The 72,089-nt window shown below is 35.7% G+C and overlaps 1 protein-coding gene and 1 long non-coding RNA gene across 3 annotated transcripts; one reads left to right on the top strand and one right to left on the bottom strand.

Moving 5' to 3' along the window:
• Nucleotides 1-27,528: 27,528 nt before the first annotated feature.
• LOC116168149 lies at nucleotides 27,529-47,185 on the top strand. Its single transcript, XR_004144716.1, has 2 exons — nucleotides 27,529-27,661; nucleotides 46,060-47,185. It is a non-coding gene; the product is annotated as an uncharacterized LOC116168149 (long non-coding RNA).
• A 6,419-nt stretch (nucleotides 47,186-53,604) lies between these two features.
• LOC116168102 (yemanuclein) lies at nucleotides 53,605-70,322 on the bottom strand. 2 transcript variants are annotated; one of them, XM_031483767.1, is made up of 15 exons: nucleotides 70,059-70,322; nucleotides 64,026-64,136; nucleotides 63,715-63,969; nucleotides 63,572-63,661; nucleotides 63,319-63,523; nucleotides 63,050-63,211; nucleotides 62,810-63,002; nucleotides 62,606-62,764; nucleotides 62,478-62,558; nucleotides 62,241-62,318; nucleotides 59,332-60,666; nucleotides 59,221-59,284; nucleotides 57,948-58,014; nucleotides 57,828-57,893; nucleotides 53,605-53,874 (listed from the first exon to the last, which is right to left on the bottom strand). In XM_031483767.1, the coding sequence occupies exons 1-15, from the start codon at nucleotides 70,224-70,226 to the stop codon at nucleotides 53,843-53,845; spliced, it is 3,066 nt and encodes a 1,021-aa protein (XP_031339627.1). In that variant the 5' UTR covers nucleotides 70,227-70,322; the 3' UTR covers nucleotides 53,605-53,842. The 2 variants fall into 2 exon arrangements, with proteins under 2 accessions (XP_031339627.1, XP_031339628.1); XM_031483768.1 differs by lacking the exon at nucleotides 57,828-57,893.
• Between the last annotated feature and the right edge of the window lie 1,767 nt (nucleotides 70,323-72,089).

The raw sequence follows: 72,089 nt of genomic DNA on the forward strand, positions 1-72,089 counted from the left end.
ATTTTCCATGCATTAATCAATACTTCCCAAAAGGCCATAGCTATGTGCGCTATGTTTTTCTTTACTAGAAGCATCTATGATTGAAATTTCAAAGAAATGTGTCCACAAATAAGAAAGTTGGCATTGCGCAATCTGAGCATTCGCACATCTGATTTTTACAATATGCGATATGTCTGCCACTACTAGAAGCACCTATGGTTAAAATTTCAAAAAAATATATATATCCATAAATATAGTAAGGAGCTTGCAGTTTGTGCATGGCATATTTGATTTTTACTACATGCGCTGTGTTTCTTTACTAGAAGCATTTATAACTAAAATGTCAAATAAATGTCTATAAAGCTGGCATTGCATAGTCTCCGCATGCTCACATCTGATTTTTATAATATGCTACACGTTTGACTTTACTGGAAAACATATGTGGTCAAAATTTCAAAGGAAAAAAGTTATGACAAACATTCTTCACGCGCCCACCTGATATCTCTACAAAATAGGAAGATGACATTGCGTAGTAATAATAATAATAATAATAATAATAATAATCTTTCCTGATAGCGTTGACTATTGGGGCCATTAATAGCTATGTTGGTAAGTATGAATTACATACTATCTCTAGATTTCCAATGTGAGTGTGTGAATATTTATTTTATTTTTATTTTTCTTTAGAACCCTACATAACTTCACCAGACACAGACATAATCGTTACTTGATTTTAATCCGTGCGATTAGTTAACCAGGCTAGACCTGAGTTCTCACAAGAAACACCGACAATAATAATAATTGACTTTATTCCCATACAAAATGATATACATGAGCATTCACTACATGAGAGTAAAACAAAAAAAACAAAAATTTTCTTTTTAAGATATCTACAGGAAAAAACAAGAGGAGAAAAGAGAAGAAAGAAAGTGAATTTTTTAACATCAAAAAGAAATTTAATAGGGAAAGGGATTCTCTATGCACTAAGCATACAGCCCTGAGTTAAAGTGTAGCTTTAGTTTTTTTTAAAATCATTTTTGTTCTATTTTCAGCAAACGTGACTTAGTTATGCAAGAATAATTAATATACTGTCCAGAAGTGTCGTTTGAGTCATCATCCATTTTTGAATATTTTTGAATAGATTTTTTGTTAATCTTACATTTTTAAAATTACTCGGTAAAACATTATACAATTTTGGTCCAAGATATAACGGCGATCGTTGAAATAGGGTTTTATGTATTTTTGGCAATTTTTTATATTGCTTGGTCATGCTTCTGGTTGTTACGAGCTGATTTATTCTTTGTGATCCATGACAGTTGCTAATATTAAAAAATTGCCGAAGAACCTTAAACAGATACAAGTACTTTAATGGCATAATTTTCTGGTGTATAAAAAGTGGAAGAGATGGTGTCCTTCTACTTTTTTGACATATTGATCGTATCGCCATTTTTTGTAGTTTTTCTATAGGAGAACGGATACTATGGGCAGCCGCTCCCCAACAACATACACCGTAACTAATATGGGAATGCATATAAGCATAGTAAATTGTTTTTAACGCATGACAAGTGATGCTTTTAATATATAAATTTTCCTTGCTATTGAATATAGTCTAGATTTTAGGTATTAATATGACTCTTCCATGTTAATTTATTATCTAATATTATACCTAAATATTTCTGTGTTTCTGTATATGATAGTTCAGGACAAGTACATGGTGAAAGTCGGTTACAGGAGCTGCTGATACGTAATATTTATTTTGGAAGACAAATTAAAATGCATAACCTTAGTTTTATTTACATTTAGTGTGAGTTTGTTATTCATAAACCAATGTTGTAAATGCCCGATGTCCTCGTCAATTTTATGTTGTATATCTACCCAAGTGTCACCAACATACGTGAGTACAGTATCGTCTGCAAAAGCAGTGATACTTCCTGCCAAATTTGCGTTGCAAAGGTCATTGCAATATATTAAGAACAACGTTGTTGACAGCACACAACCCTGTGGAACTCCACAGCTTACTGGCAATACGCTACTTATTGAACATCCAATTCGTACACATTGGGTTCTATTATTTAAATAACTTTGAAACCATTTGTTAGGATTTCCTCTGATACCTACTTTTTCTAGTTTAAGTAAAAGTATTTTTTGATTCACGGTATCAAATGCTTTTTTAATATCGATAAACAGGGCTGCTGTTTTTTTATTATTATTAATTCCGTTATATACATCTGTCATAAATTTTGCCAGAGCGGATTCGGTACTCTTACCCTGTAAACATCCAAATTGTATTAGTCGGCTATTTGTGACTTTCTCGAATATTTTAGATATCACCGAAACTAGGGAAATGGGTCTATAATTGTTGACGTCTTGTTTATTTCCCGCTTTGTATATAGGAATGACGACAGACTCCTTTAAAACATCAGGGAAGGTATTAGTTGTGTAACTTATATTTATAAGATATGCTATTTTGTCTGCTACTAAGTTGGCTATTGATTTAAGTATTGCACTTGATATATTATCTAGACCTGTTGACCTTTTATTTGCCATATTTTGAATTATTGAGATTATTTCGTTCGGAACTACAGGAGCGAAAAATATTGATTTGCTGTTAACGATCAATGGATATCGTTCAGTATCTGTATCGTGTATAACTGTGGGAAAACTGTTTGAAATGTCTTTTGGAACTTGCACGAAATTAGCATTGAAAATATTTGCAATGTCAACATCTGAATTATATTCGATCTCATTATATTTAATTGTGTTTATAGATCTATCTATATTTTTACTCTTACCCAATACCTGATTAAGAAGTTTCCATTGACCCTTAGTATCTCCTATTGTCGTTTGCAGGTTATTATGTAGTTTGCTCATGCGCAAATCTGATTTTACAATATGCAATATGCTTGTCTTACTAGAGGTTAAAATTTAAATAAAAATCTCTATAATCATAATCAATAATGGCGCAAAGATTTTTGTTTACGGCTCATTTTAGCGCATGATGAAAGGTACCATGTAGTAGAAAAAACATGTTAAAAAACGTAACTTTTGAAAACGCTAAGTTAGACCCTCCACTTTTTAAAAAATTTGTATGGCTTAACCGTAATGGCGCTAGCTTTAATTCAAGTGGCGCAATTGAGCGCATAACCAGATGTATCGAGTGGCACAAATACCGGTAGCAAAATGCGTTATGGGGGGTTCCGTTCACTTGGCCCCTCCCAAATATATTTAAGGATAACCAAAAAACAAGAATGGCGCAAAGATATCTTTTTACGGCGCATTTCAGCGCATACCTGAGAGTACAATTTCGTATGAAAAGATGTTAAAAAAAAAGTAACTTTTAAAAACGTTCAGTTGCCCCCCCTCCCGCTTTTTGAAAATTTGTCACGGCTTAACCGTAATGGCGCTAGCTTTAATTCAAGTGGCGTAATTGACCGCATAACCAAATGTATCAGGTGACCTAGTTACAAGCGACAAAATACGTACTGGGGGGGGCTACGTTCACTTGGGCCCCCCCAAATGTTTTTTCGGATTTCTAAAAAACGATAATGACGCAAGAGTTATTATCGGTGGCGCATATGAGCGCATAACGAGCGCATTCATTTTAAAATAATACGACTATCAAATCTCTCAGTGGGGGGGGGGGGGCAAGTTAACGGACCCAAATTTCAACAAAATACATTAATAAATCAGAAAGTTGGTATTGTGCAACTTACTAATCCTCAAGATTTACCCTATCAAATTTTGTCCATTGACAGTTCTTTGTGTTTGCTGAACGACCTTAACGTAATTTACTTAACTCCTACACCTACTTTGTGTAAAGAGTGCATATACCTCCTATTTCGATGCGAGGCGCCTTTTGTGTACAGTATCACTACCGCCTGAAAGATGTCTGGTAACTGGATTTCTGCGGTTCTGTGTTGAACTATACCCGCACCAAGGCCCTAAAAATGCGTGAAAGGTAGGCTCAAGTAAAAAAAATTGTTCAATTCCTTTTTCTTATCCAAGACACAACGAAATAGTTGCTGATACATCGTAAACCGCTATTATCCCTTCGGCGAAAAATTGCTACAACTGTTATTTTTCTCCGGAGAGTTTCAGAATAAACGCGAACGGTTTTCCAATTTATCATAAACTGAATTTGAATACTACGCAATGCCGAAGAGAAGTGCGAAGAGGAAACATAATGTGTATACATCTGTGAGTTATTCTGCATTCCGCTTTCTGTACACAATCGCGGTATGTGTAAATTAAATTTGATATCAATATAATGTTAAACGGTAAAACATTGCGCTCGATATGCCCAATAAAGCAGAAGAAATAGACGGTGGCACGCGAGTATAAAGTTTATCTAACTGAAAATCTCGATTGCTATCTAGGGTTGATCGTAAATGTCAGCTGGGATATTATATTTTTATGATAATGTCGACCGGTCAAAAAAATCTGTTGATCCCGTATTGAAATTGTAATTTAATGTTATTGGTTGTTCTGCAAGAGTTTTATAGAGGTGGCATTTATATAGAACCGTAAGATTTTATATTAACCATATCCGAGGTATAATTGAATAAAACTAAAGTCAACCCCTTTTCCAGCATAAAAAGGTTGGGCGTGGGATTTGGGCAAAAGCTACCTGTGATAAAAGTCAGTTCCAGAATTAATGCGGACATCTGATATCGGATATCTGTTGCCGCGAGCTGTTGAACCGATGATGGATACCAGACTGCAATGCGCTCCCACAGGAAAACACCTTAAGGCTTCCTTAATCCATGAATTCGGATCAACTGTCGTATATCATAGTGCCGCGCACACGATTACACCCCTTCAATTGTAGCTAAGACGACGGCAACGAACATTGGAAAGGGGGTAAAAACGACTTTGATAAACCACTCTATTACCCACTTTTATATACTGTTAAATCTACGTACATTCATTGTTAAAAAATACTTACTCCTCTTTCACGAGTCGCGATAGCGGCGAGATCTTGGTCTTCCACTTCATTTGCATGTGAACCTAAAACAAGGACAACTTAAATTGTATTTTGTAAGACAAAAATACATCTATATTTATTCTAAAGTGGACAGTTTTTTTAGTTTTTTTTTAAGAAAAATTTTGCAAGTACAATTTTTTATCCGGTTTTGATGTATAGTAAAGATATGGTTTCCATTTGTAAATTTCGAGTTTTAGCTGTTCATTCGTAAAAAAAACATTTAAGCTAAGCTGTCAGACAACAGTGATATGGTTAATTTACAGAACCTCTAAAACTGTAAAAATATGTCAAATAACTTCGAAACCATGTCCAGTGGCGGATTTATACTTTTGCCGCCCGGGGGCTTTGGGAAACTTGCCGCCCCTAGGACATTCTTACCACAAAAATAGCCCACAACTTCATAAATCCTATGGATAAAAAATAAAATCGCAATCTAAGGGAGTTTATTGGTTCGTGGACTATTCGACTACAGAACAAAATGCTTATAAGTAATAAGTATTTTTATTTGATTATTCAACAATTTATTGGATTAATCAAAACAATTTTCCCCCCCCCCCCCCCAAATTTGCCGCCCTGGGCCCGTGCCCTTAGTGCCCCCCTCTAAATCCGCCTCTGACCATGTCAGTTAGATATAGCATCATATTCACAAAATCATACTGATTTTTTATGAGGAATTTAAAAGTGCCATCTGAAAAATCTGATACAACCGGAAAAGCGGCCATCTTGAAAATATTTTTAAATGATTCCTTTTGATCGATTATTCAAAAAAGGTAATGGGTCCCGAATAAAAATTGCAAACCTTTCCTAAGATACTTCTAATGGTTCTCTTAGAAACATCACCCTGTATATGTGGCCGTGCCTTCTGGTTCCTTGCTTCTTTGCTTTGTATTAGAGGAATTGCAAGAGGGCTTCCTAAGAGAGTTCTCGTCCTTTGCGGATAATTTCGTCATTAAAGGTAAGAAGTTTATGATATTTTTTTGAGAATTATTGATGCGATTTTTACTCATCATCACGTTTACATTTTGGGGATTGTGGTAAATTAGTAGGGTAACGTTCTCGAACACAAATTACATATAGGATGTCCAGTTTAATTTTTGGAAACAAGTTTGTTTGGTAATAATTGTCGAATTCTTGAGAATTTTATTAACCGTAAATAAAACACTTGATTATTTGGTTGCGAGAAAATGCAATCTATGTATTGTATCCCTTTCCTTCAAACTTCCCAGTTTCCTACAAGGAAGCTACGATCATTTGAGGAACCTACGAAGAATTTTATGCTCTACGAATTAACAGCAGGGGAGTATCTCATACCCGGTTATACATTATCATCCTTGAGCTAGCGATTGCACTAGATAAAGTTTGACTTCTCGTCATCAAGATAAAAAGTTTTCCCAAATAAAAATTAGTAGGAACAAAAATTACGATGTTGACACCTTTTGATCCAAACGCAAGTGCTGTGAAATTAGTGCGTATGTAAATTACGATTTTGACACCTCTTCGCCGAAATGCAAATGGTCAAATTTATGAAATCACTTCTTGAACATCGACGTAAATATTTTTCACGTGTTCCGAACCAAATCCAGGAATAAATAGCAATTCGGACAACTCTTGGTTAAAATATACGTAGGTATCAAAAATATGACAACATATTTGTCTGATCATAAAAAAAACATCAAATTGGCATCGAAAGCATGCGTTTGGGGGGTTTTCCTAACGAAAAGTGAAAAAAACATCGAAGAACAACCGACGACGAACGTTATCTAATATTAGAGAAAATTTAGAATTCCCGTAGTTTTTAGCGCATTTCCACAAAAATAAGAAAAATGCGCTATTGTGGCCACTTTGTCCGTCCGGCCGGCTGTCCGTCCGTCCGTCCGCTCGTTTTGCGACGCTACTAGTTCTTTATCTGAAGAGCTATTGTTCTACTTTTTTCGCTATTTGGTTCGTTATGGTGTCGAGTCTTGTACCAAGGAAGGAATTTTTCTGTACCGCTTACAAAAAAAGTTATTGTAAAAAAAACAAAAAACCGTTTTTTACATGTTCCATAATTTTACACTTTTGCCGTTTATCCTAGAGATCGTTTATAATTTTGCATTGCTATCTGTCGTCTGCCTGTTGGTCTGTCCGTCTGTTCCTTTGTCTGTCTGTCCATCTATCTGTCCGTGTGCACGATAACTTTGTTTAGAAATGTTCGATCGCTTTTACATCTCCGTTAGTTATGAACTGAATTGCATGAAATTCAATATGGGCATAGCTTTAGCCATATAATACGCAATGCGAAAAGTTGAATCGAATCGATTCAAAATTCACAGTGCCCTTTTCGCATCTCGGCCATTTATAAACCGAATTGCAAACTTTTTTACTTATAAAAGTATTTGAATGAAATTTGATACTTAGGCACTTGAAATAAAGGAAAATCAACTGCCAATTTCAAAATTTGGTTTTGCGCATGCGCAGTGCCAACTTTTTTATTTATGGAAGAATTTAAATGAAATGTAATACATAGGCACTTGGAATAAAGGCAAATCTAGCGCCAGTTTCAAAATTTTATTTTGCGCATGCGCAGTGCCATCTTTTTTTATCTATGGAAGCATTTAATTGAAATTTGATACTTAGGCGCTTGGAACAAAGGAAAATCTAACATTATTTTTAAAATTTAGGTTTGCGCATGCGCAGTTCCAACTTTCTTATTTAGAAAAGCGAAATGAAATTCTTCTCATAAACTGAAATTGAAGTAGCAGGTCAAAAATGGATTGCCCATGTGCAACGCTATCTTTCATATTTGTGGCCGGATTTTTACGATTTTAATAGAAGTTGCATCTTACAATAATGGGAAATGAATGCAAGTGGAAATGCGCTTTATGTAAATCGTTTACGATTACTTTTTAACTTGTTAGATGTGCAATCAGAATTGAGAAAATTAATTAATTTCAACTTATTTTACAATTGAATAAAATAATAATACAATAATACTTAATTCTAACTAGCGCTTTGTGATGACAGTTTTTTCTCAGTTATGATTCCACCAAATTTTAAAAAAAAACGTATTACGTACGTATTACTAACGAAAGCATTACACGACCCAAGTTCAATTAAATCGCCAATCGAAGAACTGTATGATACCATCGTTTCAGTATAAAAGTTTATTCTTTTGGGGTTGAAACCCTTCCCCCTCCAACACTCCAAATTAAAGCGTTCATCACTTACCGTCCATTTGAATTTAAAAATATGTTTAAAACCCAAAAGGTGAACATAAATACACAACAGTAGTAGGTACAAAAAATTGATTCAATGTTGACCGGGGAGAGGGAGGGGTGATAACATTGCGTTTCTTCGCTTTTTCGTTTCGCACAAATTTTTCAAAATTTCCACTATACTGTGGCGAATTGACAATAGTTGATATGCAATATTGTTGCGTTCAATCATAGAGTAAAAAAAAATGTTTATTCTATGGTTCAATTTATACAATGGGCAAAATACGCAACTAATAATCAAATGTACGATTATTTATCTTTTGTGAACGTGTGCAACTTCCAATTCCAATTGCTTAGCATAAGAAATAGACTATACATTAGATAGAAATACAAGTAAACTAAAAGGTAGGTTACGTATAGCAAAACTAGAATCTCGGTGTTTATGTGTCGAAAACCCCTGTGGGAAATGATTTATAAAACAGTAAAGTAATTGTATGGGGATTTGCAGAAGTACACATGCGAGACGCAAATGCCATTCCCTGTACTAAAATAAAGCAAAACTGTGTCAATTAATATAGCGTAATAATACATTATTTTATACAGGAGTGGATAGCTCAGTGGTAAAATATGGGAAGAAACATATTTTAAAATATTATTTATGGCTCAATAAAAGAAAACAATTTTCAAGTTTTATTATTTACGGCTCGAAGTAATGGTACGAACAAGCCTACAAAAGTAAAATGCAAATTCTATTAAGTACAGTCGAGTTCTGGCGGGGAAACAATTAATTTCATTTGCAAAACAAACGGTAATTTGATAGGGTTCCTTTTGCCTGGCAAGGATCATACATCTTTTTATTTGACAGGAGTCATTCATAAAATAACGTGAGAAACTCCACTAATTTTGGGGTTACATTCAAATTTTATGATTTGTGTATAACCACTCCACACTTAATTTAACAGGCCATGTTAAAAAGAAAATTTTGATTTATTGTAATCGTGTGCATGTTTTACCCGAGAGATTAGCGCAACATATTAAAATTCAATATGCATGAAGTCGGACATGATGAATTGGATTAAGTTGCATTTGCACAAGTATGGATATGCAAAATACAATATAGCACCATGTTCATTCCAGTTTCCAAATCCCAACGGCATTTTCATTAATGCCAATGATATGAGAATAATGTGATTCTGTATCGCATAAAAAATAAAAATGTGGTGGAATGTTGAGCCCCAATTTATATTAAGATTACCGCGCATGATTTCGGTTTATATCGGATTTGCACGACAGCTCTGTGAAATGGCGTCATGCTTGAAGGTATTTGATCACACCAAACTAATCTCATGATTTCATATTTGCATGAAACGCTGTGACAAAAATGTGGGATACCGTGCATGCAACTTTTGAAAAATATGGGTTACAGGGAAAAAATGCCGTGATAGAGTGTTTCGTTAATGTACTTCGTGTCAGTCTCTTAGTGGATACGACACTTTAATATCGGTAGGTATCGCAATTTCTTTGTTGCAATAACTACTCTCTAGTAGCTTAAATTTAATTTTTGTTTGTACCCTATATCGCCGTTTTGCGTTTCTTTTAATTGAAAGGTATAACGTATAATTTTAGTTTGCGTAATTATTTTACGCGACGAATAGTTCGTCTTTGATTTAACTAAATTGAATGCATTATTGCGAAATTATTGCTATTATTTAATTTAATAAGACATTGTAAAATGATAAAGTTGCAGGTGTGTTCACAAGAAATTGGTTTGGATAATTAGTGACAATCATTGACTTTGTTTAAGCATATACAGGGTGACAATTTGAAAACTTACCACCCCCCATATCTTAGTAAATAAACGAGATATTTAAAAAAATCAAAATTCGTTTCGGTAATTCGGAGGGGGAATCACAATGACATAGTTGGCGACGCACCCCCTCACACCCCCTGCGCCCTAGCCAACCATGTCATTGTGATTCCCCCTCCGAATTACCGAAACGGATTTTGATTTTTTTAAATATCTCGTCTATTTACTAAGATATGGGGGGTGGTAAGTTTTCAAATTGTCACCCTGTATATATTTGGACACATGTGTTTAAAGTAAATGGTATGGTTGAAACAAGAAAATAATTCATAACCTCTTATCCCAAAAACAAAAGAAGCTTAAGAAATTTAAGAAAAATCTATGAGACAAGGTTGGGGGAAGGTTAAACTTCAGCGAAGGTGAATCCCTCGTATTGTTCATACGCAAATACCGATCTGTAAAAACGATTCAATGGAGTCACCATAGACATCAAAACAAAGAAAGAGAAACCACTCCAAAGATAACGATGGTAAAGCCAACACAATAAATTCCTTACGGTAGACACGAAGTCAGAAAAGTAATGACATACGAAAAGTACTCATTTGCATGTGAGCGATGCGAAAGCAGAAACTTTACTGAAGGGAAAGGAAATAAAACTGCGCAAGAAATACCAAATTAAAGAAGTAATAGAATTAAGTGCAGAAAGGTATAAAGCGCGAACTCTAGCAACAAGACACAGAGTAAAAGAAAGGCAAAACAAAGAACATCGTAAAACAAACCTATACTAAGAATTAAGATAATAACAAATTTACTACAGGAATTAATCATTGAGTAATCCTTCACTCAACGCTTACATCTAAAATTAGTGCATTACAAAGTAAAAGAATACTGAATTTAAATATCGAACTTAAATCAAACGTATCAATTTATTGTGGATAGATTTAATTTAGGTAGCATTGGGGAAACTGAAGGTTTAGATTTAAGGGATTTAAAAAAAATGCCTCTTGTGCTTGCGAACCCATTAAATTTCGAGTCTCGTGTAATTTTCGGCAACCCGAATATGTAATTTAAAAATTGTTTATGGAAATGCAATTAAATTTTGTTTGTAAATCTAGTTTTTGTGGCCTATCGAAGTTATTTTCAGTGACGAATGGTGGGGCGACATTTATTCTTAGTGTAGGAGTTGTCCACCTCGACCCTTTATCGTGATGGGATACAATCCCTTATATCTAGAAACTGTTGGGTGCCCAAAGTCGACTACCCTTTGAAGACGCGCCCCTTGCAAAAGGTGGTTAATTTCGCCCCTAGGAAAAAAAATTCCGTAACGTAAGAATTTACAAGATCTTTCCGACGACACCAACTGTAGAAGAAGGAAAAAATTGAAACATCTCCAGTTAGCATAGCACGCTCGGGAATGGCGCTCAGATGTCGCCGACCCCACATTATGTAGCCCCGGTATAGGTACATGTACACTCCTCGTCTTTCTGCAAGCAATCTCCGCATCTGCTGCCAGCCAGCCAGCCAGCGGACCGGTCAAAGTTTAATTAAAAGCTACCTTTAAATAAATAAATTTGCAAAAATGCGCTAAAAAGACCTCCCTTTTATTTTTTAGGGAACAATCCATGGTTAAAACCATAACAGAATGTTTTTAAGTGGTTACAGTTATCATCTGATGAAAGCCTGAACTCGAGCTGGAACTGCTTAGACATGGGGAAATATTACTGTTGACCATCAAGACAGAAGAACGGAAAAGTGAAAAATAGCCGTTTCACTTCGCCTATTTCGTAAAAAAAACCAAGCTGCTTGTCGACTGTCTTTGTTCTCATTTCTAGAGTGCTCGAACAAAATGTAGTTTAAGTTCCCCCTTGCACTTCAGTGGTGCGTGGAAATGATTTTAACTGCCGTTCTTCGCCTATAGCGGGTCCTTTGAAAACAAAAGTAACTTCTCTACAGCCAACTAGAATAATTGGATATGTAATACTGTTATTTTGGGATGTTGGTTTGTGTGAATTTGACATTTACGAAAGGTTATTTAAAATTACAGAGTTGAAAACCACAAAGGCAGAGCATGTTACGTGAATTACGTTTATGACTGACTTATGTATTAAAATGAGTTATTCCAGAAAGGTACTCGGATAAATTATGTGGAAAAACACAAGAAGGCACTTTGCTTTTAGCCAAAGAGTTCCCAGCGCCAAACATTTTTTTCAAGAATTGCGGCAAATTAAGTAGGACGAGACAAATCAATGTGCAGAAGCCTTCGGTAAAAAATCTAGTTAGAGCGACAACAAGCGGTACTTGTATTCAATGTTTGTGGCTAATGAATCTGCTTAATTCAATTTAATATGCGTGTTGTGCGTGCCGTGATTGCAATTAGTTCTTGCGAGCTCTCACGCATCTAACCGCAGTGCGGCTCTCTATCCTGTCTCCTTCCTAATCATCCCTCATCACGTACAGGACCAGATATTCAACAATACCTCCGATCTTTGGACAAAATTACGACAAACAAAATCTCTTAAGCAAAGTAAAGGGAAATTCCGAGGGGGATGAAGGTTCTCTCACAAATCTCCATCACCATGCCCGTGTTCTCATTACACCACCTCTGGCATCTTGACAAATAGTGCAATAAACGAGGCCTGCACCGGGATTAAACTAAACTTTATAGGAGAATTTTAATTCTTTTACTTTGACGTTTATTAAACCACAGTTTTGGAGGAATGCGTTTTTAATTAAAAAAGATTCCGATCCAGAATCACCTCGTACATTTTAAATTATAAGCTTCGCGAAAACCAATACCAACTCTTCGTAATTTATTCTTCCTCTTTTCCCATTTTACCCTTCTTGGCGAATGATATTGATAGCTTATGGGCGCTAATCACTATCGCATTCAACTAACAAACCTCGTAACAAACATATACAGGGTGTCTCAGTGGTCATGAAACAACGCTCTACAGAGGTAATTAAAAGAGAATTTTGCAAACAAAAATTTTTCGGAAATATGATTGCAGCACGTATACAGGGTGTTTTTGGGAGTTTTAGTTAAACGTTTCTGGGAAAGTGAAAATTTGTGCTTAGGAGTTACTGTGAAGGCCGAATCGATGTGTAGTATTATCAAAATGGTGGCACTTCCGGAAATACCGGAAGTTGTTGGCAACTTTGTTATTTTAAATGACAACCCCTATTTTTATGCATTTTTGGATTCTACATGAAATTTCAGTTCTTTTCATAGTCGCATGTCGATATCTACAATTTGTGGTTTGCGAGTTATTTTGACTAAAAAAAAGGCGGATGCAGCCCGTACCTTCAAAATTGATTGAAGGTCGACAATTATAAAAATAGTAATAAACATGTTGCTTTCTCATTTGGTATCGGGTTGGTAGATTTGGTAGATATCGGGTTTTAGTTTTGGGAATGTGTTTCTGTTCGTGCTCTGTTTGCCTTTGAAATAAGGTACAATGTTGTATGACCCTTTCTTGAATATTTTCTTCACTTGTTTCAAACTCCGTCACGGGACTTTTGGGAAATACTGTATAGTAATTGAGGCACATTGTAGCCGCATAGTCTAAATTACCCCCACTCTACGACTTTTTTTAGTATTGCTGGTAACAACTAATGACGTTGAGAATAGGTTAACTTCAAATTTAAACGATGTCTCAAGTGTTTTGTTTAAGTGATTTGAAAAATAGCGCGGGTCTGGTGACTGGAGTGTCGCAGCGGTTTTTAAAAATAGAGACTTGTGGTTTTCGTGACTCTATGCCATTTTTTCTGTGAAACTTTTAATATCACAAACAGAATTACTCTAGCTACGATTGTTTCTGAGATACAGGGTGAAAACAATAAGTTTGACGTTATTGTTATCATATCTTACTACTCATGGAAAGTAGGAAAACGGTAAAAACTGCCTATTTTAGATAATTGTGCGTGGAGTATTCAAAAAACATTTTTGGACTTCTCTGGATTCTACGTAAAAATATCTAAAATAGTCATTTTTTATCTACGTTCTATGTTACATGGATAGTGAGATATTGTAACGTTATTTTCTTAGCAACGTAAAATTCTAAATTTATATTTAGTATTCTTACGCCATCTATGCATTTCCTTTGCAAGCCGTTTAGATAAGATGTGAGAAATTTCTATGGTAGATTTGTTATTACTTTAGTTCTTTATTTTGCCGCTAAAGGCCGTCCGAGTGTTATAGGTTCCATTGACTTTACTTCATGCTGTTGTCGCTACAGTTCACACTATATAGCTTTCTGCACTTGGTTCTATCCCCATCTTTAATTTTGTCTTGCGCATTCCCTGTATTTGTCCCCTTCAGAGAAGATAGTGCCTTTATGTTGGTTACGTGCAAATTGTGTTGTGGCTGCTCCATTGCAGACGCTTAGCGGATTTATATTTGCAAGTAATTAGTGTGAGGTATGTAAAGATTATGATTCAGCGTTATTCTTAATAATGTAAAAAAATCGCCATGAAATATACTGCCATATGCAATTTATTTGGTTTCTGTCTGTTCGTTTAAAAGTTATTAAGTATTGTATAAACAACGTCATTTAGTCGTTATTTCGGGAAATAATTACGGGACACCCTGTGTGTGAATTTTTTCCATTTTCGTTTTAATTTTATTGCTTTTGAAAATTATTCAACTTGGATAAGATGGTTTAACTAAGACATATCTGGTCAAGTTTTCGTAGGTACTTTATAAAAAGTTTTTATTTATTCGTTTCCGATAAGGAGTGTTTATTAGAAAAAAGTTAATTAAGATCAAGGAAATGCACGCCTGGTGCCGATAACGAGGATGCAGGTGTTTCAAAGTATTGCGCGTTTCATATTGGAAAAGTGGGGACGTTTCGCGCGTTTTGTGGTGATTGGCGATTTATTTGAAAATTCAAAAGATTATTCTATGGTGGAAGTGGCGTTTCAGTAAATACTGGAGACAACAAGAAAACACGGCTGCTAGTTTCGCGACGGTTGAAGAGCGTATACATTTTGTTCACGCTAAATTCTCGGGCAGTCGGCCCTATCATTCTGTGTCGTTGAAGGCGCAATTCGTCATGTCAAGTCAGCTAAAGTGGTGCAAGAAGTTTACCGCGTGTTGTTCGATTACGGAAAAGGGTTGGTCTAGTTGAAAAAGCAGGCAGTTGTAGTGCAACGACGCCTGTTGTTAAGGTTCTCTTCTTATAGTAGAGGAGCCCACGATGTTAATGGGGATTTACTCAAGGGATCTATTGAACTTGTAGATTAGATGGTAGAAAGGAAAAAAGTTACATGATGCACATCCTTCCACCGGTAAGGGGGCGCCTACACTTTTTTAATGATGTACAAAAAAAGTCACATGAAAATACTCGATCGCGTCAGATATTGATACGTGTCTCTGGTATTGGAGGTATGTTAATTTGCCGGTTTACATGCTGTACGAAAGAGTAGAAAATGGGCTTTATTCGAGCGCGTCAGATATTTAGAGGGAATGTTAAGTAAACCCCAAAGAAATTGTCATTAAAAACACTGACGATTTGAATATGACGCAAACTCGAGGGGGCTTTTTGAAAATGTAAAAAAGAGCCATTTTCAAATACTCAAACGCGTCCAGATTATTATACAGCCGATTTAGCTTGATGTCCTAATCATGCTGATCCATAATCTGACGATAATTTGGACAGATTCTCTTAATATGACGGCCTGAAAAAAGGAATTATTTTTTGTTTCAGCCGTGAATGTACAAATTTTGAACAGGAATTTGATTATATCAGTCAAATGACATGCTGGAACTGATGAACGCACTGAACTTTATGGTCGATTTGTTCTGCTTTGGGGTATGGAAATCGTCACATTATATTTCTACTGTTACTCTCGAATAATTTCCTTCTAAAAAGAAATTCCAACTTCCCCGTTCTCTTACGTCACGCTCAAATCGTCAGATTATTGAAATGCATTCTGTGTTATAAAGACAAGTGAAGTTCAGAAGTTGTCAGCATTTGTGCGTGAGTTAAGTGGGCCTTTTCCGACCAAATTAGTTGGATTATTAAGAAAAAAACTGTAAGTAATTATAAGTTTTCTTATTTTAATTGTCGACTGCGTGTGTGCGGGGTAATATATCTAAACAAGCTTTGTAAGCTTTTTACCTTTTAGGGATTTTCTTTTATTTCTTTCATGTGTTTCATTTGTCTAGTACATTATGTGGAATTTTTGAGAATTGATCGAGGCTACTGAGTCTTATTAATTTAAAATTTTTTATTGTGACGGGAGTCGGACGTGTACCTGAAAAATAATTACAATTCTAATTTTAAAGGTTGTTTTGTTTTGAACTAGCTGGACATCATATGTGTTTTGTGGGATGGCTTAGTTACCGTATACCATTGCACAACGCAGTATTTACATACGGAAATGACATTTGGACCATCCCTGTATTTACAGTTTGTACATTAAAGCTAATGAAAATCGGTCGAAATCGGTCGGACAATGTTACTTCACGTACGGAAAGTAAATTGGAAGACGGAGTTCATTCTTCATAACTTTTACTATGGTTCCTCTTACAATGGCTCCTATTTCTCTACTGATGCCCGCTTCAGGTCTCCCAAAGAAAAATGTTACAGGCTGACCGATCGAGCTGGCCATTGAATTTCAGATGACTATAAATAAATGATAAATGCTGAGTCTAGATGAAGGTGAGTGGTAAATGAGCTAGTATATTACCAGAAGATTAACCATGGTACTTACATAGGGATGCGGTGTATCTGTCAGTAAGGTCATATCGTCACATGCATATGTCTCCAAAACTGTGATGGATTTTATTATTAGTTATAGGTACCATTAAACTGGTATTAAAGAATACAACACGAACATTAATATAAAACAATTATTAGATATCGTCAACATTGTTGCTGTGCTAACAAATCTAGGTGAAAACAATGCCACTGTTCCAGCGATAGCTGTAACATCAATATTTATTTGTAACATCAATATTTGTTATTCAAGAGGGCAATTTCTTAGTGCACTTATATCTATAATTAGAAACATGAAAAATTACGCCTAATTAGCCGTGTTTAAAATGTACTTGTTGAAATTCCATTACTTACTGCCCTGAATTTATTTTGTAATTAAAAATCCAACTGTATTTTGACCAACAATCAAACAGGACATTAATCCAATTGAATCAATGAAGATTTGTATACGCGCATGTGAATATAGTCATTTGTAAATATAGGTATTATTTCAACCCCTGAAAACCATTAAAGTTATACAAACTTATCGCTGCCAATCAAACTAAAATAGTAGTGCACTAGCGAATGTATCGTATAGTTAACACCCCTCATCAAAATGTTGAATGCGAGGTTGAATGATACCTACCCCTGAAAATATAATCAGATCACGCAACTCAAAACGATGACCCGGGTAACATAGATTTTCTAGAAATTAACCGGCCAATGGCCTAAGTGCTAGTCTATACCGAACCAAGAACACGTACGAAGTTGCTGAAATTGAAAAAGAACAACAGCTGTGCTAAATGATCAAAATGTGAAGAACACGCAAAAAAAAAACAAGAAAATTTAGAAAACTTAAAAAAAATATCTATGCCTTGCGCCAATGTAATAAAGGCGATGTAACGTAAAATAGAAGGGGGTGCAATGAGATAAATTGTAAAACACATTAAGGGTAATGCTTTCAAGAAGGTAAACGAATTATTTCATAAAATAGTCTAAAAATGGAGGGTGAGATAATAAGTATTGCGAGTTATTGTACATTATCTATGAAATATGAACCGGTAAATGGCCGAGTTCCAAAATGGTTTAACACAAGGGCGCAACGACTTTATTTTCGAAGGCCATTAAGCCTTAGGGGACATATTTTATTCAACACGTTCAATTGATTACAGAATTTTTAAGTTTGAACCACATTCTACAGTTATTTTGATCTATAAAGTTTGTCAAAGTGAGAAAGTTTACACGCCGAAATTGCTTTACTTTATTGATTGCGGAAAGTTTAATTATTTTCTTTTCATGAACCACAAATATATTAAAAGCGATGGGCGCTCCGTCCTTAATTGGGTTTTGCACCTTTTCATTTATGCATCAAGAAATTTCGGGAAACATTTTTTTACGTCTTCGTAAACGACATTAACTTCCGAAAATGATAACCTCCAGATGCTCGGGGTAAAAGTTTGAAAGAGATGAGAATTGTTAAAGTTTGATATGAAACAAGTGTTCCATTCGGCAACTGCTAATATAGAACGGCGACGTGAAGACTAGAAAACTCAATTAGAGCGATCCTTGATGATGGTAGAATTTTTACGTTTAAGGGTCGGGTCGCTTTATCAAGGCAAAACGTTGCTTTAATGAGCAGTTAAACAAAGAACGAATAATGAATTGTAAAACAAAAACTTACACCTGCTATGGCAGACTATACACGAATATGCCAGGTCAGCGACGGACGACGGGCATTGCAGTAGGTAAAGGCAAGAAAAGTACATAAAGCTAAACATATCAATGAACATGTGGATGTGTTCTCAATTTGCCATATGCGAAAGGGCGATGACGTAACAACTTACCTTGCAATGTGCCAAAAATTATTTTGAAAAATGGATTACAAATTTACAGTCATAAGCACTTTTGAATGAATCAAACAATTATTGTGTCCAATAAAAAAATCACACACGCGTCGCGATGCCTTTGCAAGCGTAAGTCTGCCTGCCAGTCCTACGGGAGGAGCAACGGGAAGTGACGCTGACGGTGCCAGCTCGACGCCGTTTGCCCCGCACACCCCGGCCTACTATTGATTTTTCGATTTCCTACAGCCTCGTAGCCCCTACAGAAAGGAGCCGCATCAAAAACGTAGGGCGATTATCAAATAAATGACGATAAGATCCTTACTTTTTTTTAATATCCTTACCCCGCCCCTGCAATTACTAATCACAAGAAGTTACAGAATGGCGTAACAAAAGATCACCCTCGAGGAGATTTTAGACCTAGTGAATTATTGGAAAATCTGACTACCTCAATCGCAAAGACCGTGGTCAGGATGCCCTGGGGCGTTCCAAATTTTTCTCCGGAGTTTTAGCTGTAACTGCAAAAAGCTTCTTAGAGCAATCATGCAGGTTTCATTTCATCTTCTCATTTCTTTCCTTCCAAGATACAAAATGAAATTTTAAAGTTGAATGAAGTTCCGTGCGTTATCACCCCCTCGCTGATATCCGGATCCGGTCGGACTACACAGCTTTGATAAACTCAAACTAGTAAAACATGAGTTGCCCCTAGGATCGGCTCTTATTTCGTTCATATTTCCCGATGGCACCTGGAGCAGGGTCGTTCAATTTGGGCCGCAGACACAACTCTAAATAAAGGACGTTTTCTCTGTCACAATGAAAGAAATAACATTTCGCCACAAAGCGCGCTAGGGTTCATTGAAAGTTACAATATTGGAACCGTTATTTCCTCGAACATTAGATAGAAAAGGAAAGGTTGCCGTAAATAGCGAGAATAAGTAGGAATATTCTTTCTATATTACAAATTAAAAGTAAGCCATTTGAATCGGCGTCATGCCGTCGAATCGATATAGTTAGTCGCCACTACAGCAATTCTTGATTGCCTATTGTTTTTTAGACCGTCTACACATTATGTGGGTTATTAGGGGGAAATGATACAAATTACAATTGAACGATGTTGGATTATAACTACCCCAGTTGCAAACAAACACATTATTTTACATTTTTAAAAACAAATATCGCGATTGATTACGATGTCCTACATTTAGGGAAGGAGTTGAGATCTCAGCAATGAGTTTGAAATGGTGGCTTATTTTGATACGTGTAATTAAAAAAAAAAGCATAATTTTCCGTCGGCGCAGAGCATTTTTGGTTTCGTAATTTACCCCTGTCCAAAAACAATTGGGAAACAAAGTTAAACCATTACAATATTAATTAATTAACTTTATAAGGGACCCTCGTTACATAAATATCGTAAACTTTCATTAGGTATACTCCGTAGATATAAATCTGATAAACGCAATCATTATGCGGGTCACTCTGTAATTGGGCGCATGCCTGTTGAGGGCCCAAAGAGGGATAATAATAATAATAATAATAATAGCCATAAATTTGTAACAAATATAGCAAACGAACTGGGTCACTAAATATAATAAAATATAATAAATATAATACGGAAAACAGAATTGGAAAATTCGAAACCGTTCGCGGATTATCATGCACACAGATGGACGGACGGGCAGAAATCATGAACTCGTTTAGCAGTTCGTTAAAAATCTACTATTAAAAAAAATTTGGTACTTACTCAACGTGGCGCAGCCACTCGCTGTCTCCCGATTGAACCTAACCAAACCAATACCTGAAACAACGTTATACGTTAAACAATGGCCGTTACAATCAATTTCATAAGTATTTTTAGTTTTTTTTAACAAAAGATCAAGTGTCAAGTACATGTTACCATCGCATATTGCTGCTGTACAGTGTAACAATGAAGAATGCCAAAAATTGGGTGGTAGAGGGGATGTGTAGCTCCCAAAAGTCCCAAAATGTGCAGATCTTCTGTGTTGTTTAAAAGTAATGTGTACCCTCAAGCATTTTTGGTAATATTTTCTTTGTTGACGTTATTAATTTTCATTGGTTCGCCGGGCTTTCAGGGCTGTATACTGAACTTCGAAGTTCTGTAAAGCCAGCTTATTTTTATCAAGCTGCACGTTATTTTCAACGTTGCAGAAGTAACTGAATACGACCTATTTCCAGCGTGTAATTCAAAATCAAAACTAGACACAATTTAGAACAAATAATTCATTGACGAACGTATGAGATGATGGCGAAAACTCGTATTACAATCGACAAAATAAAAACTTGAACCTGCTATGAGTAATATTTCTTTGGTCAAATGTTCCTGAAACCTTGGCCCATATGAATAAAAGGAAGCATATACTTGCAAAATTCAAAGTAAAGTAAGTGCCCCTTCACACTGGGCTGCTCAACAGCGCTGCACTGCGTCCCGTCTCGCTGCTCAACAGCGCTGCTAAGTTGCCCAGTGTGAAGGAGCACTTACGAGCATTTACTTTCTATTTTGCAAGTATAAGCATATGCTCCCTTTTATTCATATGGACCCTTGACTCTTTTTAAACTTAGAAATTTTTCTTCCGCATAATTCCAACGAAAAAAAACCGCCAAAAAATTACTAAAATAAATAGTTGCAATGTGTTTTTTTTCAGAGAGCGTCTCGAAAAGGTTGCTGTATGTGTGTGTACAAATTATTAACGAGCTCCTAGCGAGTTTATAATTTTGCGGTGTCTGTCCGTCCGTCCGTTAGCACAATAACTCATAAACGAATGGATCGATTACGATGAAATTTTGCAGGTGGATTCTTTATCAAATTTGTAGATCTGAGTTCGTGAATTGGCAATGTAGACCAAAAAATAAAGTAGGCCCTTTTGACATCTCCGTTAATTATGAACCGAATTGCATGAAATTCAATATGCGCATAGCTTTAGCCATATCAAACGCAATTCCAAAAGTTGAGCTTAATCGATCAGCATTCACAGTACCTTTTGCGCATCTCGACCATCTACACTTTCTTATTTATGGAGGCATTCAAATGAAATTTGATACATAGCCACTTGGAATAAAAGCAAATATGTAGCGCCATTTTCCAAATTTGATTTTGTGTAGGATGTGCAGTGCCAACTTTCTTATTTATGGAAGCAGTTAAATGAAATTTCATACATATACACTTTAAATAAAAGCAAAACTAACATCAGGCTTTCTTTCAATCGTCCAATCGCTCGCTCATTCGTCTGTCCGTCCGCTCGTTCAATGGCTTCATGGTCATCGATTTACAAGAGAACGGTGGATCGATTGCGATCAAATTTGTAGATCGGTATTCGTGAATTGGCAATGTAGGCCAAAATATATGGAAGGCCCTTTTGACATCTCCGTTAGTTATGAACCCGATTGCATGAAATTCAAACTGGGCATAGCTTTAGCGATATAATACGCAATGCTAAAATGTGCATTTTTGCAAATGTATTTGTGAAAACTTCAAACGCGAAATGCGGGTGAACGGGACGTCGGAAGTGGGTATCGACAAAGGGAATATTGTAGTCCCCGACAAAATCTTAATGGTGGAGTAAAAACTGGTTAATAGAATACTGATCTGCCACACAAAAATATGCCAAAGTCCCTTCGATCTCACACGAGGACATTTATGAACCGAATTGCATGAAATTCAAACTGGGCATAGCCAGTACAGTCCTAATTAAAATGAACTTTCTACTGCGGATATACGACGAATACTACAAGAAAATTCCTACACGGGGGCTACGTTTCTATTCTAACTTACCACAGTTTAAACTAACAATGATAAATATATTGGGTTCGAACGCAAGAGCGTGTGTTTTTTTTCTATAATACATCGCGGCAAAAAGAAGGAAGCGAACGACGTAAAAAGAACAATAACAAAAATTTTCCGAAGCGAATGATTTTTCTGGAAAATCTATTTTGTAGTCTCACTCGAATTATATATAAAGATCCGAAGATCACACTTATGGAGTTCTCAGAAACACAAAACACGAAATAAATCTTTCATCTGAGTTTTTGATTCGTCCTCGTACAAGACTTTTATTCGCATTGCCACAACGTGTTGCTGGTGGAACTCAAAAACTGTGGACATGTTTGAACACAAAGCCATTTTAATTAAATTACAGCGCTCCTCATCCGTGTTGACACTTCCATGGTTCGTGAAAATGCGTCTTAATTTATAAATAATGCATTCAATCATTAAATTTGGCAGGCCTGTCATTCCTCGCTAATTAAATCTAAACCGAACCACTTTGCGCATAACGCGATTGTGTAACGAGAAAACAATTGGGACTGACGTTTTTGGAGACGAGCTTTTCAAATCCTTCCTTAGAGAATCAAGCGAGAAAAATGTGTACGTACAGCGTCCCGGCGAGATTATAAAAATAGTGCGGAAATTTCTGCCTTTTGTATGTCGATCGGAAACCAATCGAAAAGTTAATGTAGTAAAAGGAATGGTCTTTTGAACCATATTCGTGTTCGACATTTTTATTCTTTATTCTCGTTTTTTTATTCGTTCGGAACAAATGATGTAATCGATGCATAGGAAGAAAGCGAAGGATGATGTATTTATAGAATCTAATCAAATAAATAGTTCCGTTTCATTATATTATCTACTTATTGGTGATTTTTAAGACCAATATTTGAATGATCGAAATCGAATACAGTCGAGTTACAAAAATGAAAAGCTCGCCGTATTCATGCGAGAATATCTACCGGACAAATTTTTCATTTTCCAGGAAATTTGTCCTATAGGTACGCACGAAGATGACGTTGTGTGCAATTGCACCATCCTATTGAAACCAATAGTTCTAACTTTTGCTTTTTTGTGCCGTACATTGTTGTCCTCGTAATAAAAAATCTACTCAATACAGTATGTACTTTTTTATGGGTCATACAAAATAATAAAATTGATCATGATTTCAAACGTTGTATTGAAAATCTCTCAATAGTGTCTTGTAGAGCTCAAATAGTGGCAATAACGAGGAAGTGTCTTTTATTTTTTTTAATATGTCCAAATCACATCAGACAAAAATAAAGACAACATCGGTCAATTTCGGTTTCTCTGGAATATCTTCGAAAATAATCGGAATTATATTATTTTCTTTAAAGTATCATAATTGCTCTTTAATTGCGCAACTTTTCCGTAATCTTCTATGGTTTCCTACACCCCCGTGATTAGACATTCTTATCTTGGACGCAGTGGATAAACTTAACGTTCTCTTGATCAAATAATTAAAATGGACACCCTTTACTAAACATTTATAATCTGGACGACTCGTTATTTAATACTGAATTCAAAAGGAAAACCTTATTTTCCTCTAGATAAGTCCACATATGATAAATTGTGTGTTACATACATGTAAAAAAATGGGATGGTAAAGGGGATCAAAACAAGCACTTTTTCCAAATAAACCGTTGGTGCAACGTGTTTAGTTTGGGAGCCACAATAAAAAAGGGGTGAAATTTGCATTTCTTCATTAATTCTTGTCTCGGAAACCACAAGAGTTAGAAAGACGTCTTTTAATAGGTTTTGGGGTATGTCCTTTCCGATTTTGCAAATTTTCTTCAAAATTCCTACCACAAGAGGGGCACGAAAAAATTCTGATTTCGACGAAATTTGGTATCTGGGGTTTCGAGGTTTTCTTTAAACTTGAAAGTTCGATCGCAAAACGGGGATATTAAACGTTCGTTATTTATTATCTGCGTCACGATAATTATAGTTCAGTGGCGTCCGACGACATTTTCAGTACTACTGCAATTTCTGTCTGTCCGTCCGTCCGTTCGTCAGTTAGCACGATAACTCATAAACGAATGGACCGATTACGATGAAATTTTGCAGATGGATTATTTATCAAATTTGTAGATCGGAGTTCGGGAATTGGCAATGTAGACCAAAAAATAAAGTAGGCCCTTTTGACATCTCCGTTAGTTATGAACGGAATTGCATGAAATTCAATATGCGCATAGCTTTAGCCATATAAAACACAATTCCAAAAGTTGAGCCTAATCGATCAGCATTCACAGTACCTTTTGCGCATCTCGACCATTTACAGACCGAATTGCAAACTTTCATATTTATGAATATATTTAAATGAAATTTGATACATAGCCACTTGGAATAAAAGCAAATTTAACGCCAGTTTCAAAATTTCGTTTTGCGCACGCGCTGTGCAAACTTTCTTATTTATCCAGGCATCATGGGACTACTATGCGAACAAAAATGAGTTGCTGTCGAGGTACCTTTTTGTTTACATGGGAAATCGTACTTAACTTGAACTTCCAAAGGCGACTCGACAGCAACTCATTTTTGAGCGCCCGTTATTATCTTTGGGGAGCGGTGAAAGATAAATGTTACGCCAACAATCCAGAAACAATTCAAGACCTCAAAACCGAGATTCAAGCTGCTATTGGCTGTGGCTGAGGTAAGGCCCGAAACAATCGAAAATGTACTCAAACATTGGTTGGATCGAATGGGCTATTGCCAATTCAGCCGTGGTGGTCGGCTCGAGTCGGCTCGTGTGGCGCAGTTCAGTTAACGCTGGACTGTGGTGCTGAGGGTCCCTGGTTCGAATCCGGGTTCGGGCATGGATATTTGTAAATGTAGGTTGGGTTGGTAGAGCAGCATTTGCTGAAACCCCGCCCACTAAAAAATAAAGGCAAAAAAATTTGACTGAAATTATTTTCCATAAATAAATGTCATAAATCAACCTTTTAAATAATTGTTCAACCGTTGAAAAAATTGAGCCGCTATTTTTTTCATAGTAAAATGAAATTCCAATTTGTAAATGGGCACCCGTTTATTTGAATTAATAATTGTATATTTGCGTCTACCTGTTATCAATAATCCTTTGTTTAACGACACATGTTGAACTCGTCCTTGACCTATAACGGCCTAGTCTCTTTGTTTAAACACTCAAGTTCGGCTTAAAATTCCCTTGCTTTTTTTACTGGTGCAAATCATTTCTTTAGGGGTTAAAATACTACGTTTAATTACTTCAGATCGCGCAACCTAAATTCGCTCGAAAATTTCCTTTCCTTGACGGTATTTTGCACCTTTTAACCCTAAATTTGTTTTCTTTGGAAAAGTCGCGTGATATTAATCAAAGCTCGAAATTCTTTTAAGTTTTATATTACTACGGCCAACAAACAGTAAACTCTTGCGCTTTAACTTTTTAAGTGGCGTTTCGTCGGTTCAAAAATAGCAATTTTTTTCGGCCGTCCTCGCAATGCAATGACTAGATCTCTCGTAGTCGAAGACCGAATTTAATCTCCTAACCTTCTCCGGATTAATCCCTACCTATTTTTCACTTGCAAAATGCCTCTTAGTAATTAATTAGGCGAGTCGTTTTTTTCCAAAGACCATTGGATTCGTTGTAACCCCGGAAATGCACGGAGAGTTAGGCCGTTTCTTTAAAACCCTCACCCTGACGTTGCGTTTTTTGAGCCCATAGAAGCAATTAAGATAAAATTTATTTCTTATTATCAGCAACATGCCCACGATTTCCTAAAGCTACAGGTGTACACGTTATAACCAAAATATGATCCCTAACTTGAAATGGAAATTACGAACTTCCCCATAAATCTACATTTACTAACATTTTGAAGACTATACTTCGACCACCCTGTATACTCTGCTATCAAACTTAGGCCAAAAACCTACCAACTCTACCAAAAATTCGAAACAAATCAATCCCCATTAGAAAGCTCCTGTTACACTGTAAAGAGAAAAATGGTAGTGGTCGTGAACATGAGGGCACTTCAGCCAGACACACCGGTTTGATTGCGCATGTTTGTTGGGGGCATCTGAGATGATAGTGGGGTGCGGGTTGGCGATCAGAAAGCTACAAAGTACGCATCCCTACTATTCCTTAAGGAATATACAGATAACAGGCAGGTTAACATAGAAACAGAACGGCTTCAAAATAAACTCCCACTCTAGGCATTCAATACCATTCTATGAAGAAATATAGATTGCATATCGACATTCGAGAATTTCCAATAAACCCCTTCCCATTCAAATTTGTCAATATATTAGCACTATTTTATAAGGAGTTAGGAATACTTAAAAGCGAAAATGACAAACGTACCTACGAACGTAGAATAGAAGTTGTCAAACAAAGTGCGGTATACACGAATTTGTGCAACACTTTATTGGATACGTAAATTAAATTTTTTGGAGATGTCTATAACGCGCAAGAAAAACGTATGTGAAAGTATTCCTTCGGGAATATTGATTTTCATTTCATTTTCCGGAGCGCTTTGATACAATATTCCTTTGCGTATCTAAATTGTGACATAGATTTGGTAGGGTGCAACGTCATAGATTCTATCGACGTTAGTTGCGTCAGAGTCTCAAAATTGCCCTTTTAAACAACGTAACTGCATCATCGCGTAGATTTATCCGAAATAGAATACCGAAGAGCGTTAAAAATGAGAAGAGCGTAGAAAAAATTTCCTACTCACTTGGCATGCAGGCCCATTCCTGTCATTATGCAGGATAACGAAAAGGACAACGACAAAAGCCGTAATGAAAAATGAAAAGATGTAGTAGCTTTGCTCTATTACAAGTTATGTATTGATCAGACCATTATGCTAATACTACTGTATTGTAGTGACACGGGGTGTGCCCAGAATACACATACTGGGAAAGGGGTTGTTCGAGTGTGTGCTACCATCTCGGCGGCATTGTGATTCCTCCGACCAATGTCAATTTTATGAAAATAAGAAAAGGAAATGTAGATTTAGCCGAGAATATTACATTGGGTTTCGTGTTCTCGCATTCTAAACAACGGTACCAACCAACTAGCAACTAATAACCTTTCGCTGCGTAACCTCCAATATTTCGTAAATAACAAGAGTCATAAATCAGTTTTAGAATAGAAATGCTAATCTTAGTCATCATAAAATCAATTTGGAATACGGGAGCATGTTAATACATAAGTCATTTGAATCTACTAGGTGCATATTGAATTGATGTGAGTTGCAGGTGGTATATAAATTAATCCTGAATGTTTCAGCGAGAAAGTGCTTTTATTTGACACGCGTTAATTTCATATACCACCCATATGTTTTGTTCGTCTAATCATGACCTAGAAACCGAAATTGGTAAATATGCTTCAGACACGCAATCAGGGGTATGTATACATTAAGAATGTCGTAAACACGACATTTTGTAAAGGAAACGCGTAAAGAAAACTTGATTTTTTAATTAATCTCGTGTGTTTGAGTTTAATTAAATTAACCCTCAAACGAGTCTCCGCCTCGGTACTCGTACTGCTTTATTCATTTTTCATGGTATTTGCTCGTCAAATTTTAGTCCCAAGCGTTTTATATTGTGTATTCTTTTGGGGGTGTCTAGTGATGAACAGGAACAAGTGAAAATTAGAGAACGTAAGTTGTCACCGAAAATATTTGGTAGGCGATACGCGTAAACCGTTTATTACGCACGGACAATGTGCATCGGCATTTCAAAAAATACGTAAAATAGTTGCTATTCGTGCTTATTTAATGCGTAGATGAGATGAAAAGAAAACCCAAAGGAAACAATTGAAAGGTTCGAGTAGGTATATATCATTTTTCTATACTCCTCTAATCTCCTTGATGTTCAATGCGCCTCTCCCAAAGATACTCCAGTGCCTTTCTGCCATCCCTATAAGAGAATTCATTTAATTTATCAAAATAAGCTTTATAGACCGGGAGGCAGCGTACATAGTAACTAAACCATAATCGACAAAAAATTCGACAATACAGGCTGAAAGTACGTTGAAAACTAATAATAAAATCACTAGTCTGCCAGTAGTAAGTGGCAGCATTAACTTGGGGCGGCGCTAAATAGGTGACTTCTTTAGGTGATCAACTAAATTACCAAACTATTACGGTCACGGAAAAGATTTGTATCAAGAAATCCCATTTTTTCCATAGTTTTCAAATATGCTATGGCAGACGATTTCAAGTGCAGCGTTGGTAGCGAAAGACGCCCTCCAATGTAGGGAAAAACACCCCTGAACTAAACCATGAGGACCGTATAAAAATTATTCATAAAAAATTCCTCTTTTTGTCACTACTTTCAAATATATCCTGGCAGACGATATTAAGTGTAGCTTTAATAGTGGCAGACGTCTTAGAAGTTAAAAAATTTAGGTATAGTAAATCTCAGCGAGTGCGAGCGTGTGAGAGATAAGCACGGGAGAGCATAACCAACAGAGATAGCGATAGGATACTGACTACTGAGATCTTTCAAACCATTTGATTCTAAACGTCTGATTCACATAGTTCCATCCACTTCAATCAAACGGATTGTAGAAACTCAGACATTTTTCGGTGGCATTCGCTCAAATTGCGATGAACTAAACCATGAGGACCATACACAAGTCATACATACGGTAAATGCGTGGGAACCCGGTAACGCGTTACCCTGCGCGTTACACACATCAACACCCAAATTCACGAACATCTCTCGAAGATTTATGAATTTCTGCGTGTTATTGGAAAAGAGACTTATTTCCATCTATACCTTGATGGTAGCGTCAATTTTACATTTCCCAAAGCAATAACAGCAATATCCATATCGGAAGCGCTAATAATGACTTCGCTCCTTGTTGGTAGTTTACCAAGATGGTAAATTATTCGAGAATCTGCCTCTTAGTGACTGCAGCACAATTCAGTTTTTACCACATCCCTTGTCACAAATTTATAGCACTTATCTTCATATGTGGCAAACACAACTTTCCTTCCAAGTAAAGCGCAATAGGTCTTTTTTGTCTATGAACGGTATAAGCAATCTATAAGAGAGGCTTTGGGCTATCATTGCGAAATGGTTTTATGAAATTTGCAAGCTGCTTCTGAGTGGAAACAGAAATTGAGTAGGATTGTAATCTTTCCTTATTTTGATCCCAACGATCATGTTCTGTGTGCTTCATGGAAGGGGTAACTATCTGTCAAAAGTAAGATGTACTTCTGTCGCTGACACAGCACAAATCTTGCCGAGGATGTGTTCAGAAAATCACTCAAAGGCTTACCGGAGATCTTTTAAAAGATGCAAAAAAAAATAATCCATCGATTAAAACAACATCTACAACTGGCGATGGACTAGGAGCACTTGAAGAAATCATACTTCCGAAAAAGTTTCAGCAAAACAAACTTGTCGATTTTAATCATCGATCCATCAATGTTGCATAGAGACAACGGAACTGGAGTCAGAGGATAGTTTAGAACGAGCTGATCTTCTTTTCTCTTCAAGTTTTCTGTTTCTCAGTCTGAGAAGAATTCAAGAAATACCGACAATCTTATCGCAAAATAAAGAATTTATTATTTTCCCTAATTTAATTCGTTTGGTGTAAAAATACTCTCAACTCAATGCATCCTCAATCGAAATGAACCTGAATTTCGATCGGAATTATATGAAGCATCTCGTCCAAAGATGTAATACTCTTCACTCCTTCCGCACAGTTTGAATTACAAGCCGCTTTATTTAAACTATGAAGAAGATTTCTCGTTTACCTACCTCTACTAGTGGGGCGGATCTCGGAGATCATGCGCTCGTTTGATCTCTAAAAAATTGTGTAACTAAGCATAAATAATATATTTGGACGGGATGCCTCATAATTTCCATCGAACGTCAGGTAAGTTCATTTGATAGTAGAATTAGAGTGAAGAAGTCGTACTATATAAGTATCTACGTAAAATGAAAGCACCAGAAACCGTAAAAGTGCTAGATAAGTACAGGGTGATCCAAATTGGACACGTCCTTTATTTTAGGAGATAGAACAAAATGGACCTAGGGGCCTGGTCTCAGTTTTAAAAAGAAAATTACTAACGCAAACAATATTCAGCTATCTCTAATCCTTTGGCCACTAGGGGGCGTTTCTCGAATTAAGTCGATTTCTTTAATGCCTCATAACTTTCTTATTATTAAAGATAATTGATTTTGGTAAAATCTTTCTTAGAGCACTTTTTTATATATAGAATCCATCGCGATACACAGTTTTTAAACAGGGTGTTTGATTATTCTTGTGCGACCCTAAACTACATTTTTTCATATGGACCACCCTATATGCATTGAAGTTTTTGAAAAGAGTGTCAAATATCCAAAATTTTGATGTATCATATTTATATTAAATATTATTTTTGATGCAGACATCTAGGTCTCGATGGCGAACAAAAGATGGCAGGATTGTTTAAAACGACAATTTCTTGGTTATCTGCATTATTTATTTATATATTATATGATTTATTTGTTTTATTCGCATGGGTTTTTACGTACTTTGTTTTTTGTGTGCTATTTGAAATTAAAAATATTTGGAACTAATAAAAATTTTCAAACAACCAAGAAATTGTCATTTTAAACAATCCTGCCATCTTTTGTTCACCATTGAAACCTAGATATCTGCAGTAAAAATATTTTAATGTATAAAAAGCAATATCGCAAATGATATATAATATAAATATAACAAGTAATATATCAAAATTTAGGAACTTTCCAATTTGGAACCGCTCAATAAGGATCTATAATTTTCACTTTTATACGGTATTTCCATAATTGGTAGTTCTACAGGGTGGTGTGGTGACTTGTGTAACGCATCATAGGGATTTCAATGTAAAATTCATAACATGCGATTACTGGCTCTCCAAATTATTTTAGAGCAAAAATGTAATAAGGTTTTTTGTAGAAAAAAAATGTTTACGTCAATCAAATGTATTAGTTTTCTATTTTTTGCATAATAAAGACGGAACATTGGAAAAATAAAACCCGCATCATTTTCAATAATCTGTAATGCCATGGAATTTTATAATACAAAAACTACGCCAATATCCGTCATGCCATGGAATGTCTGCTATAAAACAAATCAAATTCTATCAAACAGTATTATATTTAGAACGGCGAATTCAACATGAAGAAAGACCAAATTACTAAAAACGGTTTCCTAATATAACAATTTACAATAAATGTTCGAATAAGTCACCAATTAACTGCAAGAAAGTAACCAAGTCGATCATAAAATCCATTTTGAACTGCTGCTAATTGATAACTGGATATCTTTTTGTTTTAGAAAATTCCAGGGCATTGCAGATTATTGAAAAAGATGCGGGTTTTATTTTTCCAATTTTCCGTCTTTATATGAAAAAAATTTAAAACTAATACGGTTGATCGGCGTAAAAATTTTTTTCTACAAAAAACTTTAATACTTGCTCTAAAATAATTTGGGGAGCCAATAATCGCATGCGATCGCAGGTTATTATGAATTTTACATTGAAATCCCTATGATGCGTTACGCAAGTCACCACCCTGTATAAAAAAGTAATATAGGCGTCATGTGCTCTTTTTGTGTTAGAATATAAATAATTGTCAATTTCATATAATGACCCTATGTTTTTTAATACATTGTATATATATGATGTATAAATAAGTAAACGGGTAAAAAATTTATCGGACCTAACCTGAATTTTTGAAATAGAGACCCTGTAAAGATTAATAAAAAAAGATAGCATACTAAATTCTTTTTTTACAGTAATATAACAATAAAAAAATTCAAAAGTCTGTTTGTATTGTTTTTAATCATTTAAACTTTTTATATAATCATTTAAACTTTTTATAACTTTTTTTGTTAAAAGAGAATGTAATGTTATTTTTCCATTTAAAAAAATGGAGTTAGGTAGGTCCGATACGAGGTCTGATATCTTATACCGGACCCCCCGTATACTTTTGAAAACGGTACATAATTCAACAATCATTATAAAGAATTAAACCCTTACAATCGACTTTGAAATTTTACAACATCGCATTTTATTGAATGAAAAATTTAAAGGTTATGCAAATGTTTCAAATTTTCAAAAATTAAGTTTAGATTCAAAATTTTAACGCGACCAGAATTTTTATTACGTATATACAGGGTGCTCATTATGTATGGAATATAGTATATATCTCGGTAAATATTTACTGTATACAAAATTTTTCAATGTGAAAGTTGTGTAACATTTATCTCCCATAATAAGGCAGCATTCCATTGTTTTTATTTCAGAAAACAAACGAATAACTAAAAACAATTTAATTTTTTTAAATAGCAGTTCGCACTTTCAGTAGGCTCATTTGCTAGAGATTTTTGTTCTCTTTTGAATGACGTAACACGTTAGCACCCGCGTAAAAGAAATAAATTCTTATTTCAACCTTTTTGTGATACGTTATGCCACATTTTGAACACTCATTTTACCATTTTACTGCTAATTTCGTTGTGTTTTCAAAGCATAATAAGAAACGTACACGTTCATTGTTTTTATTTTGCTGTAGGATATCTGGATTAGTCTTATTGATCTAATTACCTACAATAAACTTTTTTAAAAACATTTTTTAGTACCCTTTACTAACATGTTAGGTATATCACCGAAAAGAGAAAAAAATCTCCATCAAATGAGCATAATGAAAAGGTGCACTGCTATTTAAAAAAATTCAATTGTTTTTCGTAACTCATTTGTTTTCTGAAATAAAGCAACTGAATGGTGCCTTATTCTGGGAAATAAAATGTTAACAATTTTCATATAGAAAAATGTTGTATACATTCGATACTTATGGAGATATATACTATATTTAATACATAATGGGCATCTTGTAAATTCAAAGCATTTGGGGATGTGCCATGTAAGAAAATTTCAAAAAATAAAATTGCGAAAAGCATACCCAATCCTTAGACGAGCCGGTAATTTAATTCTTCGATGTGTTATAATAAATTATAAAGAAAAAAAGAAGAAACGTAAATTTTGGGAATTTTATAATCGGCTTTGCAAATCAAACATTTTGGACCTTTGTCCTATTTTGAAAAAATATTTGGTTGCAATCTCCTTACTTGAAACATACCGATCCAATGTTGCCCCCTTGTGGTCCATAGACATAGAATCAATTAATAATTTGTAAGCTATTGTTTCTAATGTTCGTGTAGTGAACCCCTCCTGGTAATATCTGTACTATTGCACAAAAAAATCTTGATTAGCTGAGCTGAGAGACATCACTTGCGTAAACCGGTTATCGAGCTAGTGTTAAAACAGTCTTTCGAAACTTGAGAGCCTGCGAACATATATCTTTTGTCGTTGAAAACTTAATTAACGGTGGGTTATTCCAATTAGCGGCTTAATCCCTTATACAACAACGCAGCTCAAAAACAATTACGGGTAATATTTACGATTTGGCGAATTTCAGAAGCCCGACGAGTTTCATTACTGTTTGTTTTTCGTGATTGAATTATTAATAATAAAATCGTCTCCTTTCACGTTTTAAAATTGCTATAGGCATTGACCGTCCCCAGATTAAATTAATAAAACAATTTCTCTTTGGTGCAGTGAACCAACATTTATCATGCATTATATCTAAATTAGCGCCTGAGTGGAAAAAAGTGAAAGTTTTGATTTTTCATAAACTGAAAACAAACGTTAACACGAAACAAAGTCGTTATACAATCATTTTTTCAACGTTTACGAAACTTTTGACAGCTTTTGAAAGGAAAAAAAGCATTTCATTGTTTTAAATTTTATTCCTTTTCGCCCGTCAATTTAAAGTTCACAATGGCATTAAAATGTGTCAACTAGCAGCAGACTTTTGAAAAATTCGTGCAAAGGGCTTTACTCGACTTTTGTATGCGACATGGTTTCAAGATAAATATGGGAGAGAGCTTTACTCGCTCAATTATGTGCGGGATAAGCTCTATGTTTTGACGACCCCAACGCTTATGCCCCTCTGATTTCATAATTACGCGAAAAAGGCAAATCCTTTTTTACACAGATTTCGAGTGTTTCTCGTTTAATCGCGATAAAGCTGTTGCTTTTTCATTTTAGAAAAGGCGATAGATCAGAAGTAAGTGAAAAGTCTGCGTATAGAACAAAGTTTCCAATATATAATTCACAAAGCCCCAAAAGCTTTTTGTTCAGTTTAAATGGCGGCGGCGGCGGGCATGGGTATAAAGCTGTCCTAACAACACTTTACGGTCCAGAAAGTATAAAGAGCGAGTGCGCCAGATAAAACCAAACGGGGCGCAACAGTTAAAATTGTAAAATGTTTATTCCCTAATTGTTTTCTTTCGTCAGCTTTTCTACGCTTTTTTGTTAGATCATCCCTTAGCAAAAAGAGAAATGCGTCGTTGAGTTTCATCCTTTAAATATACACACGCGACGCGAATCACTTAGGCGGCTTATTTAACTTGTCGGAGGGCTCGGAATAAATGCGAGAAGATGGAACCGCAAACGTCCGTCATCTTGTTAAGTCGTGAGTGGCAGACATCTCCCGGAAAATAAGTAACGTATTTGTTCCCGACACCCATTAATAAAGCTGTTGCTGTCCGTGTACACGAGAAATAGTTATTAAATTTTACGAAACGTGACACCATCGCCTTACTCACCTTTGTTTTTACCCACCAACGAGGATTTTGTCTCTTCACTAATACTGTTTTTTGGTATTTTATTTCTCCATATCTTTTTCCTGCAGTGTCTTTCATTTCATTCGGTCACGTTTGTTTAACGTTTTTTTCATTTAATCTGATAATTTGTTATTGTGTTCGACCATCAGACCTATTCAAATTCAAGGGATGATATTCTAACAAAGTTCTGCATAATTGGCAAACGAGGACACTAGTCTACCTTTTCGTAGGTAGAGACAGAAAGGTTTATACGCATCCATGCGGTAATTGACTTAACATTAATCATTTCTTTTCTACATGAGAGGCACAGCGATAGCAATATCAATAATCGTTAGGATCATCAAAGCCTGGTCTCCATGACTCCACTGGACTACTGCAATTACAAGACACACAACACCTCCATCTTCAGCTACATAGCTACTCTAATCATGTTCCTCAGCACCGCTCAACATGCTACACTTAGTAGCTGGGTTAACCAGAACAGAGGATCGCCACGCGGCAACATTTCCCCCGGTGCAGTCCCTACCCTCATGAGTCTGCAAGAGTCTAATCAAGTCAGCGGACCAATAGACGAGCACAATTTGTCGCAGAAGCACTCACGCTGAAAACGTAACTCCCATGAAAAGCTTTATGACGCTTCCACCCCCAGGGACATGTAATACGTAACCCTCATGCGCATTAAAGGAGCCAGGGCTCTCATCCGTACACACTATCCTCCTGTGCGAAACCTACCCTCACAATGAACTAGGACTAGCAGGAATCTCCCATCGCGGTGAACCCGCACGACCCAAGCACGGAGTACTTACATTGAACTGAGGGTTCGATTCATTCTGGGGCACGGAGCACTGATAGGAACCGCACGAACTCTTAAATTAACCGGAGCACTTACTACAGAAACGTAACTCCAGGCTTACAACGGGCCTAGACAGTAGGCACGCCCAGCCGGTAAAAACAAAAGGCTATTAATTAATATCGGCGCGCCGTCATTGATACGGATGGCTTCACTTACCCTAAGCCAACTTTACGTTTGACAGTTTTATTGGGTTTAGGTAGATTATTGGTTATGTGAATGTGGGAAAGAAAACAGTGTCGCATTAAGACCAAACGGAGATTCTATTAGTAAGTCGTTTTCTCGTTTCTAGAATTAATAAAAAAATATTACACGAATTATTTGTTTTCTCTTTAACCCCAGTCCTTTATCAAACTTCACATGTAAGTACATTTTCGTTTCAACCTTGCGTCTTCCCTATCTCTCCCATTTTTTCCATCTTATGTTTCTGCCCACGTCCTTGCCAGTAATTGCAGCGAACGGCAGCATTTCGCCTAACATCAGAGCATGATTTCTGAAGATTTTACGCCAAACTAACATAGTAACATTTGCCTTTACTGTCGGTTGAAGAGTATCTCCCGAGTTTAACACAGTTTACCTTTATCCCCCCTCGCGGAGGCCACTCGATTCCTGATCTGCGTTGATTATGGCGATATTGTAACGAAGCACCTATTTTCCGCCCCGAAGGTATGACCACACCGTATATTTGTGAAGTCGACTAGCTCTGCTGAAGACCCGGTATCCAAAAGCGTTTCTAAATTTGGTATTTCATTACGAAAAGTGTCGTTCCGAAAGTACATATTTGTGTTGGTTCTAGAAGTTGAAGATAGAAGCAAAAGATAATTCATTTAATTTGAATTAGAATTGTGTTTCAGCCGCCGCAACCATAAATAACGCTGCAAAAAGTTTGTAACCGTTCCCTTCAAGATATTTCAATTGTATTTGTTCCGGAAAAAAAACTAAATCAGCAAATTTCGGATTTTTAGCATATCTTCGGAAGTAATCGGAATTTTCTAGTTTTCTTTAAAGCCTTCTATAACTCTTTAATTGCGCATCTTTTCTCAAATTTGCCCATCGTCGTATCTTCTATGGTTTCGTAAATCATCACGATAGACATTGTTATCTTGGCACAGTGTATATAGGCGAATGATATTGTTTTGGTTCTTTTGTATATACTTTGTAACGGTTCATTTTCCTATATCTAATTTAATACCTTTCTTACGAAGAATAACAATAGGTCAGGAAATTGGTAAATCACTCTCAGAGAAAACATGTGTACTTGCCAAAATGTCTGAAGGAAACAGAGATATCCCCGGAAGAGTGTTATCAGAAGGAAATTAGCTTATCAAAAATACAAAAAAGAAAGTTCGAAAACGGAAAAGCACTAAAAGAAAATTAGGAAGCAACCCACAGAAGTCAAGGTGTATAGTATTACTAAAAGTAACTAATTATACGTTACAACTTCGTCACCGAAGAGGTAGTTTCACAATCAGATCTAAATATTTCCACAAAGATTTGACTGTGGTAGTTTAGCAGTAAATCGTCCTTTAATATTCAGTTAAACTAACCATTAAATGCAGTCTTTGATAGAACATTGAAATGAGTATAAGAAATAAAAGAAAACCAAAAAGATGTGTGCTCTGATATCTAGCGCAGAGAGAATTAACATTTAGAAGGATTCAATGGAATTTATCGAAAATGCAGTTTTGTACGGTACTGGTAAATGCTCTTTTCCAGACCCCATTACCGGAAAATAAGCGCAAATAGTGCCTTACGTTAAACGACACACTCGCTGAAAAAGGAAAGAGTGTAATAGAGACGAGGGGTCGTTTCGCTGAAATTTTTAAGGATTCTCCGTTTTTACTTGATAACGTTTATAGTTATAGTCCGACCCCACATATGGTAATAAACGTTAGCACGTCCTCAAGCGGAGTTTATAATTTTTACACAAGCTTAATGGTAATACATTTCCAACGGAAAATGAACCAATTCTGATTTAACGAGGTTGCAGTATCGTTTCAGCTTGAGACTGCGACGCTCGTCAGTGCCCTTTCTATCACACTATCGCGATGTACGATGTAATTTGTGTGATGTCATTTTGTAATGTTTGTAACCGCCCTTGTGAACAAAGTTTCTTTTGAGTTTAAATATGGCATCATCTTGTTAGTGTTCAACTATGTCGAGTCAACGTTTTAATTTGTGTGGCTATAATTACTACATAGTGAAAAAGTCCTTTTGGTAGATAACTTCGCAACTGCACTTTCAGTAATCAGCGTAAACCAAATTAGGTATTCCATATTTTAATTGCGACACATTTTCGTTCCATGTTACAGTAGCGTTTAAACATCAAATTATGAGGGTAATTCAAATATGAATCTAAATTTTGTTGGAAATGGAAATATTACAACAAAAAAAACCATCATTGCTTTTCGACAAATCCGCTACTAAAGAACCGTTGACATTTTTTTGGTAACAACAGGTAACCGGCTTAATTGCGCTGGCCGCTTCTTACTAATCTGAATAACACAATATGAAATCCACCTTGCAATAATTTACAGGTGACCGACTTAATCGCGCTGACTGCTTCACGTTAATTTTCTCTCGCGGTTCAACGCGAATTGCCTGACAGTTTTCTCCGAGAGCAACCAACTTTCTACTACTTTACTTTTTTGTGTGATTTTTCCACCAATATAACCAATATAACTAATTGCCATTGTTTGGTCGACTCCTAAGACTCGCAATTCCCTCTGCGACAGGGTTATTCTTTCCCGCCTACACGGGTAAATATTGCTGTGGGCATGCGGTCACTATGCCACCCACAAAACACCTGTCCAGCACAAAACAAAAATAATAAACACCACAGGGCCTAATATGGAGCCCTGTGGCACTCCAATATCTATTTCCGTGGGTTGAGACAACGTCAATAATCCAAAAAATCCAGTCTTACACCGCAATTCCCAACTCAAACACCCCCCCAAAAATAGAAACACCAAATTGAATTCGTCTCAGGACGAACGCTGAAAGGCAACAGGCCTTCGGCAAAAGGTAACGTCCCCCTTTACAACACTTTCTCTACTTTTAACACCTTTTCCCTCTCTTGTCGCAAATTCGATTCCACTTCCCAATTTATTAATAAAAACAATATTCTCTTCGCGCACCTGCGACAAACATCTGTTTGAAAAATTAATTAATTCCTTAGCGATAACAAAACTCTTATCTACGAAAGGAGAAAAACATGAGATAAACTTATCAAACGCCTCCATGCCTGTTTAAAATGTTTACACCTATCGTAGGCCAGCGTTCGGAGAAGGTATCATTAGCGCACTTAGCACTTATCAACATTAACAAGAATGAAAAAAATAACGTCCTTTTTCCCAAACCTAAAACTAACAGACACTGTAAACATTAATGTAAATTCGCGCAATTTCCGGAGATAAAATCCGTATACAGGAATACCAATACTCCAAATAATGTTGCATTTAAGAGGATATCAGGGCCGCAGAATAAATTGGTAGTTCGTTATTATTTACAACTACATGAGATAGGTGTACTTACCAAAGAGCCTCCATAAATCAGAGTCATTATTTAAATAATGCATCTCGGTGCGGTTTAACTAAAGGAAACCGGAGAGAAATGCATATAAAATGTGCATACTGTGATAAAATATGCGATCATTTAAACCAAGGTGTAATATACGAAGCTCGAGCACGTTTACGTCGTCTATTTTCCTAGTTATGATCTTAGTTAAGTTTAAACACAAATATATTGTTACCGAAAGGCATTTTCGCTATTTCTCATTTCGCAATAATATAGGTTCTTATATTGTACGTATACGTGTGTATTCTATAGGCAAAACCAATGTTTAGCACTTCACAATCCGGGAGTCCCGAGGTACTTGCATCGTGATTAAGATGCAGTCGCGAAGGGCGCAAATGTAATTTTCTTCTCAATTACCGACAAGCACGTATTCGTTGTTCTCTACTCTACGTACTCGTCTCGTTGCGAAACATATAAACAATGTAAATACAACTCCGTCGTAAGTAGCGGAATTTATTTTATTAGGTTTTGTATACCTCTTTTCGCGAAATAAAACATAATTTTTGTTTTATTTTCCGAGATATCGACGTTGTACGTGTACTTGAGTACGAATGTGGAAGTCCGAATCGGTTTCTTTCGATATCGAAAACGTTGATCGTTACAGATTATTACCAAATTAACACTCGAGGCGAATCGAATACTTTACATGTCTCAATTTACTGCAAACGAAATATTAGAATTAGAAGATCCGCATCAAAAACGCAGATGAATAATACACACGCTCAGACTCGCACGTGACCCAGTGAAGCGCAATTTCCAAAGCTATCTACCCAGAATGGTTCGAGCAGATGAAGTCGACAATCAATAAAGTTCTTTAGAGCAAATCGGACAAAAAACTTAAACTGCGCGTACTTTTACAGGTGGACGGACGAGCAAAGTCCAGACAATAGCTTCTTTTCCTTGGGAAAGTGAGCCAATTTTGATATCAAAGAAACTTAAACTGATATTTACACGAACTGAACGATCCAAAGTCTAGACAGTAGCTTCTTATCCCTTGGCAGAAAACGTGTGTCCAACACTACACGATGTTAAAGAAAAATATAAGTAAGTATATTAAGAGATTGACTCTGAACTCGAAGGGAGAACCCTTTCAGATGCGAACAAAACGGCCATTTGTCCCTTCAACGGTAACAATATTTCACAATCCCCAAATTATAAATCCGTTCGTCAGAGATCAATATATATGGATGATGGCAATTAAAATTCCATGCGTTCTAACTCACGCTTCAGCTGTTTGTTTAAACGAAGTGTGACTCTATACGGTTTGCAACAGAAACTAAAATCGACACGTACTGTGCAGTAAAATTGCGTTGTTAAATTCCAACAATAGACGGAACCATCTATGAAATTGCTACAACAGTTACGGGGATCTTTCAGCAAGTAATAAACCGTGAACAATAATAATGCTTTGTAATGGAGAAAATAAATCGTTACAAAGATCAGCTTTAAGACGACGACCTCCAACAATTTTTTGAAGACGCTGTCAAGCTAACTACCCTTGGTTTTCCAGATATTGAAATTATGTGCGACAAGCAAAGAAGAATCTATGTTCCAAACAGTTTCCATACTCTCTAAATCTGCAATAAAATACGGGTTGTTTCGTTTAAAAAAAACGTAAGTTATACGCCACTGGAATAAAACTCGCCACTGGTGATCTGAACTACTTTAAAAACACGGTGACGGTAATTGTGAACATATTTTGCTTTCAGATTTTTTCGGTATCTTGTATGGTAAAGGAATTTTTTGCGTCGTAGAAATTTCCACGTTGTAGAAAACCGCATATGTGTGGAAATTGCGTCGTAGAGATCCGATCCAGCATTAAGACTAGTCCAGAAGAAGAACATATCTGAGGACCGGTTTATTATAACATAGGAGTCAGCATTTGATATTTCGTTATTACTGGCAAACTGGAACCATGTCATTTAAATTTGTTGTTGTACTTAGTAGTTGAACCCATATTTAATATTTCTCTTGCAATATTTTGTTTTTGGATCAAAGTGGAAAACCGAACTGGGATTTTGTCAGAGACGTGTTCCATTCATCACTATTTATATGCTTTTAAAAGGTACACAACCACCTAAATAAATACATTTTTATCTAAAATCATTTAGCAATGGTAAATATTGGAAAAAATTAACCATGAAACACTATTCATCTCTCATATTTTACTAAAAGGAACAGTTACATTCTCTGATTGGAAACTGCTTAAATTGACTGTACATAGAAATAAATCGGGAATTCATACGAACGATTCCATTTGAATCGCATATCCTATTTGGCCTAGATCAATACATAGATGTGCATCGCAAAAATGGGGAGAGTTACGTTTGTATTACGAAAACTAATTTTCCTCAATTTTTACTTATTTTCGATATTCCAAATTTATGCCCGAAGCATTAGTTTATTCCGCGAAAAGTTCATGAATTTATTGGTAGCGCGTTCGCTTCGGTCTCTGTTAATTGGCACAACCTAATTGAACTAATGTTAACCTAAGGTCGTTATTTAAAGGTTACCGGAGATTGAGAAAACGTCCATTGGTTTAATTCACAAAGGGGCCTTTTGGGGTGCGTATTGATTGATTAATTCGCTATCGGACGGCCATTACTTAACCATTTTCTTAAGCCATAAACCTCGTTGTTTCTAAAGGTGGCCTCTCGATAGTTTATTGCCGCCAACTCGAACTTAAATTTACCCAACACTTCTGATCTGCCTTCCACTTTGGTCTTTACATCAAAACTCGATCTATAGATACACCGCGAGTGGATATCGACCTTCAATAAAGCTCGCCCTTATTTAAAGTTTTTTACGTAGAAAATTCCATTTTATATTCCTGCTTTTTCATATAAAATGGAAAATTGAACTTTTATTGAAATTTCTTATCTTTGTTATGTATAAATTTACCTTATATGACCGAAAAATGAAGTCGTCGCATAGTCGACATTTAAAATTGGGAGGAACAAGAGGGCTTCGTACAGGGTTTAAGCGAAAATGGTGGTGGCGTTAACCGTGGAGAATATTTCTAGAGAGGTTTTCCCTTTTCCTTATGCACAATTTGGCAAGGGTGAGACGAGGATGGAAATGAACAAGAAGAGAGTGATCCAGACTCTTTTAGTTGAGCCGGGGTCAGGCTAGTCTAGCCTTTTAGTAGTTGGCTTGAACTAGAATAAATTCTCTTAAAATATGGGCCCTCCAAATGAAAATTGCAAGCGCTATCTCGTGGCCACAAACTGTTGTATTGTTTTATTTTTACCGTTATTAAATGCTAAATAAAATGCAAATTTTCCACTTTGTGACAGTCCTCTGTGAGGTAAGTCCGTTATTCTCATAATTTTTACGCTATTTTACACCAATTCGGGTGTTGTTTATTTCTGTCTGCTTGTTTTATTTGCAAGGGGATTATGATGAACGTATGAAATACAGAACATTTGCTATAGGGTAGTAGAAACGAAACACATTTTCCCTAAATGCAACACAATTAAACGAAAGACTATAGCCTCCTTTACGTACAAATCTGTAGTGAGCTTGTCCCTTCTTTTAGCTCAGTGCTACGATCTGAACCCCAGGAACGGATGAATTTCAAGAACATAAGATATTCGCATACAAAAAACTAAATAGTAGATTATTAGTGACTTTAGAACGTGACTTTTCTTAAATTATTACACTCCGTGAACTACTTCTTTGCCATAAAAAAACAATAAATATAGGCACGCAAACGCAAATAACGCACATTACTGAGATAAGTTTCCTAAATATCTACGTTAAGGAATTTTTGCTAATCTACCACGAAATAATGACTTCCGTAATTCCAAGTTTAGTTTACCTCTATATTAGAGACGTTCGACATTTAGATGAACTGTTAAACTCGATCCCTTTAAAAGTTATTGGGACAAGGCCAAGGAACAGTTCGATATTTTCAGCAGGGTATATCTTACAAAGGTCATACTGGCACAGATTTGCTTGTTCCAAAAGTGGAAATAAAATAAATCAAATAAAGGCCGAATTATGTCAAGTGGTGGTTTTGATTTATTTCATGCAATTGTTCTTTAAAAGACAAACACATTTCATCCAAAAGGCTGCAAATGAATGTATGCGTAACTTGTCCCATTTATATTGGATTACATGTGTTCACACTTCCGAGTTAAATACGAAACATGTATATGTCGCAGCCGTTTAATGAAATTGGACATTTCATGAAAAGTCTAGTCATTTATATGAAACTGTGGAACAGTTTACTTTCCAAGACCAAGCGATTGGATTCCCTTCCCATTAGAGATCGATAAATGGTATCCTTATCGATCTAGAAGGGGAAGGGAAATTACCCCACACGTACAAATTTTCAGCGTTTCACTAAATGACTAGGCCTCGGACTAGACTTTTCATGAAATGTCCAATTTCATTAAACGGCTGCGACATATATAATTTATAGACGGAATCCAATTATATATATGGGCTATTCTAAATGAACCTATGTAATTAAGGGATGTAAAATGGGCTGCGTTTTGAAATTGTAAGAGCCAGGTTCTCGATTTTTTGCACAAAATCGCCCCCATATCCGCAATTAGTGCAACTACTATATAGATTATAGGATGTAACAAGTATCTATGTGGGCGGTAGAGGGGACTAAAATAAACTGTTTCCCATACAAAACCTAATTGATTTCTTGGGCGGCGACGTGCTTTCCCCTTCGGATCCACACCAAATCTAATAACATAAAAACTATCCAACTAACCCCTTCTACCATATTAGGGCCCACCTATTCAATGGCGAATCTGTAATCTCAACAGCCATGTCTAATTGTTTATCGGTTAATGTTTCTTGTCACTACCAATCCCAAATGGTCTTAAGGCGGGAATAGACTGGGAAGTTTTCTCACGCAAGTTGCTGTCTGATAGCACTGTCGATGTCGGGCGACAATGTCACTCATGCTCGAAAATTCAGAATCGACCTGAATTTGTCAGAAAACTTCCCCGGAGGTCTCGTATACGTTTCGACTAGTAAGTTTTACTGTCGCAAGTTGCTTGCGCGTTAAATGTCCAAGTTGACACACAGAGCTACTGAATTGAAATGATGACCCTTAAGTCTTTTAGTTTCAAAATTAAACTTTTTTAATCACCTTCAATTTCAAACGCACTCAAATTGTTGAAAACCAACAACGCTGGTGCTGTTTTTGGAAGAAAATTCTTACCTGAATACTGTTATCCTCCGGAAATAGATCGGAAAAGTTCAGAAGGAAAGGATGTTTTACATAGGCGGAGATGAGGAAAAACAAGGTTTTTTGGTTAGCATTTTAGGTGGTTGTAAAGTTGACGAAAGTTTAGATGTTGTTCTAAGAGATTTTAAGTCGTCGTTATAAAAGTATTTGAAATTACAACAAACAAGTGAAAGTAAAGAAATGAAGATTCCGAAGTAACAGTAGTGGTTGCGTTTTTGCGAGTCTACAAAAACACAAAATATACAAAAATTTCTCCTCCACCTTAGACCACTTTATTGGCATACGAAGAAACATTTTCAAAATATTTACGTATATTCAAACAATGAATTACTCAAACGCAGCTTCCATTATTTTTTCTATTTACGCTATCAGGGATAATTTAATAATCCCTTTAATGATGAACAAACAAATAACGCCCCTTTTCCTTTTCTACAACCACATCGTAATTCTTAACTAAATATAATTTTAACTCAGTTAGAACGCTTTCACTATTTAATACTAAGTTCAAAAAGAGAAATACGACATTCTATTTCCTTCTGGGTTGGACAAGAACACATTTATATACAGTGAAAAAATTTCCGTTTCACACAGCTTAAAATCAAACCCACCGAGTCCTGTAAGGAGAATTTATCTTTATTAACGAACTCCTTGCGATGTCTGTCCGTTAGCGCGATATCTCGAAAACGAATGGACCGGTAACGATGAAATTTTGCAGGTGGATTCTTTATCAAATTTTAGATCGGAGTTCGTGAATGTACCTACGCCAAAAAAGTAAGGAAGGCCTTTTGACATCTCCGTTAATTATGAACTGAATTGCATGAAATTCAAAATGAGCATAGCTTTAACCATATATTACGCAATGCCAGCCTATAGCCATACCCAGGAGTTCGTTTGCTATATTTGTTTATACAGGTATTGTTTAATTTATACAACAATTCTCTAAACCAAACAAAAATTCTTAGAGGAAGCAGTACGTAGGTATATAAATATATAAATGCATTATTTTAGAATTATCGCCTCCAACGGACAATGAAAAATGTGCATGGTGGACTCGAAATACGAACTCGTAACAATGGCTTTGCTAATTTTCGCAATTCCAAATAAACTTGACTTAAATGTAATCCAATAATGATATATGCGTTTTTTTATGTTATTTGCAAACGATTACGGCAGGAAATTTTAGTTTATTTATCTGCGTACGTAATTCTACCGTTACTGTTCGTAGGTACTACGAGGTTTGTATTCAGGTGAATTCACGTTTATTTTACGTTTAAATCGTTTCTTTGACACGCATTTTTATTTCTAATACCGCTGTCCCATATGAAAGGAAAGCATGTGTTGGTGGATTTTACGACTCCGAATTACAGAAGGTTAAAAGCATGATATACAGGCTGTCACGCAAACCCTTACCAAAAAGTATTTAGGAGCGGGGGGGGGGTCGTTTTAAAAAATTGTTCCGCATCTTAACTGCTTCAATAATGTACTTCCTTTTTCCAGCAACCACCGATGACGCAGGTCCAAGGTACCGAGTCCAAAATAGCATCCAAGATGGTGGGTTTAAAATGGCATCCAGATGGTGGGCCAACTACCAAAATATGACCCTGGCCCTCGAGCCAACTGCCGAAATATAGCACCCCGGACAAACTGCCAAAATTCAACCTTGCACCCAGGACCAACTGCAAAATTTTACCTTGTATCCCAGGCCAACTGCCAAAATGTGACCTTGTACCCAGGGCTAACTACTGAGATATAACACTCCTGGTCAACTGCCGAAATACATACCCCGGACCAAATGCCAAAATGTTTTCCCACGGTCTCCAGAATTAGACCAGGCCCAAGGGCCCTAATACCTACTCTCATTGAAACCTTTGAGTCTCAGAAACTTTAAAACTTCTTACATTATTAGTAATCTATCTAGGAAATTCAATAGAAACATTTTTACACTTTTAGGAACCTAGGGCGTCCCTGTCCAGAGAAGGTATTACTTTTTTATGTTCGCAGGAAAATGGATCATATACAATGTATCTTCCATTTAAGTCATACTTGTAACTGTATAATGTTGTGCAAACAACGTTAGGTAAACGTTATTTCGGTCTAAACACCAAAAATAAAGACGGGACATCCTGTATATGGGATTGTTTCATATTATTAAGTAGATCTGAGGTTCATTTCATTTGAATTTGTGTCTCATTGTAGATCGTTTTGTAAATGCGCAAATCTTGTTTAAATTTTATCGGTTTTGTAATTATTTAATTTAGATAAGACCTTAGATTAATAATAATAATTAATAACAATTAATGGTCTAATTTGCGTGATTTATAAAAGGTTTTATCTGGGAGCGTTTATCAAGCAAAAGTGGAAGCGAGTACCTCTGGTATGATCGTCGTGATTGGCGATTTATTGGAAGTGACAAGAAGAAGGAGATTATGTTATGGTGGAAGGGGTATTTCTTTAATAACTGGAGAGTACGAGAAAACGAGGCCGTTGAGTTTCGCGACGGTGTAAATTTGTTTATACAAAATCTCTGGCAGTCAGTCCTATTTGTTTACTTGAAAAGGCAGTCATCTTTTGGCGCATTTTTAAGAAATAAACACATTTTTTAAGAAATAAAAAAGTGCTATTGTTTGCGTTTTGTCTATCCATTGTTCGGACCCACTTTTGCGGTTTTAAACAACTTATAGGGAAATTGTCCTAGAGGCCTGGAAATTTTTGCAATATGCAGCCATACCTTGAAAGTGTGCCAGACGGCCTTCACATTTTTTTGTCTTAAGGGGGGCCAATCCTATTAATTATTTCCCGAGATGCTGCTTCTGAAAGTAAACCATGCATAACTTTTATACCCAGCAAACAATTTGTCTCATATTTTGCGGAGGGGAAGGGGGTAACGGCACGTTCTACTTTTCACGGCATTCCAATGAAAGATCTCATCGGAAAGAATTACAAAGTATTACATTGTCAGTGAGTGACGGGGAGGGGGTGTCAGTTGTGGCGCGCCTAGTATCGAAAACGTTGTATGACCAGATTATTTCGATTATTAACAAGAAAAAAAACGGTAAGTGATAAAATAAGAAATCTCATTTCAATTGTCGATCGCCTGCGTGCGGGGTAATATGTTCAATGTAACTTTTCTTTCTTTCAGAGATTTTATTTTATTTGTTTCAGAATAAATTGAATATGAATCAATTAATTGTGTGTTTATTCGAATACATTACACCAAGTAATATCAAGTAATATTTTTTTATTGGTGTCCAAGATTTATTTCAGTTGCCATCAAAACTTGTGTAGTTAATTCTTTGGAATTTTCAGAAATTGATCGACGCTACCGAGTCTCCCAAATTATTAATTTAACTCAATATTAGGATTTTTCTTTATAGCAGATGCCGGAAGAGTCCGAGGAGAGATTATACAATTCAATTTTGTTTGTTATGAACTAGCTGGGTGGCGTATTGGCCGCACACTATTGCATACGCCATTTTAATTTGGCGCCCAACGTGGGGCACAGCAATATCTGGCAGTAATAACGCCACAAGGTCTGGAATTTCATGCTTTACAAGAATGCTGCAGGTAATGTAAAATGAACAAGATCAAGATCATTTTATTAAAATTATTAGTATAAGCGATCGATAATCATCATACCTAATATTCGAAAACCTGCATTTTGGTCAAAGAGTGATCTAGCCTCAGTTCTACCACCCAAGATGATTAGTTTAAAATATTTATACTTACTCTAAAAAGTAAGCAATTTAAAGTAGGTAGCTAGGTACACTAGAGAATCCCAAACGGCAAGTTATGCACATGACGACTATACGGATTATGTAAGTCACTTTTCCAGGAGTAAGAATGCAATAGCCACGATATCTTTCAAAAGTCTGGAAATTCATTAGACTAATTACTCGGGAATAATTGGAAAACAGTCGCAAATCTTTATATATGTTGAGATTAATCGCAGGGAGCGAACGTCAGCTTTGAATTTAAATACAGTGTAATTGCAATCCTATTTGAACTCTAACGAGTTGTTCGCCACTAAAACACAACCCTCATTACCGCTTCTGTTGATGAAACGGAACGTGGAATGGCGTCCGATTCGGATAATCGGATTCCGATGCCGCTGTCCTTGCTGAATAATAGCGCTGATCTTTGCACTTCTCACACCTTTAATCCTATTATAATGGCGGGTATTATGAATTATACGATTGTGTGTGTTTCCAGCGTTCTCTCGAACCGGAAAATATTTGGATATTTGTTTTTCCTTTGTTTTCGCAAAGTCTCCATGCGCACCACAAGTCCATATATTCTCATTAGTAGCGTAATAACAAAAGCAACTGAAAGATAAGGATACAAGAGAGAACCGGGGGTCAACTTGCTGAAACGTTTGCAATATACTACCGGCGTAATTTTAAACCATACGTAGCTTTGGATGTAATTAAAGCAATTTATCTCACTTTACTTTGGAAAGAAGACGGTTTTAAAGAAGGGCTAAAAATACTGCTTTATTAGATCGGCCATCATATTGGTGACTCATGTGGATTTCTCTGCTCGAAAGGTCAATGCAATTTTAAATATCTACAACCCACCAGAGAGCCATTTACACCGCCGTTCCTGTTTAGATGAATTATACTAATACCGCCACCATGAGAAGTGCAAACATTTTTCACTTCAAATACGTGCCCGAGGCTTTCTTATCGCAGACGAGGGGTAAGTTTGAGAAGTATTCGATTGTAAATTGCGCAAATGAAGAAAAAGGCTAGTTAGAAACTATTCTGTACGCTAAGAGGAATCGAACAACGTGCGGTTGCCATATTCCCTTGACGATCGTAAAGTGCTGTAAGTACGGCAGCTTTCGTGGAGTTGCTAGACGTGGAAAACGCATTTAAACTCGCCATCTGTACAGTGTACATACCAAGTCAACCAACATCGACCACCACTGGCGTTATAAAAACACCTAAAACCTCAAAATTAAAATTTACGGTCCAGTTTACTTAGAGATGACAAGTTTTTGTGGTAAGTCTGCTTTCCGAAAGCCTGAAACTAATTAGTTTGCAATCGATGTAGCCGATAGTTAGAAACTAAGCGGTAGTTTCGGCGTGGAGCTTCGAATAATTGTAACGCTTTAAATCCGAGTACAATAGCTTCAAATTTGTCCTCGCAGTTGGGAAACGCAAATCTGTCTGCATAACATTAGCGACATAACACGTAAACGACTGTAAGGGTTTCCTTATGCTCTAGTCTTTCAATCCAGGATTACCCGTTACTTATACTGATAGACCGGGAGGCAGCGTACATAGTAACTAAACCATAAGCGACAAAAAATTTGACAATACAGGCTGAAAGTACGTTGAAAACTAATAATAAAATCACTCGTATGCCAGTCGTAAGTGGCAGCATTAACTTGGGGCGGCGCTGAATAGGCGACTTCTTTAGGTGATCAACTAAATTACCAAACTATAAGGGTCACGGAAAAGATTTGCATCAAGAAATCCCATTTTTTCCATAGTTAGCCTGACATTCTAACGGTTTATTTTCATTACAAAGCAGCCAATGTTTACTTATTGAAAGATGCGTTTCAATTTTCACTTTTCTTTTATGTCCAGAACCTTACCCAGTGCACTTCGTTTGAACAAACAGTTAAGGCGTTAGTAAAAACGCATGGAATTTTAATTACCGCCATCCGTATTTAGTTACACCTAAAAACTCCAATAGTGAGAATATTATAATTGCGTTGCGTTGTGACCACCAAAGGGCGTAACTGCCATCTTAAATTTTAAAATTGCATTTTCTTTCAATTGCGCATAATAAACTAAACATTCTTTTTTCACATTTTTAAAAAGAACCAGTTTATCTATCATTTTCGTAAAAACAAAAACTCAGTTATTTAAAAAAAAAGATAGCGTTGGGCGTTCAATTGTTTTTGCAATAACCTGCTTTAACTTCTTAACCGTTTGACCGATTGTAACAAATTTGGTATCGTTGAAAAGAGCATTCCTTGGGAAACAAGAATCAACCAAAATATAGTTAATTTAGTTGAATCCTTCTTCGCCAGGGGGCTAGTTTTGACACTATGATCCAAAATCCTAAAAAAAATCAAATGGAATGATATGACTTTTTCTTTATGAAAAAATAGCCAAATAATAGCCAAAGAGGTCAGTGAAAACCGTTTTTCAAAATCTCGTTCCTAACCTCAAATATTGGGAAAATGAGATTAATTAATAAATTAATAAAAATGCTGAAATTGTATCTTATGTAGGTCTTGGAAAATTAAACAAATGAAACACGATGCCTTATAAAATAATAATAGCCGTAATTTGTAAATTATTCTGCTGTGCTTACATTCAGAAAGTGCAGTTTTTCGAATTTGTAATCTTTTCTAAAATTCCGATTTCTAACCAAGAAGCATTTAATATGCTGGCGGCGATGGTTCGTGGTCGATTCGGATAACGCAAATAGAAGATGCGGGCAGCGATGGTCGCATTTTGAAAATACTCAAAAACTATCGCCAGCATATTAAATGCTTCTTGGTTTGAAATCTGCATTTTAGAAAAGATTACAAATTCAATAAACTGCACTTTCTAAATGTAAACACAGCAGAATAATTTACAAATTACGGCTGTTATTATTTTATAATGCATGTTTCATTTGTTTAATTTTCCAAGGCCTACCTAAAAGTGTAGGGTGCTTTTCCTTCGCGCCATCGACAAATACCGGAAATACGTAAAAAGTAAATTTAAGATACAATTTAAGCATTTTAATTAATTAATCTCATTTTCCCAATATTTGAGGTTTGGAATGAGGTTTTGAAAAACGGTTTTCACTGGCCTCTTTGGATGTAATTTGGCTACTTTTTCATAAAGAAGAAGTCATATCATTCCATTTGATTTTTTTAGGATTTTGAGTCATAGTGTCAAAACTAGCCCTCTGGCGGAGAAGGATTCAACTAAATTAACTATATTTTGGTTGATTCTCATTGCCCGAGGAATGCTCTTTTCAACCATACCAAATTTGTTAAAATCGGTCAAACCGTTAAGAAGTTAAAGAATGTTATTGCAAAAACAATTGAACGCCCCACACCATCTTTGTTTTTGAAATTACTGAGTTTTTGTTTTTACGAAAATGATAGATAAACTGGTTCTCTTTAAAAATGTAAAAATTTTTTTTAGTTTATTATGCGAAATTTGAAGAAATTGCAATTTTAAAATTAGTATGGCAGTTACGCCCTCTGTTGGTCACTTTTAAAACTTGAAAATATTTTCCAGCGATTCTTCATAACCGATTTACCCAATAATTTTTTTACTCCTAAGTCATATGACGAACGGTTCTCGAGATATGGCCGAGGAACAGTCTTATTGGGTCACCAGGTACATTTTTGGTTGCCAACGAAGAGGGGAGCATTGTATGGAAATGTTACGCAATACCTTGACATGTTTACTACTCCTTAGAATGTTTTATCCCTGTTCTTTTCCGAACCATTAATTAAAATTCATGAAATTTATTTCCCACTTTTGTTTTCTTTGGGAAAGGTGTGAAAACTTAGATTGGTATTTCTTCTGGGGGTTGAATTGCAACCGTTGATATAACAAAATACTTTTGATTTTGAAGTCATTACAAAAACTTTGTAGGTAATAACGGGTAATAATCTAAACGTTTCAGATCGAGTTTCAGATATTTACACAGACTTTTAAGTTCTTTTTTTTTGCCGCTAGAGGTCACATCCTTATTTGAAATCGCGAATACTATACCTTAACACCTCCATGAGAATTTAAGTGACTCTACATGATTTTTTTGGAATGGATTTGAATTAATTGTAGGTATATCAATAATTAGAACATTACAATATTCCAATTATTGATCGTAATATGATTCATACTCTTAGTTTAGTTTAAATTTAATATCAAATTATATAATAGTACAGCTTCGAAGATATACTTAGTACCTATTCGCCTTTTGTACGTAAGGGCCGGTGAAAGTCAGGGGCGGAATATACCCGAGGCTCACTATAGGCGCGCCCCTCAGAGCCCGGTCCTGCGGCTCTCGATTGTTTTGCCCGGCGCTGGTGAAAGTAGATAGTTGTATGATATTTGAAGCCAGTTATTATGGTAGAAATATTCCGTAGAAACCATTTGGTTACTCGCATTACGTCATTAGTTCACTTTACACTAATGAAAATCTCATCTCGAGAAAAAATTAAATTGCAAACTTTCGAGTATTGTAGAAGCAAAAAAAATTATGTTGTAATGCTTTACTTCAAAAGTGCTTAAAATGAATACCTATATCTAAAATGTCTTAATAACTATAATAATGCAGGGTACACCCTGTATAGTCTTCGGTTACTACCACAGATATCGGGATTCAACAGAATTGTGTCAAAAGGTCACGGAGGATTTCGGTGCTGTGCTGCCAGACGTCTAGGAATAAGCAATTTTTTTTGTCGATATTAGCCGAGCAAGAGGGGTTAGTTTTTGAGTTCAAGGTGTTGCACGCCTACGTAAAAGATTACAAATCGATAGGTTTCGAGCAAACCCTCGCATTTAAAACTTTTGCCTCGTAAATAATAAAATTCCAAGTGTAGTTATGCGAAAACAAGGAGAACATTTATCGATCAGAGAACATGTGATTTAAAACGGACGGGGGCGAGACCCCAATGTGTTCTTGGAAAGCTGTACGATTTCTGAATACTAAGCACCCTTTTACAATTTTATAAAAGAACTGTAGACGCAATTTACGTAAAACGATCAATGCGAACAAGTCTTGAAAATGACAGCAGCAGCAACAATTTAAATAAAACATTTAATATTTACGTAAAATTATATCTGACCTACTCAGTTATAACCTCTACAGCATTTCGAGAATACCCAATAAATATAAAACACAACTCACCCCAATTTTACGGCTGTCTCTTCTGCTAAAATTGTTCATGAAAATCACGGTTTATAACTAAATTTCAAATTGGGATATAAACAAATTCACTTCCGATAAGAAATTGATAGCAGTTCGGTACCAACATAAGAATCCCACCAAAAAATTCCCCCAGAAATAAATTAGCGCCAATTTTAAAATAGACTTTTATTCAATTATCTTACAAACCTTCAGAAAAATATAGACAATTTCAAATAAATACGTAAGGAATGATCTTTTTTATATATATGTGTATATAATACAATCTCAAGATTTGTACAAAAATACATACAACAAAATTTACAAAAAAAAAATTAACAAAACTACACATTACTGGCAGTAGATTGTTCACTCGGGCAACTTCAAACGTAAGGTAGTAAGCAGTGCGCTGCTACTTGTGCTGCGAACTGCTTTTAGAATTTGCTGTAAAAATCAAAGCACAGTTATTAAAGGCGACGAGCTTAAAATTCGAGTTGTTCAATGCAAGGCTCTACTTAATTTTGCTAATCTGCCAATACAAGCATTTACATAAAAGGTCATTTTTACATATAATGCAGCGAAATCTGTAAGCTTCAGACACGAGTTGTTCACACTAATATAAACGTTAAAGGTTGAAGAGAGAGGGCGTTTCACAAATGGGACCTTACCACACACGCATATGTTCCCATCTTCGCCTGTCGGTTTGACTATATTTCATATTTATGTTACATTTTACATGAAAAAGAAATAAGTAAAAAGGCAACCCTTGCAGGGACGCAACACATCCCTTTTGATGCAATAAGTGCAAGTCAAAGCATTTACAAATTCTACATAGAACATAAGTTTCATTGCAAACAACTCGATACAACTAAAAAATCCAATCAATTGCAACCTCTGTCTGCAATATTTGTCACATAGCAGCATCTTCTATATTTGCCAACTGCTGTACCTAGGTATGTACAAACAGAAAACTGTTTTGGTCTAAATTTACTGTAAATAATTACTGAACATTTCACATCAGTGCTATATAACACTGCTTTATGAACAAAACACTTACCTACCTTGCACAGGAAAAAGTACCTAAGGGGTGGGGAATACTGCACAGAATAGGGCATTACAATCAAAAGCTCCAACTCGTGCAATTGAATAAAATCAAATAGTGCGTAACTCGAGATTCTCTCCTTTAAAACTGTATAACACTTTACATTTTCTTACAACGCTTCTGATACAAGATATTTTGCAGATCACATCCTGGGTTGGAAATCAAGAGTTGTTGAAGTACAAAAACAGACATGTTAGGCAATTATTTTTAGGTGTTCTGAACGGTCCTGCGACTCATAGGGTTGGAACAACAGATGCTGATCTGAACTAACCACAGTAGTGGTAGCAGCAGGTAGACATTTCTTGTAAGGAACAAACATTTAACTGAACTTATTGGTTTTACATTTAACTATCGTGACTCCACAGACTACACCTGCGCGTCTTGCAAAATATCATCTAAATACAAATTTAACTCTACCATCTACCCTCGAATTTAATCAAAAAGATATGGTATAAAATTTAGTTCCTTCTCATACAAGCAGTGTCCTGCCGTTTTTGGCACGAAATTTGTGAATAAATTAGGATTGTGCTCTACCACTTAATTGAATCAAAGAAAAATGGCATCAAATTTAGTTCCTTATTCTCATGAAATCAAAGTGTCCTGCCGTTTTTCGCACGACATTTGTGAATAAATAAAGACTGTGTTCTACCATTTAATCTGATCAAAGAAAAATGGCATTAAATTTAGTTCCTTCTCATGAAATCCATGCGTCCTACCAATACGTAGTTTTAACAAACCCTTAGATTTTTGAGTAAAACACACCAACTTGTTTTATTTCTTATGGACGCCATATTGGATTTATATGTTACTGCCATTCAAATATTCGTACACTGTATACATCAAGTTTAGTGCTAAATTTTATAGTATAATAATCTGTAATTTTTTATTTCAGCAATCGGAATCAGTATCTTACTATTCAAGGATGATTCGCTACATGTAACGTCTTACCATCCCAAGATTTTCAGCTCTTTATTTTGGTTTGGTTCTCCTGATCCTGCAGAAGCAGTATCACATTTTGTAAAAGCATACAAAAACATAAAAAATTCGTTACTTGAAGGGTATTTTCCTTCAGTTTTTGCATCAACAGTTTAATTGGAGGACGCTGTCGTTCCAGAAAATGTTGTTTGATTTAGCTTCCAAGAGGAACTGCCTAATTATGCAATTTTGAATCGACTTCCGGAATTGCAAATATTGTTTATCAACTTTCAAAATGGAAAAGATACTTTTTTCCGTGTTTATGTTATTGTATTAAAAAAATCATTTTCAGGAGATAAGGTGAATGTTCCATGTTGAACCTGTGATGCATAGAGAGGTAAGTGATATATGCTCAGGTGAAACAGGCTGCTATTTATTAAAAATAAAATAAAAAATGCAAGGCCCTACTTAAAAAAATAAGATTCATCACTGTTTCGAATTTGGGACACCCTGTACTAAGGCATAAATGAAAATTTTCTTATGCCATATATTTGCTCACTTGTACTAAAAATAACTATTAATACCTTATTCCTGCACCTATCCACTGTTCGTAGTAAATTCGAAAGATTCGTGATAAATTGACAATTGTTCCCAAGAAAACTCGCTCTCACAAACATTTAATGCAGAGACAAAAAGTTTACGGAATATTACCTCTAAGAAAACTTTCAGGTAATTTTATCCCTAAAATAGGTACCTACACAAACGCTAATAGAAACTGCCCAGAAAATATCAACAGTGCATGCATATCTGCTGAAACTTTGGTATATTGAACAGCTACATTTTCAGGCACTCATGTCTCCCTAGTAAGTAAAAAGGTACCATGATTTAAAAAGGCGACAGAAACACAAAATTACTTTTTGTCTTGTAAGGCAACATAACAGAGGTTCCTGTTACTTTTTGAAAACTATAGTGCAAGTCACACTTACGAGTTCAGTATTGGTCTTATGGAGGATGGAGTTGCCAAATTTGTACATACACTACATCTATTTCAAGGAAAGAAGCAATTTACCTGCAATTTTGTTAAAAGTTGGTTACTTCAACATAAGGAACAGCTAAAGGAATTGTGGCAACGCTGTGTGTGTGTGTGTGTCTATAAGAATAAGATTGCCCTATATGAGTTATATAGTGAATTTTAAGTGTGAACCACAGGTACAGTTTCGTTTTGGTACAAAAAAAACCCTGATGAGAACTAAGTATACTGGTGTTCGACTGCGAAGGTCTACTTTATTCAACGAATAAGTCTACCCATCCAGAGGGGAAACGCCGCAAGTGTTATGGGTTTTTGTAATTAATCTGTGTATACATTCAAGACTTATTAGGAATACAGATGATATAATTTTAAAAAAAAGTACACAGGGTGCTAATGCTAGAAACGGTCGATTATCAATTGTAATTATGCAGGGATGGTCATAAAAGGTGTGGCACACCAAAATTTAATTTTTTTTAATGGAACACCCTGTACATTATTCGGTATTTCAATTGTTATTCCAATTTTAAGCAGAATTTGTAAGAGGCACAATGTACCTAAATTCAATCGTTTCCGGTTTATCGGTAAACATCACAATCAGTTCTTGTCAAAACCGCATAAGGTTTTCAAAAGAAATTCAAAACATGATAACCCGGAAACGACTGTGAATTTGGGTTCATTGGGATTCTTAAATTTTGTTTAAAATTCTGAGAAGAATTAAAATATCAAATAATATACACAGGATTCCAGTAAAAAAATGTAATTTTAGTGTGCCACGCCTTTATAACCAACCCTGTATAATGAAAGTTATTAATGCCTATAGTAGACATTGAAGAATCCCAAAACTGTTGTAGAACACTTTTTTTGATCCCCGATAATCGACCGTTTCCAGGACTCATCAGCAAGCCTGTATATTCCCTTACAATATACTGTTAATTATTACTGGCTGTCAGCGAAATACAGGATAGGTCACTAAGTTCGTATACACAATTGTTAAAAAGCCCTTGTCACAGTAATTCCAAATGTTTGTAAGAGATAAATTCATGTTTAAATTCAAATTTCTGGTCTTTGATAATAGTACTACAGGAACGCCTCACAGATAAATATTATACATTAAAGGTATAAAAATGACCCTTTTAAAGCAAGTGTAGTGCATTAATAAGATCGTAGGTAAGGGGTGCATAATGGTTACAGGTACTAAAATTACTAAATTTGCAAGTTTAGCAGAAATGGGAAATGCGAAGTTTTTTAATTGGTTTTTTTTATGGTAAATGTTAGAAAGAGATAAGCAAAGTACATTGTAGATTGCAAACTGGAAGCGCTAATATAACACCGAAAAACCACACCCCATACCTGTTTTTGAATGTCCATACTCGCTCAAGAAATTTGTAAACATATCATCCAACATATTATATGAACCTAGCAAAAATGTTTAAAATGAACGTCGACAGAGATAAAAAATGAATACTTTACCTGATTGTTGCGAAGAATAATTACTTTTTAATTTATTTGAAGCTTGCTGACTAAAGTTACTAGGATTCTGAAAAATAAAAATTGATTAATGAATTATATTATTAACACAATAGCATGAAACATATAAAGGGGTTCAGAGTGTGTTCGGAATCATTACGGGTTTAAGATTTGAGAGAAAGTGAATTAAAATAGCGTGTAATAATATTGATGAATTAACTGTAAATAATTTTGAAAATAGTCACTAGTAAAGAGGGAACAAAAGCTCTCACATAGACATGCAAATTAGAACGCTTCCATTTAAAATTATTTAACATTTTTTGAGATATAAAAATGAAATTTTTACACATGGATTTTGAGTGCGATCGCCATCTTGAATTTTTTGATATGGGAACATAAATAATGTGAGAAATCATTAAAGCCTATTTTTTTCTCGTTCTTACTACCTTAACCATGGTATTAAATCAGAAAATAATGGAGGAAAAACTGTCAAATGGTCCATACTTAACAAAGTAAAGGTTTATTTCTCACATAATACAATAGTTGTAAGGAAACAAACAATATGTACTGTGCTTTTGTCACTTATTAAACACCTGCTCTTTGCTTTTTTGTTAATTTTTGAGGTTCTGTTAATTTAAAGGTATCTAAATTTAAGTTGCAATACTTTAGTCAGCTAAGGGTATAGTTAGGTTTTTCTAATTTTCCTGCAAGAAAATAATCTATGTTGCCATTAACAAAAATTATGATGGCGGTCACACTCAAAAACCATGTGCCAAAAAAATGTTTTTAACCTCAAAATATGTGCGATAATTTGAAATGGAAGCGTTCTAACTTTCATGTGCATATCTCAAACGGTTTGGACGACCCTGCATATAGTGTTTTATGGTTAATTTAGTGAGCGTCATAACACTGATACTGCACAAAGATATGGAGAGTAGACGAGTGATTCTAAATGCTTTGGCAGTGTACACCAAGATAAATACGGAGGAACTACAAGAACAGAAAAGAAATAAACTAAATATTGTGGAAACCGAAGAAACAGATCCATATGCTATAAGTATGTCTTGCATGAATAAATAATAAAAAAAAAACTTCGAAAACATTAAAAAAAAATATGAGTGCATACAGAAGCATGTGAAAAGTAAAAAAAAGAAAGGTTTGTTGATATAGAAGTTTAAATATATGTATAATTGTACAGCTTATATAAAGAAAGGTTATGATTAACATAATATATCTAGAAAAAGGATAACGTCTAAAAAATTTAAAAAAAAATTACCTGTACAACTTTTTCACCGCTTGGCGCACTACTTCTGGGCATAGCATGATTATGTTTATTATAACTGAAAAAGAGAGTGTAAGAAATGATTAAATCCAAACCAGTATTCACCTATTGTAGCTTCCTTTACTAGTGGAAGCGGCGAACGACGCTTTCGTAAAATCTGGCAGGAAATGTTTTTGAAACGCATCTTGAAAGCTGTTAGATCTCGGTGTGGTCGGCGTGGAGGCGGTAGTTTTTGCGGTCGCATCTTGAGAAAAGCTCTTGTTAAACGCAATTACGGAAACAGGCGAGCTGGTTCTTGCGTCCTCGTGACTTTTCACAGGCGACGACATCTTTTGTAAAACCTTTAAACCTTCCATCACCTTTTGAATATCGTCACCGTCACTAACCGTTCGAGATTTAGGATATTCAAACGTCGAACTATTAATATTATTATGAGATGAAGTACTATTAATTACACTATTAGAAGTTTTTGAAATAACATTGCTTTTAGTAAACCTATTTGAATCATTATTTAAAGAGTCCGCTATTAATTGAGTTAAAGCTAGTGAACCGGTTAACTCTTCTTGTGATTTCACGCGAATCGTTTCTACTGGCTCCAACTTTTGTTTTGGAATTTTCTCTTGATAATCATATACATATTTCGGTTTGCTTTTTGAAGCCAATTTCTTCTTGTAGTCGGAGTGATCAGTTAGATCGATTATTTGAAAATTGCTCCTAGATAAACCGTCTTTAATCACGTTTTCTAAGTGCTTATCTACAATTGTGTGATGTGAAGATAAATCTTCAGGTTCTTCCTTTTTCAATGACGGTTCATCAATCAATATTGTATCGACTTCTTTTAAGGAATTATGAACAATATGATTTAAGTTATTAGCACCAGCAGTATATTTTACACTTGTTGTAGATGGCGTCTTAACAATATCGGCAGGAGGTAAACTACGACTTGTTTTGCTGATACTTGGAGTATCATTACTAATTTTACTAATTACTGTATCACCGACTGGGTGTTTAGGTTTCACCTTGTCAGAAGAGGTCACTTTGTGAGGAGTAAGAGTAGGTGGGGGCGGCGTAGTAACCGGTGTTATTGTTAAAGCTGAACTTGCACTAATAGGAATATTAGAAGTAGGATTTATTGTAATGTTTGATGATGTGGTTTTTGCAGGTGCAGCTGTGGGGGTTACGGATATATTAGGAGGGGGATTGATATTTACTTCAGGAGACGACGAAGGGATGGATTTTTTAATGGAGTCTACATTCTTCTTAGGATCTATGATATTGCTGTGTTTTATAAGGGAATTCATGGATACCCATCCGTCAGGCCAAATGGTGTGTATTTCTGTTTTCAAGAACTCCACTAACAAAATATCCAATGTTTCCTTTTGCTTCCCTTCATTAATATAGCATTTTCTTCTTAAGTTGACTATATCTCGTAGTAATTTTCTAAAAGAAAGAAAAAAACTTATTATGTGACTTACATAATATAGAATGTATTAAGATAAAGAACTGATAAAAATGTGAGAGGCATGGCATTCTGTCACTGGGCAATGTAAGTCTAGAAACTGTTTTTTTATATTATGTGGTTTGATCATTTGTTGCCAGTAGGGGTGTAATATTCTTTATTCTTATTCTTTTAGAGAGAGAGAAATATTTCTTAATCCCTGTTGCCCAGTACAATGGGAGTAAAGTGCTTGTAACAGTAAGTATAATTTGCCTCCAGTTGTACCCTGTGTCCTGTTTTGGTTGAACCTACAGGGTATCTCAGCTGTTTTGAGAGATAGACTTTTGTTTTTCGCGACCCCGTGAAAATTTTTGTGAAGCAGAAAGAATGTTTGTTTTTGAGATACAGGGTGCAAACGAAAAGTTTGACTTTTTGGGATGTTACCTATATCCAAATACCTTAATATATTAATACAGGAAACTGACATTGAAAACCGGTCGCAAATTACAGCGCAACGACCTTACGGTAGGAAGTGTCAACAGTAAGCTGTCACGCTTGGTTTAAAGTTTATTCATGGTTTTATGTCCTTTGTGATAGTTATTGTTATGGATAAATATATTATATTATTATATAATTCATTTGCTCCTTAATTTTTCGTCATTCTACACCGGGCCGTGTAGATGGCGCTAATTTCCGTGTCTCGCGTTACGCAAATGCAAATAGTAGCGAGTTTCTTGTATTAATATATTAAGGTATTTGCTATATCTCACTACCCATGAAACAGCAACAATTTAAAAACTATCAATTTTAGATATTTTTACATAGAATCCAGTGGCGTAGTTAAAAAAGGGTTCGGCCATCGTTTCTTGGAATTGACCCAAAGTTGGTATTTTTTAAATGAAAGATCCTGTGTACCTTCTGCGACAAAAAATGTGAAAATCACCCCCAAATTGTCACCCCAATTGAAAATAATCGTTATCACATTTTATTTATGTACTTGTAATATGCCCTATAGACCGGTTTAAAATGCTTATTTTCGAAAAATGTAAGCTTAAACATATACACCGCCATATCTTATGCAAAACCTACAAATTTGAATTTCACAGAATTTTGCATATTATTAAAAGTTTGAGTTATTTTCAAAAAAAGGCAATTTTTTGCAAAATTACAAATTACTTTAGTCGCCAAAAAATAGGGACCAACAGTATTTTCGCCAAAACCAGCTTAGTTTTAATGCAAGGGACTTAAACAAAAATAATGGTGAAAACTACCCCTTTTCGACAGAACCTGTAACACTATAATATGTTAAAACTGAAGGTGAGTAAAATGTGGTTCAGAGTCTTTGAAAACATGAAGAAAAGAGGGGACCCCTGAATTAATAATTTGGGAAAAAAATGGTGGACATCAACCATATGGCCACATTGTCTATATACGGTCACTGTAGTACTGGTTCCAAAATAACAATTTCACCATAAACTGACCTTGTCCACACAATTTTAAGAATTTGTCATACACAACTATACATTGTACAATAGGTAGGTACATAAAGATAGGTTAACAAGGTAGATATACTAACTTTAGATCTTCAGTCCAACTGAAATGTTTCTTGGGTTGCCTTAAATATTTGGTATGCTCATCACTATTTGGCGAAAACCTAAAAAGAAAGATCGATTAAAACAAATCAATTTTTAAGCGCACGTTATTGGGAGCGTATGGTAGCTTACCACGCACACCTATACCACCCCCACGTCTGTCTGCTAAACAAAGTTAAAAAACACATGGTGAAGTACTTCAAAGATGCAAAGATACTCACTTTCGATTGACAACAGCTTTACATTCATCTTCATAATTTCGAATAATACTAGGCATCATCATATCAATTGTCTTTTTCAAACTAAAACATCACCGTTAATAATCAGTATTGGCAATTATGCATTATACCTATCAAGTAATACTTTTATCTTCTTCTGCTCTTCTATCATGCACAAATTCTTTGCGCGCTTTATTAAAGTTTCTTTCCTACATTTTACAAAAGGTGCTAAGTGCTCGTACACCTTCATCCTCGAGTGTTTACCTAAACATCTACACTTTCGCTCTAAACTAAAATTACAATGAAAATGTGATGTCTAAAGCAAAACTACTTACTTCAATAACATTCCATTAACATTGTCTGTAAAGAACTTGACTTTTCCTTCAGTACTACACGCTGCGGCAGTTTTAATACTATCTATAATGCTAATAATATCACTGGGAAGATTCTCCGGTAACTTCACTATTTCTGTCGGTCTTATTGATAATCCATCGTTTGATTCCGCGTCCGATGGTGAAGAATTGACTGCTGCAATTTCACTCGTTATTAAAAAGAGGAGAAAAATGTATGATTACCAAGCTTAAGAACAGGTGGCGTTGATTTTGCAACACTTTCCTTACTAGATTCATCGACGTGTACGTTTTGAACAACTGCGTTACTAATTACAGACTCTATAACGTCATCAACAGACGCTAAAGTGGGGGGTTTCTTATTTTCGTTCGGCGAGGAACTCTCCACTGAAAACATGTTATGCGTTAGTATCAGAATTTCAAAATCTCGTTGTGGAATTAAAGAAGAAAATCGAGTCAAGAGGATTAAGATACAGAGAAAGTAACAAACCAACCTTCAATTTCAATAGGGTCTTCATTAACACTTTCCACCGTCATATTTAAGTCAATCCTCTTCTCCCTTAGCAACTGAGAGACTGTTTTCTTAGCGCTATCATCTAAACGTTTTTTACGCATTTGCTGTTTAAGCTTCTCATGGCCGAATAGTCTCTTCTTTATAGCCTTCTGCATGCCGTTGGCGTTGTTCATTAATTTCGGTTTCTATAAACATATTTGAAAAAGATGGAAAAGTGGGAAAGCAGAAAAAACCTTTTCAGTTACACTTGGCGTAGTACTTTCAGTACCGTTTCTTTCAGGCGGTGTGTCTTCCTCTGACTCGGCAGACGATTCCAGTTTTCGCTATAAAAACAAACCCGAAGTTTTACGATTTTTACAGCACCTACACTATTTACCTTCCTGCTATCGGACTTATCCTGGACTTCTTCATCGGACGAACTGGAATCGTCTGAACTTACAGCTTCGTCAGTCTTAAACTCTAAAGCACCACAATTAATGTAGAAACCACCGTGAACGGTGGTAACGTTTTTTGGAATGATTTCATCATATCCATCAGTGTTATCTATAAAAGAATCGGATTCGTCGTATCCCATTCCAATGTCGGCATAGTCGTCTTTGCGCCATTTCCGTTTTTTCGCTACGCCCATACCCTAAAATATGGAAATATGCATTTCAAACCAGATTACAGTGAAGATATGAAACTTACATATTTTGCCTCCATTTCAGCCGCTATCCTTTTCACATCATCATCATCTTCATTGAATGGATCCAGTCCATTCGTCGGTTTTGGCATAGAAGTTTTTACATCGGGTTTAGTCTGGAAAAAAAGTCATTTTAGTAATGGGTTTTTTCTTAGACACCATAACAAACTAAAAAATGCAACTAAACTTAAGGTTCCCGATTTTGTAAAAATACTGCTTCTACTTCCAACAAAATGTTCTACAAAATACTTTCATTGTGATAGTAGGTACTTATGTGTTGTTTTCGAGAGAGGATGACTTTTTCAGCTTTTGACCGACAGCACACCTGAGTATTTTTGTTGCTTAATGGGGTCATCCCGCCTTCATTTTTTATTTCTGATCCACAAAGTACATTAAAAATAAAAAGACCCGTGTGTCCTCAATTTTTATTTGCGAGTAAAATAAACCCAAAATAAATTATTGAAAAGCTGTGTTTTTAGTTCGAATTTGAAACGCTTCAGACTAAATACGTCACAAACCTACAACCAATCACGTAGAAGTGAGCTGGCAACCTTACGCGAGGGTCTGACGTTTGTCAAATTTTGACGTTTTGAGAGGGATGTTTAACTGCATCTAGCACGAAAGTGACAAGTGCCTGTGACAGATGACGCAAGTTATAAATGCCATTCTCCTGCAATATTGCCAAGTCGTTATGTCATCTGAATGGTTCTAGGAGCTGATTGGTCGGGCTTATTACGTCACAGAGCCCGCCACAATCATATCGTTTTGAATAAACCTTTAAAACCGCACATGTTCATTATTTTCTTGCTAATCAGCCTCTATTTTTAAATAAACTTTTACTGTCCAAAAAAATGTTTTATGGTTTCAGGTACACGCTTATTAAATTAGAACTGCGGAATTCAACTATACTGTAAACCCCCGTTTTTGAAATACATGGATTTCCAAGCTTTCCAAAATCCAGAACACTGAAAAGAGTTGTAACATTTAATCCCCCCCCCCCCCCCCACTCCTTATTTTACAAATACAACTTTTTCTGTGTCATAAACTGTGAAAACTTGGTTTTTTGTAATTATTAGGTTAATTTGCAACCTATACGTACAGATTAATAAAATGAGTTTGAAAGAAGAGAGGTTTTCATTTGCTCTCGACGTGCTTTTAGAGGGGATTAAAACAAACCATTTTTTTTAAATCACCCAATAGTAAATAGCCAGGTATACAGCTCTGTCCAAAGTTTCTTAAAATTTTTTTAAGCCACAATTACACATTAGCAGGATAGAATTGAGGAAATTGGTTAGGTTTTTGCGTATGCCGTTTCATTCGAACCAGAATTGCAGTTGGGGTTTTGGTTGAAATTTTCAAAAACTAATTTTGGATTCGTTTTTCTTGTTGAAAAATCCCCAGATACCAAATTAGCATATTTTTCGCAATCTACTTTAGCGGGTGCACCGTTTTGATATTGGAATTTTGGAAATAACGTTTACGAAAAAAAAAACAAAAAGAGCATGCTCAAAATGCTAGATAAAGTCTATTTTTTTAAGTGTCATGGTTCCTACTCGGGTTCCTAAGTAACATTCGATTTATTTGTAAAAAATGTTTATTTTTAGCACCCTCTGCCATTCAATTTTTTGTATAGATATGTATTCAACATAGCCACACCCTGTATTTATAGATAACATGTCGGCAACGTGTAGATCGTGAACTCTGTCCATCTCTAAAAAAACAAATGTATCTACTTCAAAAATAAAACAAAATAAAAAACGAGATTACAAACTTTCTTTTTCAAAATTAGACCGTTTTTTTACCCATTAACATAGAAACTGAAAAAAAGGTTTACGTCTTAGGGCGAGTAACTTTAGCGCATTTTCCATGAATTGATCAGGAATTCTCGAAATGTCATTTAACGGACTATTTATGTGTAGAATGGAAAATAATTTATAGCATATTCTGACAAATAAGAAAATTAGCATTGCGCAGTCTGCGCCTGATGTTTAAAATATGCGATAGGTATGTTAGCCTTTACTACAAGAATTAAAATTTCAAAGAAATATCTATAAATAAGAAAGATGACATTGCGCTGGTTGCGCATACGAACATCTGATTTTTACAATATGCGATATGCTTGTCCTTACTGCAAGAATCCTTGGCCAAAATACTGAATGCAAAAAGAACGAACTAAATACGGTGCCTATTTTAGATATTTTTAAGTAGAATCATAGAGTAAACCTATGGAAGAATCCAGTGGCGTAGCCAAAAAATTTCGCCGTTTCTGAAATTTCACCCAAAGTTGCTATTTTTAAATGCAACACTTGGTATATTTTTATAAATGCATACTTGCAGTGTGTCCAAAATTACAATGCACCGCATGGGAAAATCAGAAACTATAAGAGATACTTACAGTGGATTATTATCAGCGAACCAAAACTGGTATTTTCGAAGGTAGGTCGAGAAACATGTCAAAAAGACTAACGGGGTTAGTTTTTCTCAATATTGAAGCAACGGCACTTCAAGGAGAGCAAAATTCCCGATAAATACGTAAACTCCCGGATCAATTGCAAATTCTCAGAAATAATTGTAAATTCCCAAATCTATAAATTTTACAGTTGAATCTGACCTAATGAACCGTTAAATTTTGTTTTTGTTATAAATTTAATTAATACCTACCGAGATACCTACTATCGAAATTCTGGTAATTTATTAAGAAATAATTTCAAACGTAATTTTTCACTTGTCTCCGAGCTAGTCTCACCTGACAGGCCGCTACGGGATAAATCTGTAAATTAATAAATGTGTGTGTAATAAAGAAATATAGCAAACGAGCTCCAAATAGCTATATGTACCTTGGCAGTGCGTATCAGGCGCGAATTTAAAGGAGGGGCGCCCCCTCCTAGACAGTGGTAATTCCGCAGTTGGTCATCATGGCGAATTTCGGAAACCATAGAAGATATGAAGATAGTAAAATTTTTTTGTTATAGTTAATTATTGTTTTCTTCTTTGTTACACAATTTTAAATATTTCGTTTAAATAAAATTTTCGAAAAAAAAAGAAATTTGTTGATTTCGTTTTTATTTTTTTCTGATGCTGTTTGAGCAGATACAAAAAAAAGCATTTTCTCATTGTCACTTATGGAGTTTTACAAAAGGAGGCGTTTCATTTAGGAGAAATCATTATCAACTTTACCTCTTTATATGGCCCAGGCCCAGGCCCAGGCCCATAAAAGAAGTAGATACTATGAAGAGTAGCATTTTTTACGAATAAAACGATGTCCGGCATATACAAAAGAAAAGTTAGAAACTGTTGGTTTCAACAAGATGGTGTACCTGCGCACAATGCCCTAATCGTGCAAGGATATCTATTGCAGTGGAGTGGAAAAAAATCGATTTCTGCCGACAAAAAGAAAGCTCCACTTTGTGATTTAGACATTTTCTGGTATGTTCTTTTCTTAGTTTATGAAGAATTAGTTATTTGCTCAATGTATTATGCCCAAAAGTGTTCTATTTTTATACGTATAATAAATGTTTTTTTAAAATATATTCACTTTAAAAATTGTATGCGCCCCTCCCTAGAACAAATCCTAAATCCGCCACTGGTGCGTATTATGTGGCTAAAGCTATGGTCATTTTGAATTTCATGCAATTCGGTTAATAACTAACGAACATGTTAAAAGGGCCTTTCATATTTTTTTAAGGTACGTTGCCAATTCACGAACTCCGATCTACAAATTTGATAAAGAATCCATCGTGCTAACGGACAAACGGAGAGACATCGCAAAATTCTGAACTCGAGCGATCGGACGCTCCTAAACAAAGTTATTGTGCGCACGGACAGACAGACGGCAATACAAAATTATAAACGATGTGGTATCGAACACGGTGCAATTTTAATGGCGAATCTTGACAAGCCATCACTGCCTAAAAATCCCTAACGTAATTATTACTGGGGGCTCAAGTTAGGAGATATTTGTAATTGTACAAATTCTCATTTTTGAATAATTAAATCATTTGTGCAAAGCCATAATTGTAATGTATCAGATAGCACAATTGAGAAAAAAGGGGAATATTTGTTCAGAACAAATGATTCAACTCTGAATCACATACGTAAAACCTAATTAATCATAAAAAGTGTAGGTAATATTATAATTAATCTAATCCTAGTGATTATGCAACTTGCAAGATAATTAGATAGGTAATAATGGATCCATTTGTGGAAGTCCTTGACAAGTGCTAACGAACGCATCATTTACGAAGAAAAATGGTATGGCATCGTGATATTAATAATTGGAACATAATCACTTGCACAATAAAACTAGCGAAATGACGTAAGTAGCGCATCTACCGCGATTTCGGTGCTCATTCATAAAATTTGCCGCCAAAACGCAAAAATGCGATTTGTCGACGAATTTAAATGAACATAATCGGGGGCGGCATCGTACTGTGCACGTTGCTGAAACACAACACCGTACACAACCTCCCGTTTCTGCTCTCCTGATACTTTCGCGCCGTTACTGCTCCGCTTTCCATAACTTTCGAGGTTATTTCTGCAACGCTCCATATTTATTTTGCAACTATCATCTAACATTTATTTCTAAAAAGTTTAAGACAATTAAAATTTGTATAATATAATTGTGATTATCGGAAAAAATGATTTGGCATTAGAAGTGCGCGCTCGGCCGGCCACTTTCACGGGTACAGCATACACACACCTCCTTCACTCGCTCCGTGTAACAGGATCGACCTTAAAGAATTTGAATACTTATTTATTAGAATTTAGATGAAACCATTCTCTGGCAAAGATAAATTAATCTTATGCTGGAATTATTTAACAGATTAACAATAAATATGGCCGGAAAGGTGAATGCGGTTCGAAAGCGATACGCTCGGTTCGCCTCTGAGATAACGTCGCGTAACCAAAAAAAAACAACCCAGAAAACCTTAAAAATAAATTTCATTAAAATTAATATGGGAGAGGATGAGGTTTGACTTGTATTGGTCAAAGTCGAGTCCGGTTCACAATGGCTGTGGGATGATTCCTCCTTTTACATTCGTGTCACTAACAAAACCTGCATTGGCAATTAGACGAACGGTCACAAAGTATTGACATACAGATTATTATCGGTTCGAATACAGACTGAAATAAATATATGCAACATTTTAATGTGCTAAAGATTGATACCGTAAAAGTGCGATAAGACTCCAGTAAACACAACCTCATTAAAAACGGGCGCGAGGGGCGACGAAAATCTTTTTTAATTTTAAGCAGCACTTAAGATAGCCCTAGTACAAAAAGTACGTTATGATGACTATAATTAGGTAAGACACACTTCGGACATTAATAGCATGCCCACCTTTCATTAACTTGCGTAAACATCCAGGCTCCAATTTAAACAATGAGTGACGGCAACGCCGCAGTAAATATCTTAAACTAGTCGTTTATGGAAATGCAAACAATAAATTTGTAACGATTACTAAAATGTATAGCAAACGTGCTAATAAAATTAAAAATCGGTCTCGGTAGGTAGGTATGTCGTACGCCGAGCAAAAAGTGCGGATGGATTCTTCGAGTTGGGGCTTTGGTACGCCGCCCCAAGCGACCCACAGGACATAAAACTGATCGATCTAAGCAGGATACAGACCAGGGAGGTGGCTCGTGTCATAAATTTATAAAATAATTGCATATCCAGAGCTGTCACGTACGTACAACCCTACAAAACATATGGCAATAGTCTTCGACGTAAACCTCATCTGGGACTTCGCGGACCACAGCGAAGTCTTTTTTTACAAAGTACCCCTCAAATATGGCGCCTGTTCTCTAGAATCTTTGCTATATAATTACCCGGACGTCCAGGCATTTTGAATAACACCAAATGGAATTTGTCGTGGTCCTAAACCTTCCATAAAGAAAGCCCTACTTCTAACACAACATTCTGTCATAAGCACACGTCAGATTGTTATAAACACTACGCGTAATTGAAATTTAAACATTTAGCTATCGTGTAGAATAATTTTCAAGTAAAATCGTAACCATTTTCTGTTATAACTTACCTTAGCAGCAACGAGCTCGTCCTTATAGTTGAATTCTGGGCACTTGTCTTCGGTAGATTCGGGCAAAATAACCGATATCCGCACGGTTTTGTTTGATTCTTTCGAATTTAACTCGCTCACCTTTTGTGTGCCGAACGAAATTAGCGTTAACGACTTCCCTTCTGACATTTTTTATCACTTTAAAGTCGCACAATATCACAGAACACACCGATTTCGCTCCAACATGTTTAAATACACTACCCGCACAAACATTCATTTCTACCTACTTTTGATTGCGTACGCAGGCATACGCGCAATGCGCGCACTTTTAAATTTACAGTTTTCCTGGCAATATTTCCCGAAGGACAACTGCAATTTATCGAAGCATTCTACTTAATCGCAGTATTGGTCTCTACATCAAGTACGATAGATGGAGGCACATACATCATGTTCACGATTCCCACAAACACTTGGTCTCCATTGAAGAATTCCTTTACAAATTCACGTTTAGTTAGTTTCACATGTTATCTTCGATAATGCCCATAGCCGCCGTAGATTTTGCGATTTGTGGGTTTCAATGTAAGTCAATTTAGATTGATTTCAATTTACAAATTTTATTGCAAGTGGTTAGGCCACCAACAATGCAGATTCTTAAGATTTTATAAATCTATATTCAAAGGTACTAGCGAATTCATAATATTGCGGTGTCTATCCGCCCGCCAGTCTGTCCGTTAGCACGGTATCTCGAAAACGAGTGGACCTATTACGGATGAAATTTTGCAGGTGGGTTCTTTCTCAAATTTGTAGATCCGAGTTCAGAGGATTTTTTAACATGTAAACTACCGGGGCAATTGCCCCAGTAGTGCGCTCATTTACCCATGTAGTTTTTAATTTTTTTAATGCAGAGTTGGGCATGTATATGTAGCGCAATACTTTTCTCTGTAGTAGTAGGTATTCAGTATTTAATCAGAAATCAACCGCGTTTAGCCTAAAATAACAAATAGGTACCCAGGTACCTATGTAGTCATTGACGACAATAACAACTTTAAAAACCGCAGTGTTTATCTATTTTATTTTACTACCTACTTCTAGGTACTTACCTACCTACAACCAACTTATTTTTTCGAGGATTTTGTCGGCTATCACGCTTTAAACTTTAAAGCATTATTAAAGAGACCTGTCAGCAGTAATAACTAAGAACTAAAATACCGCACTAATCTGCGGTTTCAGGTTTCATTTGTACAATGAATTTGTCACAACGGATGTTTAGTGCATAAATTAAATCCCATGATTCTAACAGTACATATTCCCTCGGCTGCCGGACTTCGACATCGGCAATCAGATCTTTTGACTGTAGTTTTGCACATTGCGAACCGAATGCGATTTTCCAAGTGGCAGAATTTTTACAAAGGAAGGATAGGCGTTATAGGGAACCCTCCAAAGAGACATATTCCGACAGAAAATTAATTGGAAAATTTTATAAAGGAGCAGGTTTCTAAGCACATTACTGAAATACATTCATTTAAAGAAATTCTTAATTTTTTAACCCCCCCCCCCCCCCCCGATTAATTTTATTTCAATTTGCCCCAGTACTTAATACTTCTTAAAAAATCCTCTGTCCGAGTTCGTGAATTGGCAATACAGGTCAAAAAATAAGGAAGGTCTTTTTGACATCTCCGTTAGTTATGGACCGAATATTGCATGAAATTCAATATGGGCATAGCTTTAGCCATATAATACTCGCTGTCTATAATACGCAATACAGTTAAGTCTAATCGATTCAGCATTCATTCACAGTGCCCTTTTCGCATCTCGACCATTTAAGATCCAAATTGCAAACTTTCTTATTTACGAAAGAATTTAAATGAAATTTGGTATAGGTACATATATTTTAGTACAGTCAAATTAGACGTAAAAATGTTTACAAAAGGTCCGGTAGAAGATTTTATTTTTCCGACTTGTTTAAATAGTATAAAGAGAGAGAAAACACTAAGTTTGCCAATGCGAGATGGGAGAAATTTCTGGGGTCAAAAATCAACGAAAATTTCCGAC

This window comes from Photinus pyralis, unplaced genomic scaffold (genome assembly GCF_008802855.1).
Source record: "Photinus pyralis isolate 1611_PpyrPB1 unplaced genomic scaffold, Ppyr1.3 Ppyr1.4_LG4, whole genome shotgun sequence".
Taxonomy (NCBI): Eukaryota; Metazoa; Arthropoda; class Insecta; order Coleoptera; family Lampyridae; genus Photinus; species Photinus pyralis.

Excerpts from the sequence above, each read along its gene's own strand:
- LOC116168102 (XM_031483767.1), bottom strand. The coding sequence starts at position 70,226 with ATGTCAGAAGGGAAGTCGTTAACGCTAATTTCGTTCGGCACACAAAAG. Across the intron at positions 63,662-63,714 it reads ATAAGTCCGATAGCAGGAAG|CGAAAACTGGAATCGTCTGC; the intron begins GTAAATAGTGTA and ends TTGTTTTTATAG. Across the intron at positions 60,667-62,240 it reads AGTTGGACTGAAGATCTAAA|AAAATTACTACGAGATATAG; the intron begins GTTAGTATATCT and ends TCTTTCTTTTAG.